At 46.6% G+C, this 66,606-nt stretch overlaps 1 pseudogene; it reads left to right on the top strand.

The window, feature by feature from the left end:
* The first annotated feature begins 14,791 nt into the window (after positions 1-14,791).
* LOC135050626 (uncharacterized protein K02A2.6-like) lies at positions 14,792-36,996 on the top strand (annotated as a pseudogene).
* Positions 36,997-66,606: the final 29,610 nt, after the last annotated feature.

Here is a 66,606-nt window from a genome sequence, read left to right as displayed (position 1 = left end):
AAATACCAATGTGTACATTAATGTCCAGGATTGGTACCAGGTTCTTCTGCTCCCCCAGACTCTCACGCTTGCTCCAGTGTTCCACAACTAGGTATAATGAAGACATGGGTGGTCATTCCGAGTTGATCGCAGCCAGCAACTTTTTGCTGCTGCTGTGATCAAGTAGTCCACGCCTATGGGGAAGTGTATTTTAGCTTTGCAGGGCTACGAACGCTTGTGCAGCCCTGCTAAGCTAAAAAAATTTCAAGCAGAAGAAGACCAGCCCTATACCTACTTACCCTGTGCGACGATCTCTGCGATGCTGGAGCCAGCTATGACGTCAGACATCTGCCCTCCGTTCTGCAGGACACACCTGCGTTTTTCTTACCACTCCCTGAAAACTGTCTCCAACGGTCCGGATCCGCCCAGGTACGCCTTCTTCTTGTCAATCTTCTTTGCAGTCGGCTCTGCGACCGCTTCCTTCGTTAGACGCGACGTAACCCCGTGACCCCTGTCGCCGGGCAACGTCGCGCACGCGCATTGCGGCCGCCGCGCATGCGCATTCCGGAGCCATTCGCACCGCAGCGATAAACCGCTGCGTGCGAACGGGTCGGAATGTCCCCCATGGTGAGCAGGACAACTCACTGTTTTGTAGAATAAGTGATGGTCAGTTGTAAGGAGAGGAAGGCACTTTGGCACTTGATGAGCCTTTAAATAACATAAACACAGGCAAATGCTGGGGGGGGGGTTCCAGTTGCCCAGAGCCCCACCACCTAGCCCAGGCCAGCAACTCTACTCATGACCAAAATAGCAGTTGTATATAAGTAATAAGATTCTACTAGTGCTACGGCCACAATGTTCATCATTAGGGAGGTCTTGTACATTCCCAGATCAGACAGATTGACCCTACTGCTGCATGTAACAGGTAACATGGGTAGTGCTAACGTGAGAGGAAAGCGAGATGTCAAGAGAGGTGTAAACAGAGCCGTAACTAGACTTTTTGGTGTCCTGTGCCAGAAAGAGAATTGCCCCCCCCCCCCCTTTCCTATTTTTCCAATAGAGACATAAGGTGCATGCCTCGCGGGGAAGGGGCATGGCAAAATTGATCCTATAGAGATCCCATGCTACGATGCCCCCTCCCACTGTTGTATATGTATATATATATATATATATATATATGTATATCTATATCTATATATATATCTATATATATATATACTCCAACAGATATTGGCACTCAGAGTCATCAATAGGTCAAACAAGCGTGTATTAGGTCAATACATTTTCATTAAGGAATTTTCATCAGGACATGATGAAAATGCCTTAATACAAAACGGCACTGAACCGCTGACTCTACACTGGCTGTAACGTGAGACTTACATGGGCTTGGAGTGCCGCTGTTCTGGAGGAGTATATGCAGGGTCGGACTGGCCAACTGGGGAAACCACCGGTGGGCCACACTGCCTGTGGGCCCTCCAACTCCGCTAGGGATCAAGTTCCATACTATCCTAGTGCACTGGATTTATGCATTTTACACGTGTTACATTATACTTCACAACAATTTGGTTTATTATAGATTTACCAAGGGGCACAGAACATGTAATGGTTAGCCAAACCTCTGTGGTGACTGGCCATGCCCCCACTGGAACCTGGCTATAACTTTAAGGATGGGCCTCTACAACAGCATTTCTCCGGTGGGCCGTTCATGCCCCAGTCCGACACTGAATATATTGACACTATTTATGCAGGCAACCAGCTAAGTACCTACTGTTAAAGGGAATGCCGGACTACTGGTGGAATTAAATATATAATATATATATATATATATATATATATATACACATATAGATAGATAGATAAATAGATAGATAGTGTAAATGCTGGTTTACTTACAGGACTAAAAGCAATACCTTAATACACTCAATACACTTAAATTCGAGCCGCTGCGGCCGCTGTATGAAATCCTTAACCTACGTACTTTTTACTCAGTTAGCGTACAAAGGCCCGTACCGTGTACGCACTTTGCGTACACACGCCGTGACGGACGTCGAAAGTACACACAGTGCATACACACACACACCGACACACTGAGAGCACAATGCAGCTACATGTGTGGCTGAAATACACTTTAAACCTTAGCAGGAAAGAGACACGACACCAATTGTATTTAAGATGTTGGGATCCGACCCACCAACATATAATTGCTGAAAGGGAGTTACAACAGATATACAATCACAATAACAGAAAAGAGGCTACAATAAATGGTACATACGTTTTGTTTAGCCAGCGCCACACGGTCCCGGTGCTCAGTCAATCAAGCAAGATGACCTTCAGAGAGAGATGAATGATCAGCTAGGCAGCTTGGCTTTTATACATTTGGTCAAAACATAATACAATAGAAACTGTAATCTCTTCACCTATAGGTCAAAGGGCTGGTCATTTACAGTACAGGAGGGGTCATAGGTTGGTTTGAATAGGTGGTCGATGTCTGGTCCAGGTGCACTTGCAGATGGTCTCCACTGGGTTCCCGACGAATATCAGAGTACAGTAAACACAGTATAATATTAATATCCTGTTCCTGCGCATAATTATGCGCAGGAGAGTGCTATCTTCTGCAAACTGTTACCGGAATGTTGCCCTTAAAATATCCTACAGTTGGATACCAAACACCACCTCATAATCTAATGATGTCCCCTCATATCCTGTAAAGGTGAATCCCTTTGTTGTTGTACCTTTTAAACAAGTATAACTTGCTGGTGTGGTGCGTGTGGGCTATTTGTACATTGTGCACTATGTGGATTAAATATGAGATATGTCTTTGTGGTTTTTCCATGCAAATACAAATGCTACCGTAATTACTCATACCACGCGCTAATACGCAGGACCGCGTGAGCGGTCATACGCAACTTGCGAATATGCGCACGCACGGCAGAACAAGTACGCGCACGGAGGCAATCTGTGTGGTGTTTGTACGTGATGTGTGTACTGTAATATTTTCCGACTTCGACAATAGATAGATAGATAGATAGATAGATAGATATTATACACACATATTTATAGAACACTACAAGAAAATGGATTTGGACACTTTATACCACATTTATGCACCCAACCCGGGAGCTTGCCTCCATTCAGCTGCAATATCCCTCATTAAATAATACATTTCAATATACTGCCACACCTAGGCTAGGACTCAAACCCAAAACCTGCTGCATCCCATCCAAACACCCCACCCACCGAACCACTTGATCCCGCATAAAAATTATGAGATTTCTAACTATATGAAGCTACCCGTACCCAATAAAAAACATAACCAGCACGATTATCGAGCAGATCCATACAGTGTGCAGCCACACATCCAATCCCTTGCAGCCACACACTACATAGATCTGCCCAGCTGCAACGTTAATCACCCTTTCACAAATTACAAGGAAAGCTTCAAATGGTTAAAACTCTCCAGCTTGGAATTCTCTAGCTTTCTTTGCAAGGACAGATAGCTCAGTGAACTGCAATGTAATAGGCAATGGGTTCGAACCTCGGGCACATCAGCATCCCAAAATGTAATAAAGGACAGTGCGACAGAACAACAAAGAGCTCTCAAGTCAAGTCCATAAATACTGTATAGGATGGTATTGGCAACAAAAGGGGTGGGGGTAGGAGACAGGGGAGCTAAAGAGATGCTGGGCTTTGAAAAGGGGGAAGCTGCATGTGAAAGTAATTAGATAATTGACAAGTGCTGCCAACAGCGCTCCCTAACCTGCAGCGCTATGTGTGAAGCACACTCCGCACACACCTATTTACAGCCCTGGCAGGGGCGTAGCTTGCTATTTGGGGCCCCATAGCATAATTCCATGTCCCGTCCCTCCCCGTCTCCCCACTGCACAGAGGCACCCCCTATGGATTACGCAAAGATACTCTCCACCCCGCAGACTACTTAAAGATCCCCTTCTCCAGTGGCCTATCAGCAGCACTCACCATTGGGGCCCCAGTGTGCTGCTGCACTGCTACCACACCCGCTCTCCCAGCCGGCCCGCCTCCATCTCCTGTCTCCTCACAGACGCTGGGAGGAGGCGTGGCCATGGTCCGGGAATGTCCATTCATACTCAGCCTCGCCTCCTCCCAGCATTAGTTAGTACCCAGGGGAGGCGGAGCCGGACGGGTGAGCAGGTGTGGCTGCAGTACAGCAGCACACTTGTAATGTAAAAAGCTCCCAGCGCCGGGGCTCAGTAGATGGGTGCAGGGGAAGGCTCGGGCCCCAGAGACGACTCGGGCCCCATAGCAGCCGCATCCCCTGCACCTGTGGCAGACCATGGTGTGTCTCCTTTCCTCCTCCCCACCTGCTTTGCGCTTAGTATTTTTTGTAGGCGCTCATTCAAGCCAATATTGCCATGCCACCTCTAGCACCTGGGCTCTGCCTTTGGAACTTATAAACTAAATACAGTTAAAGAATTATGGGGGTCATTCCGAGTTGTTCGCTCGCAAGCTGCTTTTAGCAGCTTTGCACATGCTAAGCCGCCGCCCACTGGGAGTGAATCTTAGCTTATCAAAATTGCGAACGAAAGATTAGCAGAATTGCGAATAGACACTTCTTAGCAGTTTCTGAGTAGCTCCAGACTTACTCGGCATCTGCGATCAGTTCAGTCAGTTTCGTTCCTGGTTTGACGTCACAAACACACCCAGCGTTCGCCCAGACACTCCTCCGTTTCTCCAGACACTTCCGCGTTTTTCCCAGAAACGGTAGCATTTTTTCACACACACCCATAAAACGGTCAGTTTCCGCCCAGAAACACCCACTCCCTGTCAATCACATTATGATCACCAGAACGAAGAAAAAACCTCGTAATGCCGTGAGTAAAAAACCTAACTGCATAGCAAATTTACTTGGCGCAGTCGCACTGCGGACATTGCGCATGCGCATTAGCGACTAATCGCTCCGTTGCGAGAACAAAATACAGAGCGAACAACTCGGAATGACCCCCTATATGTCCAATCAGGCATTGTCTTCATTCTGTAAATGTGCTGGCTACAAACAGCAGCTAAACTGAAGCATCGCCATTCTTCCAGTTGTCTTCTTCCATATGTGTGTGCTTAAAAAACAAATCTTGCTTCCCACATTAATCTTCTGCTGTCCCCTTCCATACTGCAGATAGTATCACTTTTTGGAGACAGGAGCAGTAAGGAGCATGGATGAACACTTATAATTTCTTGCACAACATAGAAACATTTTGAGGCTACTGTTCCACTAACATCTGTAAAATAGACAATACACAGTAACCATGGCTGTGTCATATAGACAAATCTATACATGCTGACCATACAATATGCCTCCTGCACCCTCAGCAGAATTGTGTTTCCTGTGTCCTTTTCTCATTTTACACCATCCCCAGCCACTTGGTCACAAATGATATTTAAGAACATGGAAATTATGCTATAGACATGTTCAGAAACATTCATTATATCACTGGACTTTTCAGGACATCCTCTAATCTTTCTAGTATATAAAAATATGAAATAGGCGGTGTGTGGATACTGGATACTGGATAGAGTAACTGTAAGGAATTCTCTGCAGAACATAATTACATCTGGCTATATGATATAAATAGAAATATAGAATGAGACTATGCTATGTTTGAAAATCATTCAGGTACTTGGGGGCAGATTTATTAAGCATAGTGAAGTGATAAAATGGAAGGAGATAACACACCAGCCAGTCAGCTCCTAACTGTCATTTTTCAAACCCAGCCTGCAACATGACAGTTAGGAGCTGATTGACTGGTGCGTTATCACCTTCCACTTTATCACTTTACCAGGCTTAATAAATCAGCCCCTCAGGGAGGTTGATTGTGATTCCACATTCAAAATTTCTGGACAGTACTCTGTTACAACAGTGATAAGTGTTTGGATGCTACAATATTAAATGTGCTATTATCATTGAAAGTATCAGAATAATTAATAATGTGACAAAAATCGCAAAGACTTATTCACTCGCTTAGAAAATGCCATATTAATGTTTGGAAGTGGCAAACCCAAAAATTGCCTGCAAAATTTCTCATTTAGGGGCATATCCCTCTATCCACTTACATTCTACAAAAGTAGGTGAAAATGAACATTTTCACCTACTTTTGTAGAATTTACATTTTGTGGCCATTCATCATGAAGATAATGCAGGAATTATCACAGATATCTCCTGCTTACCTTTTCTCCCGAGCTGTCCTGTCATTCCCATACACTAGACTAGACGTAAAAAGAAGAACTATAGGCATAATCTGGGGCACACTTCTAAATAGATCATTTAAAAAAATAACTTTTATTAATTCATTTAAAAACCTAGGCATTATGCGACATAATAAATTAATATTAAACTATATGATCAATTTTACATCCAATTATTTATATCATAGGTAGCGAAAATATGTTCAGTATCCGGAAAGTCTCCCAAAATGTTTATTACCTAATTTATTTTTAATCTATGGTGATATGGCTGCCCCTCTCAAGCACTTATTCTATACATGTCCCATGCGAGTAAATTCAGTTCAGTGGAGCAATTCATTGGAGTTTGTACGTACTCTCTATATAATAAGTATCAAAAATAAATACATATACGTATTAAAAAGATGAAACATCCATAAACAATCTCTGCAGAATCATGACATCATAACACATTGATACATACACGTACATAATTTTTACCGCACCAGTACTGTTGGAATTTGTACATTCTCCTTGTACAAAGAATCAAAGTACATGTATTCAATCATCTAAAAACTTTGCACAACCTCACAGGATGATATCTAAAAGAGACCAATTATAAGACCACAAAAAAAGTGACCATAGATTCACTATTTAATGGTTTAATCTCCTTGGGGTTTGTATGTTCTCTCTTTGCATTTATTACAACACTGTGTGGGTGCCAAGGATGATTATATTGGTATCCCTAGGGCTCCCACCTATAGACCAAAATTAATTTGGGGATTAAAAAGAGATATGGAAATGCAAGCAACCTAAATATGTAGACTTACCAACAGGTCAAAAATCACAATAGCCCTTACAAAATGGGTGAAGGCTCTCACCATAGCCCCAAAATAGTTCTTAATATACTGTATGAGAGTCAGAAGCATCACATTTGAAACCAACTATACAGATATTAACTGACACAATAAATTCACAACAAATCCTTTTAGTGCTCCATAGAATGTGATATAGTTGGTAACACTGTGTGTTTTAGTGAAAAAACAATAGAACACAGGGTATATGGGAAAATAAGAATTTACTTACCGATAATTCTATTTCTCATAGTCCGTAGTGGATGCTGGGAACTCCGTAAGGACCATGGGGAATAGCGGCTCCGCAGGAGACTGGGCACAAAAGTAAAGCTTTAGGATTACCTGGTGTGCACTGGCTCCTCCCCCTATGACCCTCCTCCAAGCCTCAGTTAGGATACTGTGCCCGGACGAGCGTACACAATAAGGAAGGATTTTGAATCCCGGGTAAGACTCATACCAGCCACACCAATCACACCGTATAACCTGTGATCTGAACCCAGTTAACAGCATGATAACAGAGGAGCCTCTGGAAAGATGGCTCACAACAATAATAACCCGATTTTTGTAACAATAACTATGTACAAGTATTGCAGACAATCCGCACTTGGGATGGGCGCCCAGCATCCACTACGGACTATGAGAAATATAATTATCGGTAAGTAAATTCTTATTTTCTCTGACGTCCTAGTGGATGCTGGGAACTCCGTAAGGACCATGGGGATTATACCAAAGCTCCCAAACGGGCGGGAGAGTGCGGATGACTCTGCAGCACCGAATGAGAGAACTCCAGGTCCTCCTCAGCCAGGGTATCAAATTTGTAGAATTTAGCAAACGTGTTTGCCCCTGACCAAGTAGCTGCTCGGCAAAGTTGTAACGCCGAGACCCCTCGGGCAGCCGCCCAAGATGAGCCCACCTTCCTTGTGGAATGGGCTTTCACAGATTTTGGCTGTGGCAGGCCTGCCACAGAATGTGCAAGCTGAATTGTACTACAAATCCAGCGAGCAATAGTCTGCTTAGAAGCAGGAGCACCCAGCTTGTTGGGTGCATACAGGATAAACAGCGAGTCAGATTTCCTGACTCCAGCTGTCCTGGAAACATATATTTTCAGGGCCCTGACTACGTCCAGCAACTTGGAGTCCTCCAAGTCCCTAGTAGCCGCAGGTACCACAATAGGCTGGTTCAGGTGAAACGCTGAAACCACCTTAGGGAGAAATTGAGGACGAGTCCTCAATTCTGCCCTGTCCGAATGAAAAATTAGGTAAGGGTTTTTATAGGATAAAGCCGCCAATTCTGAGACACGCCTGGCTGAAGCCAGGGCCAACAGCATTACCACTTTCCATGTGAGATATTTTAAGTCCACAGTGGTAAGTGGTTCAAACCAATGTGATTTTAGGAATCCCAAAACTACATTGAGATCCCAAGGTGCCACTGGAGGCACAAAAGGAGGTTGTATATGCAGTACCCCCTTGACAAACGTCTGAACTTCAGGAACTGAAGCCAGTTCTTTCTGGAAGAAAATTGACAGGGCCGAAATTTGAACCTTAATGGACCCTAATTTTAGGCCCATAGACAGTCCTGTTTGCAGGAAATGCAGGAAACGACCCAGTTGAAATTCCTCTGTAGGGGCCTTCCTGGCCTCGCACCACGCAACAAATTTACGCCAAATACGGTGATAATGTTGTGCGGTTACATCCTTCCTGGCTTTGATCAGGGTAGGGATGACTTCATCCGGAATGCCTTTTTCCTTCAGGATCCGGTGTTCAACCGCCATGCCGTCAAACGCAGCCGCGGTAAGTCTTGGAACAGACAGGGTCCCTGCTGGAGCAGATCCCTTCTTAGAGGTAGAGGCCACGGTTCCTCTGTGAGCATCTCTTGAAGTTCCGGGTACCAAGTCCTTCTTGGCCAATCCGGAGCCACGAGTATAGTCCTTACTCCTCTCCTTCTTATGATTCTCAGTACCTTGGGTATGAGAGGCAGAGGAGGGAACACATACACTGACTGGTACACCCACGGTGTTACCAGAGCGTCCACAGCTATTGCCTGAGGGTCCCTTGACCTGGCGCAATACCTGTCTAGTTTTTTGTTGAGGCGGGACGCCATCATGTCCACCTTTGGTTTTTCCCAACGGTTTACAATCATGTGGAAGACTTCTGGATGAAGTCCCCACTCTCCCGGGTGTAGGTCGTGTCTGCTGAGGAAGTCTGCTTCCCAGTTGTCCACTCCCGGAATGAACACTGCTGACAGTGCTATCACATGATTTTCCGCCCAGCGAAGAATCCTTGCAGCTTCTGCCATTGCCCTCCTGCTTCTCGTGCCGCCCTGTCTGTTTACGTGGGCGACTGCCGTGATGTTGTCCGACTGGATCAACACCGGCTGACCCTGAAGCAGAGGTCTTGCTTGGCTTAGAGCATTGTAAATGGCCCTTAGTTCCAGGATATTTATGTGAAGTGACGTTTCCAGGCTTGACCACAAGCCCTGGAAATTTCTTCCCTGTGTGACTGCTCCCCCGCCTCTCAGGCTGGCATCCGTGGTCACCAGGATCCAGTCCTGAATGCCGAATCTGCGGCCCTCTAGAAGATGAGCACTCTGCAACCACCACAGGAGAGACACTCTTGTCCTTGGGGACAGGGTTATCCGCTGATGCATGTGAAGATGCGATCCGGACCATTTGTCCAGCAGATCCCACTGAAATGTTCTTGCGTAGAATCTGCCGAATGGAATCGCTTCGTAGGAAGCCACCATTTTTCCCAGGACCCTTGTGCATTGATGCACTGAGACCCGGTCTGGTTTCAGGAGGTTTCTGACTAACTCGGATAACTCCCTGGCTTTTTCTTCCGGAAGAAACACCTTTTTCTGGACTGTGTCCAGAATCATCCCTAGGAACAGCAGACGTGTCGTCGGAATCAGCTGTGATTTTGGGATATTTAGAATCCACCCGTGCTGTCGTAACACTACTTGAGATAGTGCTACTCCGACTACTAACCGTTCCTTGGATCTTGCCCTTATCAGGAGATCGTCCAAGTAAGGGATAATTAAGACGCCTTCTCTTCGAAGAAGTATCATCATTTCGGCCATTACCTTGGTAAAGACCCGGGGTGCCGTGGACAATCCAAACGGCAGCGTCTGAAACTGATAGTGACAGTTCTGTACCACAAACCTGAGGTACCCTTGGTGAGAAGGGTAAATTGGGACATGGAGGTAAGCATCCTTGATGTCCAGAGACACCATATAGTCCCCTTCTTCCAGGTTCGCGATCACTGCTCTGAGTGACTCCATCTTGAACTTGAACCTTTGTATGTAAGTGTTCAAAGATTTCAGATTTAAAATAGGTCTCACCGAGCCGTCCGGCTTCGGTACCACAAACAGCGTTGAATAATACCCCTTGCCCTGTTGCAGGAGGGGTACCTTGATTATCACCTGCTGAGAATACAGCTTGTGAATGGCCTCCAATACCGCCTCCCTGTCGGAGGGAGACGTCGGTAAAGCAGACTTTAGGAACCGGCGAGGGGGAGGTGTCTCGAATTCCAATTTGTACCCCTGAGATACCACCTGAAGGACCCAGGGGTCTACCTGCGAGTGAGCCCACTGCGCGCTGAAATTCTTGAGACGTGCCCCCACCGTGCCTAAGTCCGCTTGTAAAGCCCCAGCGTCATGCTGAGGACTTGGCAGAAGCGGGAGAGGGCTTCTGTTCTTGGGGATTTGCTGTCTGTTGCAGCCTTTTTCCCCTTCCTCTGCCCCGGGGCAGAAATGAGGAGCCTTTCGCTCGCTTGCCCTTATGGGGACGAAAGGACTGCGCCTGATAATACGGCGTCTTCTTATGTTGAGAGGCGACCTGGGGTAAAAATGTGGATTTCCCAGCTGTTGCCGTGGCCACCAGATCTGACAGACCTACCCCAAATAACTCCTCCCCTTTATAAGGCAATACTTCCATATGCCGTTTGGAATCCGCATCACCTGACCACTGTCGCGTCCATAACCCTCTTCTGGCAGAAATGGACAGCGCACTTACTCTTGATGCCAGTTGGCAAATATCCCGCTGTGCATCACGCATATATAGAAGTGCATCTTTTAAATGCTCTATTGTCAGTAATATACTGTCCCTGTCTAGGGTATCAATATTTTCAGTCAGGGAATCCGACCAAGCCAAACCAGCACTGCACATCCAGGCTGAGGCGATTGCCGGTCGCAGTATAACACCAGTATGTGTGTAAATACATTTTAGGATACCTTCCTGCTTTCTATCAGCAGGATCCTTAAGGGCGGCCGTCTCAGGAGAGGGTAGAGCCACCTGTTTTGATAAGCGTGTGAGTGCTTTATCCACCCTAGGGGGTGTTTCCCAACGCGCCCTAATCTCTGGCGGGAAAGGATATAATGCCAATAACATTTTAGAAATGATCCGTTGTTATCGGGGGAAACCCACGCTTCATCACACACCTCATTTAATTCCTCAGATTCAGGAAAAACTACAGGTAGTTTTTTCTCACCGAACATAATACCCTTTTTAGTGGTATTAGTATTATCAGAAATATGTAAAACATTTTTCATTGCCTCAATCATGTAACGTGTGGCCCTACTGGAAGTCACGTTTGTCTCTTCCCCGTCGACACTGGAGTCAGTATCCGTGTCGACGTCTGTATCTACCATCTGAGGTAACGGGCGTTTTAGAGCCTCTGATGGCTTTTGAGACGCCTGGACAGGCACAAGCTGAGTAGCCGGCTGTCTTATGTTGTCAACTGTTTTTTGCAAAGAGCTGACACTGTCACGTAATTCCTTCCATAAGATCATCCACTCAGGTGTCGACTCCCTAGGGGGTGACATCTCTATTATAGGCAATTGCCCCGCCTCCACATCATTTTCCTCCTCATACATGTCGACACAACGTACCGACACACAGCACACACACAGGGAATGCTCTGACAGAGGACAGGACCCCACTAGCCCTTTGGGGAGACAGAGGGAGAGTATGCCAGCACACACCAGAGCGCTATATATATACATGGATAACCTTAAATAAGTGTGTTTCCCCCTTATAGCTGCTATTTGTAATTATTACGCCAATTAGTGCCCCCCTCTCTTTTTTACCCTGTTTCTGTAGTGCAGGACTGCAGGGGAGAGTCAGGGAGACGTCCTTTCAGCGGAGCTGTGAAGGAAAATGGCGCCTGTGTGCTGAGGAGATAGGCTCCGCCCCCTTCTCGGCGGCCTTTTCTCCCGCTTTTATGTGGAATCTGGCAGGGGTTAAAATTCATCCATATAGCCCTGGGGGCTATATGTGATGTATTTTCGCCAGCCAAGGTGTTTCTATTGCTGCTCAGGGCCCCCCCCCTAGCGCCCTGCACCCTCAGTGACCGGAGTGTGAAGTGTGCTGAGGAGCAATGGCGCACAGCTGCAGTGCTGTGCGCTACCTTGGTGAAGACAGGATGTCTTCTGCCGACGATTTTCCGGACCTCTTCTTGCTTCTGGCTCTGTAAGGGGGCCGGCGGCGCGGCTCTGGGACCGGACTCCGAGGCTGGGCCTGTGTTCGGTCCCTCTGGAGCTAATGGTGTCCAGTAGCCTAAGAAGCCCAATCCACTCTGCACGCAGGTGAGTTCGCTTCTTCTCCCCTTAGTCCCTTGATGCAGTGAGCCTGTTGCCAGCAGGTCTCACTGAAAATAAAAAACCTAAAACTAAACTTTCACTAAGAGCTCAGAAGAGCCCCTAGTGTGCACCCTTCTCGGTCGGGCACAAAAATCTAACTGAGGCTTGGAGGAGGGTCATAGGGAGAGGAGCCAGTGCACACCAGGTAATCCTAAAGCTTTACTTTTGTGCCCAGTCTCCTGCGGAGCCGCTATTCCCCATGGTCCTTACGGAGTTCCCAGCATCCACTAGGACGTCAGAGAAAAAAGTCTTCTGCTGTCCTGTGTCTGTATTAACATCGAATACAGGATGAGAGAGACGATCTGAACCCACCCTGGTTTGAAGAAAAAGAGAGGAGCCTGCTCCTGCTTTCTCTGATGCTATAATGCAGTGCACAGTATCCTGGCTGCTGAGATGAGAGAGCCTGCCCCTATGTAAGGAAGAAAGTGCAGCGTGCAAATATACTCAACACTTTGCTGTTGATTTCCCTCATGAGAAGTGCTACAGTTTCTGCTGCCCAAATGCAATCACTATGGTGTGGGAGTGAAGAGAAGAGAAGAGTCCCCGGCGTCCGTGACTCCGATGACCGGAAGTCGAACCCGGAAGTGGGCCAAAAGACGTTTCGCTAACTGGAGCTTGAAGTGTGCTGGGCTGAGAAGAAGAGCTAAAGCTGGCAGGTAAGGTGGGGGGACCTGGGCCCTCACTGGGCCAGGGACGTGCAGTCAGGGGAGGCAGTGCCTCCACTGATTAGTGCTTGAAATAATACAAAGAAGATACATATGACACAGATTCTGTGTCATATGTATCTGCTTTGTATTATAATAACAATTTTTAGTGTAAAAATTTGTTTGGGAGGTACCGATAGCGGTGCCTTCCGAATCCAATAGGAAAGCTGCTGGAGAGGGGGGCGGGCGGGGTCAGAACCAAGCCATGGGCAGTAAAAGCCCATTCAAAATAACGTTGAAAGCGGCACTAGTTCGAGTGCCTCGGTGACAGTGGCGTGCTTTCACTGCACATGAAAGCATGCCCCTGTCAATCACCCAGATGTGATTGGACAGCGGATCTGTCACTGGATACAACTGTCCAGTGATAGATCCGCTGTCATCACTGGGTGGGTGGCGGGGATGCGGCGGAGGTGCGGGCGTTTTTGGCGGCGGGACCCGGCAGGGATGGCTAGCATGACGGCAGGCCTGGATCCAAGAGGATCCAGTTTCTGCCTGTCATTTTCTTAGAGTTTGGCAGCGGAGCGAAGCGCTCCAATTTAAACATGGCGCGATTAGCGTAATTTTTTGAATCTTAGATGGCCGCTGCGAGCCAATCACAGCTCGCTGCGTCATCGCCCCACCCCTCGGCGCTGGCTTATGTAAGCCAGCACGAGGAAGTGGCTGTCAGTCCGCCGGCGGGGAGGGTGCGAGCAAGAGCTCCTGAAGAAAGAAGACGCCGGGAAGTCCTGGGAGGCGGCGGCCATACAAATGAGCTGCCCAAAGGCCGCCGCCCACCCAGGTGAAGAGAGAAGACGCCGGTGAAGGCAGAAGACTCCAGTGAAGACAGAAGACTCCAGAAGTCCTTGGAGGTGGCGGCCATGGAAAAGAGCTGCCCAAAGGCCACCGCCTTCCAGGTGAAGACACTGTTGAATAATATTTTTGTAAAAAAAAAATGTGTTGTGTGTTTATTTTAATATTTTCTTTACAGGCAGACTACAGGTGCCAGCGGGCCCTTAATGTCCGGGCATGCTGGCACTTGTGGTTCTCCAAGTGTCGGCATGCTGGGGCAGGCTTGCTGAGACCTGTAGGCCACCTGTAAAGAATAATATTAGCATGCCATGAACCCCGCACCCACCGCCACCAGGGGTAGTTGCTCAGGGAGGGGGACTCTATTTTATTTTTTGGAGTCCCCACTTTCTGAGGAATTCTAGCCCTGGGCTGACTGGTTTAGGGGGTGTTTAATGTTATGGCAGGGGGACCTCATACCAAGTGTCTCCCCTGCTATGGCATTATCCCCCCTGGCTGGTTCAGCCTGGTGCTGGTTTTGATCAAGTATGCGGAACCCTATGTGTTTTTTTATTATTAAATATATACAGGGGGGTGGGTGTGTAGAGTGTCCGAGTGCCTCCCCAGCCAAAGACCTCACCGCACATCACTGCACTGGGCCCCTCCATGCAGGCTGTAAGTGAGGAGGAGGGCAGCATAGAGCAGTTGGAGGAGCAGGAAGAGTCTGGTGATGAAGAGAGTGATGTCTTCATGGACAAAACTTATGTAAAACATATATAAAATGATTTTTAACATATTTGATTGTCACTGTCTTGCCAGTAAACATATTTAAATCTTTAATTGAATCAACAATTGTGTTTAAAATATATATACTTTCAAAGTTGTTCAATCAATGCATTTTAAAGCTGCCATATATTAGTACAATAAAAAACCAAAAAAGTATGTGGCCGTATCCCTGATATATATATATATATATAGGGGGGCACCAATATTTTTCTTGCCTCCGGGCAACTGGGACAAACTTACGCCACTGTGTATGACATCCTATCAAAGTTAGAGTGCATTTGCTAATGTTGACAATATGTGACCTACAGCCTTCAAACATTGTGTACTGTATGTGTTTACTTGGCCATTACCACGTAATGGATGGTGTTTGTTAACCTCTATAGTATGCATATTGGCAGGGCCGGATTAAAGGTGGTGGGGGCCCAGGGCAACGTAGATTGTGGGGCCCCGACCTATGACGAAGTCTCGCCCCCACCTTCCTCCTCCAGGGGACGCGCGCACACACACACACACACACACACACACACACACACACACACACACACACATACACACACACACACCCCCCTTCACTTACATTTCAGTAGGGACTAGGGAGCGCAGGCTGTCCGGCGGCTTGCAGTCACTGTCTTGCGGGATTTCCCTGTCCCGCGAGACTGACTGTGCCGGAGCTCCTTGGCGGCCGCTGATTACTGAAGACCCCTATAAAACCATTTTGTAGGAGTCTTCCTTCGGCAGCTCAGCTGTTCAGTAACAGCTTTTCAGCGAAAACGTAGGTTGTGGGGCCCCTGGGACGGCTGCCCCTCTCGCCCCTGCCTTAATCCGGCTCTGCATACTGGGCCTTAATCAGCTTCAGCTTAAAAATTGCAAATCGGCTGATTATCAGATGCGTGTGTTCAAAGCCCTAAATGCATTCGCAATGTGATCGCAAGCCCTAAATGCGTTCACAATGTGTTCACAATAAGTGCATTCATATATCGATCGCCAGGAAGTGAACATTTGTGGGAGGTTACATGGCGTTTGCGGGGAGTGGTTAGCAAAAGGCAGGCATGTCATGGACGTTTTTGGAGACTGGAGGTCAGCTGCGATTCAAAACATGGCATCGTTGCAACTGCAGCCGCGTATATCCTGCGTATGTGTATAGGTCAACCAGAAATGTCGATGGTACTCGATTCCTGCATATGCATAGCAATTGTGTGACTGCATACACAAAATTGCAAATGCATCGCTAGGCATCTTTTACCTTTCTGGGCGGCCCTTAACATGCCCAGCTTCATCACATAAAGAAAATCCACTTCATCACGTCAGTATAGATAAAAAGCAAAAGGTACTTTTATTTCAAACATCTATTAAAAAGTCTTTCAATCAGGCATGGGGCAACTCCGGCAGGAGAAACGGTACATGCGTTTGGTTGTATAAATGTACTCAGTGGAGCTCACCAGATCCTCAGGACGCCGTTATTCTTACGGTGCTTCCTACTACGGGATGTGCTCTACCCGTGGATGTTATTTATACACCGCTAGCCATCCTTAGATCACAGAACCACCCAGCGCTGCAGACGCCGCCAAACTTCTCCGCTCTCCCCTTCAAAGATGCTCCCCGCTATGTACGGATAGTGACCAGGTTCACCTGCTGCTGCCGACGCGTTTCTACCCTCAGCGGGTCTTTATCGAGGCACCTCGGTAAAGACCTGCTGAGGGTAGAAACGCGTATATCAATATAACAAATATCAAAATAACAGGAAATGTTCCAGAGAATGAACCTGAAAAGAGGCTGGATATCTCAGACAGACAGACAACAATCCATAAATGACTTCAAAATCAGCCATGAAGTACTTACACAGGAAGGACAGACTACATTTTTGAATGACCATCAAAATTTCTAGATGCGACTATTACAGAATATCTGTAGCATGCAATCATGATGTGCTGGACTGTGGCATGAAGGGGCCCCCAGTGGAATGCAATCATATGGGCCCACTAAGGGGTGTAGCCAGTAACCAGAAAGGGTGTGGTCAACCATCAGAGACGAGTGGGCAGCCATATAGGAGCATCATAGAATATTATATAAAAGCGGCATCTGGAATGGTCTGATGGCTTATAAGTGGTATTCACTGGGGTCTGATGGTATATACGGCATACCTCGCAACCATCATGATTTTGTAGGGACAGTCCAACTTTTCAGGCACCCTCTGCAGTTTCCCATGGTGGATGAGTAGGTTGGAAGGTGCACATGAGCTCGGCATCTATTCATGGGAGAGCGGTACTGGACCCATGCCCACAAATTTCTAGAGCACTGGGTGTGCCATCAGCATGCAGAGGCATGGCTCATGGGAATGGCATTTCTCATACGCCTTACGCATGCACAAGGGTGGCAATGCGCACACTTTATATGCAGCTGTACAGCCTGCAGGATGCATGCCCAGAGTGTCCAAAGCTCTGCAACTATAATACCTAAATGCTAAGGCCATAAGGCAGTGACAGTGCTGCTCCTAGGACTCTGAGCCCTAGATAATGGGATCGCTCGCACACCGCTAGTTATGGCTCTAATGCTTGCCAACATTTGTTTTATACCCTCTGCGAGAATGCCCAGAGGGGGAGATGCACCTGATCACTGATGTGGGTGGAGTCTGAGTGATCTTTACATTTGACCACCTTGCGGCATAATGCACCGAAATAAGGGTCTATGAAGACAAATTTAGACACATGCATACCTAACCTCACCTATCTAGTTCCGAAACTTAATGAAAACCAGTATGAAAAACAGAATACTGTAATTGTGTATTATTTATGAAGAGGAAAGCAGCTTTAGGCTTGGGCCACACATAGCCTATTCGCCAGACTCATTTCACAGAACTCTAGTCCGGTCAAAACACTGGCCCTCATTCCGAGTTGATCGGTCGCAAGGCGAATTTAGCAGAGTTACACACGCTAAGCCGCCGCCTACTGGGAGTGAATCTTAGCTTCTTAAAATTGCGACCGATGTATTCGCAATATTGCGATTACTAACTACTTAGCAGTTTCAGAGTAGCTTCAGACTTACTCTGCCTGTGCGATCATTTCAGTGCTTGTCGTTCCTGGTTGACGTCACAAACACACCCAGCGTTCGCCCAGGCACTCCCACCGTTTCCCCGGCCACTCCTGCGTTTTTTCCGGAAACGGTAGCGTTTTCAGCCACACGCCCCTGAAACGCCGTGTTTCCGCCCAGTAACACCCATTTCCTGTCAATCACATTACGATCGCCGGAGCGATGAAAAAGCCGTGAGTAAAATTACTTTCTTCATAGTAAAGTTACTTGGCGCAGTCGCAGTGCGAACATTGCGCATGCGTACTAAGCGGATTTTCACTGCGATGCGATGAAAAATACCGAGCGAACAACTCGGAATGAGGGCCACTATGTGGAATCACACATAGCCTTTTTGCAGGATGCCGCAGAATGGCATCCGGCCAGTGCCACGACCGGATTTCAAGTAGAACACAGGGGGTCATTCCGAGTTGTTCGCTCGTTGACGATTTTCGCTATGCTGCGATTTGCTGCAAAATGTGCATGCGCTTAGTTATTTAACTAAAAACTTAGCAGATTTGCTGTGGATTCTGCGGCGCTTTTCAGTCGCACCGCTGATTGGTGAATGATTGACAGGAAAGGGGCGTTTCTGGGTGGTAACTGAGCGTTTTCGGGGAGTGTGCTAAAAAAAGCAGGCATGTCAGGGAAAAACGCGGGAGTGTCTGGCCGAACGCAGGGCGTGTTTGTGACGCCAAACCATGAACTAAATGGACTGAGCTGATCGCAATCTAGGAGTAGGTCTGGAGCTACTCAGAAACTGCTTGAAAATATTTATTAGCAGTTCTGCTAATCTTTCGTTCGCTATTCTGCTAAGCTAAGATACACTCCCAGAGGGCGGCGGCCTAGCGTGTGCAATGCTGCTAAAAGTAGTTAGCGAGCGAACAACTCAGAATGAGGGCCACAGTGCGATACAGCCACACTGTGTGAACACATACATTCAAATGTATGTGTTCTCCTTGAAATCCGGTCGTCCTGTCATCTGGCTCAACCATGGTCCGGTGGATGCAGCGCCGGCGCATATGTGTGGGCGGCTGCTTAGCAGCCCATATGCAGGCTCCCACCTGTCAAGCGGGTCCGCTGAACGGGACCCGCTAAAATGCAATGTGTAGCCTCAGCCTTAGGGCTTGTGGCAAGTAATAAACGGCTGTGAAACTTCTTCTCTTGGACCAGTAAGTATCAAGTATAAGATGTGTCCTCATACATCTAGCCTCAATACGCCATGCACCGCGATATGCCCGGCGTGAGTGAGCCTGCAGTTCCCAGGCAGCACTGTAGCATAACATTTCGCATGGTGATACAGCCGCAGTAACACACACAATATGGGCCGCATACCATTTTAATCAGCAGTTTTCTTGCGTGTCTTATTTGCATCGTTATGCAGGGAAAACAGGCACAAAAAGACACCTGGCCTGACTGCAGCTATGATAGAGGAGGAGAGGACACATCTGTACGGTAAGGCAAGCTACCAAACAAAGGGGTCTATTTACTAAGCCTTGGATGGAGATAAAGTCGCTGGAGATAAAGTACCAGCCAATCAGCTCCTAACTGCCATGTCACAGGCTGGGTTTGAAAAAAGACCTGGATTTGTCTCATATTTGATTACATGAAGCTTAACTAAAGAATTTTCAAATGAGGACATTTTGGTGTATCCATTGAGGATGATGTTATAAGCCAATTGGAAAACTTGGTGGGAGATTTATAAAAGCCTATAAAATGCCAGAAGGTGATTGGTTAGTACCTTATCTCTCTCCACTTTATCTCTCTCCAGTGTTCAATAAATCTCCACATATAGTCTAAGTTATTTCCAGTATAGCAGCCATCTGTCTGAGAAAGACCTGCACATCTTGTAGTGAGCCTTGACCTTACATATGAAATCTGGGCCAGAGAGGTCTGCATCTACAAGATTGGACATATCAAGTGGCTTCAAGGCTACACTTCCTGATCAGGCACTGGCCAGCCAGCAATCCCTATGCTAGTAACGAGGGTGGCTTTAATAATGGTTTTTAGTAGGGCATATTTGGGGCTATTAGAGACCCTAATCAGCAGAATAATTTACCTCTAGTCTGCTCTTTTCAGAAAAGCATCATCTATTTTAAACTGATGTTTTCTCAATGTTATGAAGGTGAGATCTCTCTGAAGCTTATCCCGCACAAGTGATCATGAAGAGGATCAACTTCAGGGGCATATACTGTAGTGCGGGTATGTCTGGTAGTCCTTTATGACTCCTCAATATTCTTTTGTCCTCTTTGCTTGGGCTTGCTCTAAAGGCCAACTGGGAAAACTTGACTACATCAGACCTCTCACTTAGGGTTCTATGTACTAAGCTTTGGAGAGAGATAAAGTGGACAGAGATAAAATACAAGCCAATCAGCTCCTAACTGCCAAATCACAGGCTGTGTTTGAAAAATGACAGTGGGTTGGCTGGTACATTTTGGGCTGATTTATCAATGAGTTTTATTATGCACAATGAGTTTTAAAACTCATTGCGTATGATAATTGGTGCTACAGCCAATCAGCTCCCAACTGTCATGTGTTTGAAAAATTATCATCTACTTCCACTTTATCTCTCTCCAAGGCTTAATAAATAGACCCCATAGACCCCTATGAGCCCACTGTGAGGTATATAACTGACACACTAGTGCTATCCTAGCCATCTGTAGGTCACTATATTCACCATTTTTGAAGAGGATAATGTGGTGTATATAGGCCCTCATTCCGAGTTGTTCGCTCGTTATTTTTTTTCGCTACGGAGCGATTAGTCGCAAACTGCGCATGCGCAATGTTCGCAGTGCGCCTGCGCCAAGTAAATTAGCACAAAAGTTTGGTATTTTACTCACGGCCTAACGAGGTCTTTTCATCGTTCTGGTGATCGTAGTGTGATTGACAGGAAGCGGGTGTTTCTGGGCAGAAACTGACTGTTTTCTGGGAGTGTGCGAAAAAACGCTGGCGTTTCTGGGAAAAACGTGGGAGTGTCTGAAGAAACAGGGGAGTGTCTGGGCGAACGCTGGGTGTGTTTGTGACGTCAAACCAGGAACGAAACTGACTGAACTGATCGCAGTGTAGGAGTAAGTCTCGAGTTACTCAGAAACTGCTAAGAATTTTCTATTTGCAATTCTGCTAATCTTTCGTTCGCAATTCTGCTATGCTAAGATACACTCCCAGTAGGCGGCGGCTTAGCATGTGCAATGCTGCTAAAAGCAGCTAGCGAGCGAACAACTCGGAATGAGGGCCATAGTACCCATTGCTGTATATGTGTTCTGGTGGAAGGTTACCACGGATCTTATTTTGTATTTGTATTAGTTGGTGTATGAATCTATTTCTGTGTTCTTTATTTTCCTGTTCTTCTCCAGTAAATAAGCATGCAACACTCCCTGTGTCCTGGTTACATTAAAAACTCATTGAAATATAAGTAACAGATTTAACACTGGCGACGAGGATTAAACTGTTCTTCAGCATGGCTCCAGGTATCAGTGGAGCACCAGTGGGCTGACACAGCACAATTGTGGGGTGCAAACAGGAACAACCCATTCAGACTGCCAGCAGCACCTAACTTGAATAAAAGGAGCACGTGAGTTATATATTCATTTTCTAAGGAAGGGAGGACTAAGTATAAAGAAAAGATGTCAGGATATATTGGCACAATAGCTGCATTTAATGGTACTATAGAGGACTGGGCTACATATATTGAGAGTGTGGAGTTGTATTGTGTTGTTAACGCAGTGGAAGGAGACAGGAAGGTTCCAGTTTTACTCAGTGTAATGGGTGCCCAAACATACAGTCTGCTGAGGAGTTTAATAGCACCTGAGCAGCCAGCCAACAAGTCCTTTACTGACATTGTGGACATTTTACAAAAGCACTTAAACCCTAAAACATTAGTGATTGCTGAAAGATTCAGGTTTCACAGAAGGAATCAATGTGAAAGTGAAAGTATTTCTAAATACATTGCAGAGCTGAGGAAGTTATCTGAACACTGTGCATTTGGAGCAGGGTTATCAGATGCTCTAAGAGACCGTTTAGTTTGTGGGATGAAAAGTGCAAGTACACAAAAGAAATTGCTGGCTGAGCCTGACCTGACCTTAGAGCGAGCACTGTCCATAGATATTTTAATGGAGACTGCAACCAGGGATGCATCAGAATTGCAGCAAAAGGCACCAGAATGTACTCCCAATCCAGTTAATTGGTATCAGAGACAGTCCTGTGTTTGCTGTGGGAAGTCCTCACATGATGCCAGTCAGTGCTGGTTTAAAGACAAAGTGTGTAGAAAATGTAAGAAAAGAGGCCATATTGAAAGGGTGTGCCAGTCGGGGAAAACACCAAACCGCTCGCAAGTAACCAAAGTTCCCGGGAGAAAACGTACAACATCCCAGGTACATAAAGTAGCCGACAATGAATCAGACTCTACTGATAGTACTGGTACAGAAAAAGGGTTATGCAGCCTAGAGATGCACTCTATGACGGCAAAAGAGCGTCAAGTGATTTGGGTCAGTTTGGAAGTAGCAGGTATTGACTTAAAAATGGAATTAGACACAGGCTCTGCTCTGTCAGTGCTAAATGCAAGTGATTACAAACGCCTGTTTGCTGCTATTCCTTTAAAGAAAACATCCGTAACACTCCGCACATATACGGGTGAACTGGTGTCCCCATTGGGAAAAATAAAAGTTTATATGAAATACAAAGGCAATACCCATAAGCTGTATTTGTACATACTTCCACATGGTGGACCGGCATTATTGGGCCGCGAATGGATAAGGAAAATCCAACTTGACTGGCATTCCATTCATAGGCTACAATCTCCTGCATCTGATGTATCCAACAATGACGCAGCTATTAAAGAACTTTCTAAATTATTAGCTGCCGCACAACCCATTTTCCAACCAGGGATAGGCACGTTAAAGGACATTAAGGCCAGTATAGAGTTGGATCCACATGCCGTCCCAAAGTTTTGTAAAGCTCGCACAGTAGCTTATGCCATCCGACCAGCGGTTGAGGAGGAACTACGGAAACTGGAAGACTCTGGTATACTCTCCCCAGTGGAATGGAGTGAATGGGCTACGCCCATAGTTCCGATAGTAAAGAAAGACAAAATGGGAAGTATCCGTATTTGCGGAGATTTCAAAATGACAATAAATCCAGTACTACGGACTGTGCAGTATCCTTTGCCTAAAATAGAGGATATCTTTGCAGCTCTCTCAGGGGGTGACCGCTTCTCCAAAATTGACCTAGCTCAAGCGTACTTGCAAATGGAAATTGAGGAGGCATCTAAGAAATATTTAACCATCAATACTCACAAAGGTTTATTACAATATAACCGTCTTGTGTTTGGACTTTCTTCTGCCCCAGCATTATGGCAGAGAGCAATGGATCAAGTCCTACAAGGGATACCATGTACGCAATGTTACCTGGATGATATAATTGTAACAGGCAAAGATGATGTGGACCATTTAAATAATTTTGAAAAAGTATTAACCCGACTACAGTAATATGGACTCAGACTAAATAAAGATAAATGTGCATTTTTCCAAGAAAGCATTTCATATTGTGGACATGTGATTGATAGAGAAGGCCTGCAGAAATCAAATGATAAAATTGAGGCAGTACTACAAGCACCCCAGCCACAGTCTGTGTCACAACTGAGATCTTACCTGGGCCTAGTTAATTATTATCACAAGTTCTTACCAGACCTTTCCACAGTAATACACCCGCTAAATGCCCTACTACAGAAAAATGCACGATGGAAGTGGACAAAAGACTTTGAGAAAGCATTCTCAGAAACAAAAAGATTGATTACATCTGATGAAGTCCTTACTCATTTTGATCCGAAACTACCCATCAGGCTAGCGTGTGATGCGTCACCGTACGGCATTGGAGCAGTGTTATCACATCAACTGAGAGATGGTAGCGAGAAGCCAATAGCGTTTGCTTCACGGTCTTTGACAGTAGCAGAGAAGAATTATGTGCAAATTGACCGAGAGGCCTTAAGTTTAGTATGGGGAGTGAAGAAATTTCATCAATTTTTGGATGGGCAAAGGTTTACATTAATTACGGATCATCAACCACTGGTATCAATTTTTAACCCCCACAAGGGAGTCCCAGCCATTACTGCAGCTCGGCTTCAACGTTGGTCATTATTCCTGGGTGCTCATACATACGACATTGAGTTTAAAGGAACAAAACTACATGGCAACGCTGATGGTCTATCGTGTTCTCCCTTGCCCCAAAGTGAGGAGGACAGTGATGGAGACCTCCTGGAAGTGTATCACAATATGTTGATGGAACAGCTACCTATTACCAATGCCACGATCAATCGGGAAACAAGGAAAGACCCGGTACTATCAAAAGTAATGGACTTAACTCTCAAAGGTTGGCCTAAACATGGCGATGCTCAATATTATGGGTTTTCAGGCAGGAGAGATCAGCTTTCTGTCTGTCAAGGAACTCTATTGTGTGGGTCCAGAGTGGTAATACCACCTAAACTGCGAAACAGAGCTTTGGAAATTTGCATGAGGGTCACCTAGGCACAGTAAAAATGAAGAATCTTGCTAGAAGCTATGTGTGGTGGCCAGAAATCGATGGTCAAATTGAAACTTTGACAAAAGGGTGTGAAGGATGTCAAAGAGTTCAAAATGCACCACCTTTAGCCCCGTTACACCCCTGGGAATGGCCTTCATCTCCATGGCAGCAGGTACATATTGACTTTGGTGGTCCATTCATGGATTGTATGTTTCTTATTGCAGTGGACGCTCATTCAAAATGGCCAGAGGTAATAAAGATGAAATCCACTACTTCTGAGAAAACAATTGCTGTGCTGCGAACCATCTTTGCTAGAAATGGTCTACCAGAGCAAGTGTGCAGTGACAATGGGCCACAGTTTGTGTCCATGGAATTCAAAAAGTTCATGCAAGACAATGGAATTAAACATTTTACATCAGCTCCACACCATCCAGCCACTAACGGTTTGGCTGAGAGATTTGTCCAAACATTCAAAAAAGCTATCAAGTCCATGCACCATGAACATCTACCTTTGCAACACACGATTGACAACTTCTTGTTTATATATCGTAGGACTGAGCACTCCACTACCGGTCAGCCTCCTGCGGTGCTATTTATGCAACGGAACTTATGGTCTCAGTGGGACTTGATAAAACCGGATGTAAGGCGGAAGGTACATAACAAACAGTTTCAATCAGTTTATCAGAAACCTACTCGGTTCTTCCACATTGGCCAAGAGGTTCTGGTCCGTGATTATAGAGGAGACAAATGGCAACCGGGAATAGTTTCTTCCAAATCCGGCCCTCTGATGTACGTGATTGAAGTTGGAGGAGAATTGTGGCGTCGCCACATTGATCAAATCATTGAGGCTGGGAGGCAAACAGACTGTACGTCGACAGCTGGACATAGTCAAGCCAGTGATGTGGGGGTTTATGTATACCCCTCTGGAACTGATACAAAGACTGTTCCTGACACTGTGGAGGAAATGTACCCCTCTGGGTCAGATACAGAGACTGTTCCCAAACCTGTTATGGAGTCACCTGAGCATGAGGTTCCCTTAGTAACAACTGATCCTGAACCTTCTAGTGTGATTTCTGTGGAGCAGCCGGTCACTCTGGGAGTTAAACATCGGTATCCAGACAGAGTTCGTAAGGCACCTCAAAGGCTTGATTTGTAGCCTTCTGGGGTAACGTATACATTGCTTAGTGCTAACATTTTCATGTCTGCATTTATCTAAGTTGGGAGGAGTGTGGTGTATATAGGGGGTCATTCTGAGTTGTTCGCTCATTATTTATTTCTCGCAACGGAGCGATTAGTCGCTAATGCGCATGCGCAATGTCCGCAGTGCGACTGCGCCAAGTAAATTTGCTATGCAGTTAGGAATTTTACTCACGGCATTACGAGGTTTTTTCTTCGTTCTGGTGATCGTAATGTGATTGACAGGAAGTGGGTGTTTCTGGGCGGAAACAGGCCGTTTTATGGGTGTGTGTGAAAAAACGCTACCGTTTCTGGGAAAAATGCGGGAGTGGCTGGAGAAACGGAGGCGTGTCTGGGCGAACGCTGGGTGTGTTTGTGACGTCAAACCTGGAACGAAACTGACTGAACTGATCGCAGATGCCGAGTAAGTCTGGAGCTACTCAGAAACTGCTAAGAAGTGTCTATTCGCAATTCTGCTAATCTTTCGTTCGCAATTTTGATAAACTAAGATTCACTCCCAGTAGGTGGCGGCTTAGCGTGTGCAAAGCTGCTAAAAGCAGCTTGCGAGCGAACAACTCGGAATGACCCCCATAGTTCCCATTGCTGTATATGTGTTCTGGTGGAAGGTTACCACGGATCTTATTTTGTATTTGTATTAGTTGGTGTATGAATCTATTTCTGTGTTCTTTAGTTTCCTGTTCTTCTCCAGTAAAGAAGCATGCAACACTCCCTGTGTCCTGGTTACATTAAAAACTCATTGAAATATAAGTAACAGATTTAATAGATAAGGACCTTGTCACCTCTTTTGACTGCAATCCATTGAAGAGGGACCTGGGGATATACATAGTCTGGAGACTTAAATAGCAGAGCATTATGTTGAGATCCTTTAGGGTTGGACTTGCCCATAGGGGTACAGGGGAAGCCCCAGTCCGACACTGAGATCCTTTATTTCTGAGACTGGTGTCCTAATGGTGCCTATTTCATGCAGAGGTACTGTGCCAGCTATGGGCAGCAGAATTAGGTAATTTCAGGGAAGACTTGCTTGTGCAACGTTTTCTCCACTGTTACTTTTTCGCTTAATGAACAGTATCCTCTTATTTTGTTCAGAATAGCCTTTGGAGAGAGAGGTGTCGTGGCTCAGACTCTGAGGTAGGAAAGATGTATTCCACTTACCTGACAGGAAAGTTTTTTTTCATAAAAAAAAATCCCTGCCAGCAAGGAAAAACCATATTATTTCTACCTCTGGAACAGAGGGCGGAGAGAGGTGACCCTGGCAGTGATTTTAACTCAGACTTTGAGGTAGAAGAATGTACAGTATTGCATTTAGCTAAAATAACGAGATTTATGGTAAGAACTTACCTTTGTTAAATCTCTTTCTGCGAGGTACACTGGGCTCCACAAGGATAGACATTGGGGTGTAGAGTAGGATCTTGATCCGAGGCACCAACAGGCTCAAAAGCTTTGACTGTTCCCAAGATGCATAGCACCGCCTCCTCTATAACCCCGCCTCCCTGCACAGGAGCTCAGTTTTTAGTTAACCAGCCCAATGCAGTAGCAGGAAAAGAGACGACAACGGTTAGTAGCCACATACACCACACTCTCACAACAGAAGTGTCAGCGGCTAATGCCATACCAACCCAAAGAAGCTAAGTGCATCAGGGTGGGCGCCTTGTGGAGCCCAGTGTACCTCGCAGAAAGAGATTTAACAAAGGTAAGTTCTTATCATAAATCTCATTTTCTGCTGCGGGGTACACTGGGATCCACAAGGATAGACATTGGGGATGTCCTAAAGCAGTTCCTTATGGGAGGGGAAGCACTGTAGCGGGCACAAGAACCCGGCGTCCAAAGGAAGCATCCTGGGAAGCGGCAGTATCGAAGGCATAGAACCTTATGAACGTGTTCACTGAGGACCACGTAGCCGCCTTGCACAATTGTTCAAGGGTCGCACCACGGCTGGCCGCCCAAGAAGGTCCAACAGACCGAGTAGAATGGGCCGTAATGTGAGCAGGAGCTGACAGACCAGCCCTCACATAAGCATGTGCAATCACCATTCTAATCCATCTGGCCAAAGTCTGCTTGTGAGCAGGCCACGTTTGTGAAAACCAAACAGAACAAAGAGAGAATCAGATTTCCTAATAGAAGCAGTTCTCTTCACATAGATACGGAGAGCCTGTACCACATCCAAAGACCGCTCTTTGGGAGACAAGTCAGGAGAGACAAGTGCCGGAACCACAATTTCCTGATTAAGGTGGAACGAAGAAACCACCTTAGATAAATACCCGGGACGTGTCCTAAGAACCGCCCGGTCACGGTGAAATATCAGATATGGGGAACTACAAGACAAGGCACCCAAATCCGACACTCTTCTAGCGGAGGCAATAGCCAGCAGGAACACCACCTTAAGGGAAAGCCACTTAAGATCAGCTGAACCAAGAGGTTCAAACGGAGACTCTTGCAACGCCTCCAGAACCACGACAAGTCCCAAGGAGCCACAGGCGGGACGTAGGAGGTTGAATCCGCAAAACACCCTGAGTGAACGTATGCACATCAGGTAAGGTCGCAATTTTTCTCTGAAACCACACCGACAAGGAAGAAATATGAACCTTGGGGGAGGCCAGACGCAGGCCTAAGTCTAGACCCTGCTGAAGAAAAGCCAAAAGTTTGGCTGTACTAAACTTGTAAGCATCATAATTGTTAGATGCGCACCAAACAAAGTAAGAATGCCAGACCCTATGGTAAATCCGAGCAGAGGCCGGTTTCCGGGCACACAACATAGTTTGAATGACCGCCTCAGAAAACCCTTTAGCCCTCAAGACGGAAGCTTCAAGAGCCATGCCGTCAAAGACAGCCGGGCCAGGTCCTGGTAGACACAGGGGCCCTGAACGAGGAGGTCTGGGCATTGTGGAAGTAGAATTGGACGCTCTGACGAGAGGCCCTGTAGGTCTGAGAACCAGTGCCGTCTGGGCCACGCTGGAGCTATGAGAAGCAGGATTCCTCCTTCCTGCTTGAACTTCCGAATTACCCTGGGCAGGAGTGACACCGGAGGGAACACGTACGGCAGCCGAAACTTCCATGGCACCGCCAGCGCATCCACGAATGCTGCTTGAGGATCCCTTGTCCTTGCTCCAAACAACGGAACCTTGTGATTGTGTCGAGACGCCATCAGATCCATGTCTGGAAGGCCCCACCTTTCCACTAGAAGTTGAAACACTTCTGGATGGAGGCCCCACTCTCCGGCGTGTACGTCCTGACGACTGAGAAAGTCTGCTTCCCAATTCAGGACTCCCGGAATGAATGTCGCCGATATGGCTGGTAGATGGCGTTTCGCCCATTGAAGAATCCATGAGACTTCCTTCATTGCCAAGCGGCTTTGAGTGCCGCCTTGATGATTTATGTAAGCCACTATGGTGGCGTTGTCCGACTGTACTTGAACAGGACCGTTCTGAATTAAATGCTGGGCCAGGTTCAATGAGTTGAAGACCGCCCGCAATTCCAGAATGTTGATCGGGAGGAGAGACTCCTCCTTGGTCCACCGACCCTGAAGGGAGTGTTGCTCCAATACCGCGCCCCAACCCCTTAGACTGGCATCCGTCGTTAACAGGACCCAGTCGGATATCCAGGAGGGACGGCCCCTGCACAATCGTTGGTCCTGGATCCACCAATACAGCGGCAGATGGACCTCCGGAGTCAATGAGATCATTTGAGACCTGATCCGGTGAGGCATGCCGTCCCACTTGGCCAGAATCAGCCTCTGGAGGGGGCGAGAATGGAATTGAGCATACTCCACCATGTCGAATGCAGACACCATGAGGCCCAGCACCTGCATTGCCTAATGTATCGACACTTGCGGACAAGAGAGGAAGTAACGAATCCTGTCCTGAAGCTACAGGACTTTCTCCTGAGACAAGAACAACCACTGGTTGTGATTGTACAATAGCGCTCCCAGGTGCACCATGCTCTGAGCAGGGACCAGGGAGGATTTCTTCCAGTTGATGAGCCATCCGTGGGCTTGCAGAAACCGGACAGTCAGATCTAGGTGACATAGGAGAATTTCTGGGGAATTTGCCAGGATCAACAAGTCGTCCAGATACGGTAGGATCCTGACCCCTTGACGACGGAGTACCACCGTCATCACCGCCATAACTTTGGTGAAGACTCGCGGAGCCGTGGTTAAACCGAAAGGTAATGCCCGAAACTGGTAATAGAGGTTGCCAACCGCAAACCTCAGGTATTGCTGATGCGACACTGCTATAGGAATATGCAGGTAAGCATCCTGTATATCCAGGGAGACCATATAATCCCCATGTTCCAAGGCCAGAACGATAGAGTGAAGGGTTTCCATACGGAACTTGGAGATTCTCACAAACTTGTTCAATGCCTTGAGGTTGAGAATGGGCCATGAGGACCCATTTGGTTTCGGGACTAGAAACAGCGGAGAATAGTACCCCTGGCCTCTCTGAGCAAGAGGCACCTGTACTACCACTCCTGTGTCCAGGAGGGTCTGTACCACCGAATGAAGAGGCAGGCTTATTTATCTTGGAAGCTGGCAGACGGGCAGCCCAGGCTCTTTTGGGCTTTGGCTTACCAGGTTTGGAAGTGCGGGCCTGTTTGTGGTACGCCTGACCTTTTGCTTTTACCTGAAGGACGAAAGGGACGAAAGGAAGTACTTTTAGCCTTCGCCACAGAAGGAGCAGTACTTGGCAGACAGGCTGTTTTGGCAGTAGCCAAATCAGCCACTATCTTATTTAAGTCCTCCCCGAACAGGATATCTCCCTTAAAAGGGAGTACCTCCAGGGTTTTTCTAGAATCCAGATCCACAGACCAGGATCTCAGCCACAATATCCCGCGAGCCAGGACTGACGTAGTAGAAGCCTTGGCTGCCAGAACACCGGCATCAGAAGCCGCCTCTTTAATATAGTGAGAAGCAGTGACAATATATGACAAGCATTGTCTAGCATGGACAGACGAGATTTCAGCTTCCAACTCCTGTGCCCACGCTTCAATAGCTTCTGCAGCCCATGTCGCTGCAATAGTGGGCCTATGCGCAGCACCCGTGAGGGTGTAAATCACTTTCAGACAACCCTCCACATGTTTATCCATAGGCTCTTTCAGAGACGTGACGGTAGTGACAGGCAGAGCTGAGGAAACCACCATCCTTGCCACATGCGAGTCCACTGGAGGAGGTGTCTCCCTATTTTTAGACAGCTCTGGCGCGAGGGGATAGCGAGCAAGTAGCTTTTTGTGAGGCACGAACTTCTTACCTGGATTTTCCCAGGATTACTGACGTATATCAACCAGGTGATCAGAATGAGGTAAAACTTGTTTAACCACCTTCTGACGCTTGAATCTATCTGGTTTCTTAGGAGGAACGGATGGCTCGGGATCATCCGTAATCTGCAGAATCAACTTTATAGCCACCAATAGATCAGGAACATCCACTTGTGAACTGTGATCCCATCAGTATTATCAGTATCAGAATCTGTGGGGTCAGTGTAAATGCCGTCCTCATCAGACAAGCCGTCAGTGACAGCAATGGATTGTGAGGAAGTAATGGCCCGCTTAGAGGACCCTTTGGTCTTAGGCGAGCGAGTGTCAGACTTATTAGTAATCAGCGACTGGTTCAATTTCTTTAACTGAGCGGACAAGTTATCTGCCCACGGCGGATTAACCGCGGGGACCAAATACGGTTGGACCGGCATAGGAGGTCCCATAGGGGGCGTTAGTTTAGTAACTAGCGTATTCTGTAGTGTGGAGAAGGTAGCCTATGGCGGGTCATTCTGGACCCCCGTTGCAACCGTCCCACTGGGGGGCAAGGAACCCCCCCAACCAGAGCCCTCAGCTGCTATATTTTCCGCAAAGGTATCTGCGGCTTCAGCACTACTCCTAGTGTGTTCAGCCCCAGAACCATTACCCTCATAAGCAGACATGTTATAACTTGCAGTATAAGGTAACACAGTACAATTTATCAGCAGCACAATACCTGACCCAAAACCCTGCGCAGTGTAGTCAGCACAAACAGGGATTCTGGAGAGATATGGTGACTAAAATCACAGAGAAAAATACAATGAAAGTATATCTTGTGAATATCCTATATTATAATAAACCTGACGCACCAAGCCCCCTCAGGTTATAGGGATAGCAAGCTGAGTGAGAGACACGAAATGGAAGTCACCCAGCAGGCCAATGCACACACATATAGTCACAGTTTGTACAATGCAGACGTTATGACAAGCAATAATACTGCACTGGACTAGCTTACATAGGGTGTGGTATGGTATGCCGGCGGCCGGGCTCCCGGCGATCAGCATACCGGCGCCGGGAGCCCGACCGCCAGCATACCGACAGCGTGGTGAGCGCAAATGAGCCCCTTGCGGGCTCACTGCGCTCGCCACACTATTTATTCTCCCTCCAGGGGGGTCGTGGACCCCACGATGGAGAAAATGTGTCTGCAACCAGAAGACCACCCCTTATATATAGCTATGTAATCAATAGATATAACACTGCACAGTAATGACTGGGTAAATGTACCAAAAAAACTAGTGATGAGCGGGTTCGGTTTCTCGGAATCTGAACCCCCCCGAACTTCACCCATTTTACACGGTTCCGAGGCAGACTCGGATCCTCCCGCCTTGCTCGTTTAACCCGAGCGCGCCCGAACGTCATCATCCTGCTGTCGGATTCTCGCGAGATTCGTATTCTATATAAGGAGCCGCGCGTCGCCGCCATTTTCGCTCGTGCATTGGAGATGATAGGGAGAGGACGTGCAGCGCTCTCAGTTTCTGTGTTCAATGTGCTGCAAATATCTGTGCTCAGTGTGCTGCAAATATCTGTGCTCAGTGTGCTTGCAAATATCTGTGCTCAGTGTGCTGAAAATATCTACGTTCTCTGCCTGAAAAACGCTCCATATCTGTGCTGCATTGTAGTATAGGAGGACAGTGTAGAATTTTGCTGACCAGTGACCACCAGTATTATATAGCAGTACGGTACAGTAGTCCACTGCTCTACCTACCTCTGTGTCGTCAAGTATACTATCCATCCATACCTGTGGTGCATTTTAGTTGTGCGCAGTATTATATAGTAGGAGGACAGTGCAGAATTTTGCTGACCACCAGTATATAATATATAGCAGTACGGTACAGTAGTCCACTGCTCTACTTACCTCTGTGTTGTCAAGTATACTATCCATCCATACCTGTGGTGCATTTTAGTTGTGTGCTGTATTATATAGTAGGAGGACAGTGCAGAATTTTGCTGACCACCAGTATATAATATATAGCAGTATGGTACAGTAGTCCACTGCTCTACCTACCTCTGTGTCATCAAGTATATTATCCATCCATACCTGTGGTGCATTTTAGTTGTGCGCAGTATTATATAGTACGAGGACAGTGCAGAATTTTGCTGACCACCAGTATATAAAATATAGCAGTATGGTACAGTAGTCCACTGCTCTACCTACCTCTGTGTCATCAAGTATATTATCCATCCATACCTGTGGTGCATTTTAGTTGTGTGCAGTATTATATAGTAGGAGGACAGTGCAGAATTTTGCTGACCACCAGTATATAATATATAGCAGTACGGTACAGTAGGCCACTGCTCTACCTACCTCTGTGTCGTCAAGTATACTATACATCCATACCTGTGGTGCATTTTAGTTGTGCGCAGTATTATATAGTTGGAGGACAGTGCATAATTTTGCTGACCACCAGTATACAATATATAGCAGTACGGTACAGTAGGCCACTGCTCTACCTACCTCTGTGTCGTCAAGTATACTATCCATCCATACCTGTGGTGCATTTTAGTTGTGCGCAGTATTATATAGTAGGAGGACAGTGCAGAATTTTGGTGACCACCAGTATATATATAGCAGTATGGTACAGTAATCCATTGCTCTATCTCTGTGTCGTCAAGTATACTACAAAAGTTCAGTAGAATGACCCAAAAATCAAAATTAAAAGCATCTGATGAGAAGCGTAAACTTGCCAATATGCCATTTACAACACGGAGTGGCAAGGAACGGCTGAGGCCCTGGCCTATGTCCATGGCTAGTGGTTCAGATTCACATGAGGATGGAAGCACTCATCCTCTCGCTAGAAAACTGCAGTGCCACTCCTAGGTGGGCCAGGTGTTTGTCGGCCACTTGGGTCTCTTAGCTTAGCCATCCAGCTGTGGAGATGTGTCCTGTACCCCAGGACACATCCCAACAACAGGGTGCTGGGGATCTGCATCCCCTGCAGAGAACAGCTGTGGACAGCGCTGGGGCAGCTCGTCTGTCCCCAGCGCCTGTTGGTGTGCAGCAGCGGCGGGTGTCCGGTGCAGGGACAGTGTATCGGTTCCCTGCACCGGACGAGGAGCGTCGTCGGGCAGCGGCGCGGCGGCGCTTCAAACTTGGCGCCTATTTGGCCGCCAATGGAAAGCGCTGCCCGCGGCCTTTCAAATCCGGCGCTGTCCGCGAGCCAAACGTGGCTCGCGGGGCGCCAGCCAATCGGAGAAGGGCGCGGCGAGCCAAACGGCGCTCGTCGCATCATAGGGAGCCGAAGACCCAGGGCGCGCGGAAGAGCGCAGAAGAAGACGGGCGGGCGAAGAAAGAAGACGCCGCCCGGACCACGGAGAGGAAGGAGGCCGCGTGGAAGAGCGGCGAAGAACCGGATGGAGGAAGAAGACGTCGGACTTGGGGAGAAGAGCTCCGGTGACCGCTGAAGAGGCCAAAAGTCGTCGGCCACCCAGAGAAGGATGTCCAGTGGCGGCTGGACTCGGAAGGACGACGGAGGCGGCGCCGCTGCTGGCCAGGACGGGTCAGCGGCAGAAGAGAGCACCGGAGACCCCCGGAGCAGGTGATGCCTCGGTGAGGCTACTTTCAAGCCCCTCCCCTTTCCTCCCTAGACCATCAGGGACAGACATTAGGCCCGGGGCCACAGTTCAGGCACTAGGCCTGTGGCGCAGATAGGAGTTTGGGGTCACTATTTGATTTGGTGGTTTGGGCGTTAGGCCCAAGCCACCTTAACGGCGTAGTAGGCGGGCAATAGGCCCGAGGGGCAAAATCAGGCGATAGGCTTAGGGGACATTAAAGTGCATTAGGCCCTAGTTTAGTTGGCGGCCGCTAGGGATATAAGGTGACCCTGGGCACTAGGCCCAGGTCACCCAACGGGTGACAAGTTAGGCGGGCGCTAGGCCCGTGGGTGATGTTACACTAGGTTGGAGTTAGGCCCTGCACGGCTGTTTGTTTGTTTGCCTCCTTACAGGGACCTGTAAGAGGAGAAGACGTTCGCAGTGCGGAACTAACGGTGAGTAGCATCTGTGTACGTTTGTCCCTTTGTCTGTCCCCGAGCGCCGGAATAGGGGTTTGCTCACGGACGTGAGAACCCCTTCATCACACTACGTGCAAGAGTGCGAGTGTGTGAATTCTGGGTGGCTTAGGCTTTGTGCCTGTGATGACCTTTCACCCAACCGGTGAAGGTCGCCGTCACCCCTGGGGTATCCCCTTTTCCGGTGGAAGGAGGGTTGATACCCCCCCTTAAGGTTGTCTATTTTCTCCTCAGCTCGTTCGTCCGTCAGCTCTGAGAGGGAATCGCTGTGTCCGGATCCGACTGAAGATTTACAGGTCCGTTGAAGGTTCCGGTACATGAAGGTCAGAGAGTGCGGCGCCTGGTGAGTAGCGAAACTACACCAGCACGGCAGCAGGCACCACCACACCGCACCGCCACCCCTCTCACACAGCGACCTTGGTGCACCTCTTTTTTTCTTTGCATCATGTGCTGTTTGGGGACAATTTTTTTGAAGTGCCATCCTGCCTGACACTGCAGTGCCACTCCTAGATGGGCCAGGTGTTTGTGTCGGCCACTTGGGTCGCTTAGCTTAGTCATCCAGTGACCTCGGTGCAAATTTTAGGACTAAAAATAATATTGTGAGGTGTTCAGAATAGACTGCAAATGAGTGAAAATTATGGTTATTGAGGTTAATAATACTATGGGATCAAAATGACCCCCAAATTCTATGATTTAAGTTGTTTTTGAGGGTTTTTTGTAAAAAACAAACAAATCCAAAATACACCCGAATCCGGCAAAAAAATTTCAGGGAGGTTTTGCCAAAACGCGTCCGAATCCAAAACACGGCTGCGGAACCGAATCCAAAACCAAAACACAAAACCGGAAAAATTTCTGGTGCACATCACTAAAAAAAACCCTGACCAAATGCACTCTTTCTTAATAATCACTGTCTAAACGACATGTAGAATACTTAAGTGTCTTGTAAAGGCACAGCGCTGACTGTCAGGCGGCTTTACAAAGGAGGATTTGCCCAAGCAGTCCCAGGAACAGTGTAGCTGAGAGAAATGGCGCCCAAACACTGACTAGGAGTGACGGAGAGATAGATATGCAGCTCCAAGGCGGGAACATTTACTGTAAATGGCGCCCTGGAGCTGGGGGAGGGGCTATAGGTCAAAGCCCATTCCCCCCTGCTGGACATAACCACCGGTACTATGGGCTTATAGGAAACGGTTTATAAGAGAAACCGACCTGTACCCGCACCCTGGTGGCCTAGTGGGGTCGCCTGTACTATCACAGTGTCCACGCCAGCGCGCGTGGCTCGCCTCCCACCGGCCGCGCCGGATCGCGATAAAGAGCAGGTCCCGCGAACGGGACCCACTTACCACCTCCCGAAGCGCGGCCATGCGATCATGGAGAGCCCCAGCCGTGTGCGTCTAACATGAAGAAAACCGGAGCCTCCTGCTGTAGTTACCCGGCAACCAGGACACGGGAGTGTACAGCGCCGCTGGGGAGTGATGGAGCTGCAGCAGGGAATGTCTCCTGACATCTAAACTCTGCTGCAGCCCTTGTAGTCTTCACTTTTCTTCAGAAAAAAGCTCCTGGCAGCCCCTCTGTTAAGTGCCTGCTATCTGCAGCACCAACTACAAAACTGAGCTCCTGTGCAGGGAGGAGGGGTTATAGAGGAGGCGGCACTATGCATCTTGGGAACAGTCAAAGCTTTTGAGCCTGTTGGTCAACAAAAACCAGGTTGCGCTTGACAATCAGAGAATGTGAAAATGTATTATAATAAAAATATTTATAACGATTCTCCCGGGAGTATGATAAAAACAATTCAATATGACATAAAATCTGCTCAATAGAATACCCCTGAACCTTAATAATTAATTAGAAAGTGCTTTCTATACAAAGAATGCCTAATGCTGTTTGATGCAGAATGCAAATGTTTTAATTAAAAGAGATTTTGTAACATTAATAGTGAACTATAAAAATAAACTACAAATCTGTATACAGAAAAGTAAAACTCACTTGATCCGTGAAAACAAAATCCCAAAGAAAGTCCTATAACTGTAGCAGCACGTGACAGTTCCAATGATCTTAAAATTATAAATAACCTTGAATGAATGAATAATGACTGAGTGGTGTGGAAATAGACTGTGCAAATGCACAATTACCCGCTGTGATGATTGCAGCAGAGAGAGCCCGGAGTGCTGTTGTTTGAGTCAGCCGCTGTGCCCCTGCTTGGGGACGGGAGAGCAGGGTCCGCACTGAGCCGCCGGGCTGAGATGGAATACAGCCTTGCAAACTGGTGGCTGATGATGGTACTTCCCGGGCGGCAAGCTGTTACTTGTGCGGCCTGATGTCAATGAGCTCTCACCGATGGCGGAATGACGGGACTCCCACGGGCAGCTCAGAAGGAGCCTCTCTGTGATTCACCTATGAAAAGGCGAGGTGATGATGGAGTCACAGGGGGTCTGCAGTGTTTGTAAACTGCAGTCAGACACGCTAGTAGTGACGGTGTGGTAGTTGGATTACCACACGGAGCTCCAGGTGAGCTTTGCTGAGATGCACAGCTAACGGAATGAAATGGCTCCAATAAGCCGGTATCTGGCTGTGAGCTGAATGATGAACAGCCGATGTGGCAGTACTCGTGCTGCAGCTAATCCTTTGTGGTAGAATGTTCTTGAGCCTGTTGGTGCCTCGGATCAAGATCCTACTCTACACTCCAATGTCTATCCTTGTGGAGCCCAGTGTACCCCGCAGCAGAAAAGTAAATGTATTTTTCCCCCCACTATATATAACAGTTCACCTGGTAATGAATCGCTGCCAGGACCTGGTTCTCCTTTCACATTATGCAAGATAATGGGGGACAGCTGTAAGGAGCCTGTCAGAGAAACAGACCAGGCTTCCTCACGTCTCTGCGCTGTGGAGACATCTGCCTACAGGGCGAGTCTGAGCGGACACATGACCGCTTGGCTCTGCCCTCCACTATAGAAAGAAGCTGGCTGTTGCTAGGTAACAAGCCACCTGAAGAACAAACATCCTTGATGCCCATTATGGAGTACTCTGATTTTATGTGAGAAGTAGCTGATTTAGTTTTGGGCTAACTTTCTACACTAACTGGGACAAAGGGGCTGACTCAGAGGTGGGCATTGAATCAATATTGTTGCAGTTTGCTGATTTTTACTGATCTGAGCAGGGGCTGCACTACGCATGTAAAAATCAGGTCCTGCAATGCCCCAAACACTGCATGTTGCTTGATGGCGGCGACCGGCAGAGTTCCAGAAAATGGGGGCGTGTTGAACCCATTTTCTGGGAGTTTGGAAGTCAGTGGCTGTGTCTTTGGACGCAGCTTCACCGACTCCAGCAACGTAAAATCAACAGAAATCCTGAGTAACCACACAGTTACTCAGAAGTCCGATGTTCATGCATTTGATCTCATGCTGTGTCTTTAGACGCAGCAGCGGATCACAGGAGCCGGCAGCAGGCATCTTTTTACTTAAGATGCCACTTGCAGCTTTTACATATTTTAAGTCCACCTCTGCATACAAAGGGCCAAAGGGCCTAATTCAGACCTGATCGTATATGTGCGAAAAAACGCACATCTATGATCAAATTCTATGACATGCAGGAGGACGCCTGGCACAGGTCAAGTTCGCCCCGCATGCCAGATCCAGCCCCCCCCCAGACATGCAAAAGCATCGCATGGCGGAGATGCTTTTGCATGTTTCAGTAGACCTCTGCCTACCCAGCCTAGCTGTGAAGGCAGATGGCTACCCACCACGTTAAGGGTCACAGCAGCTTCGTGTGACGTCACGCAGCAGCCATGATCCATCCCAGCAATGGTCCACTGTCCGGACCGTGCCCCTTAAACGGATCGTTGACACCCACAAAATGCAGCGTCGACGCCCCATTCCCACCCCACTCCAGGTATTAAATTGCGTTTTGAAGAGAACGCAGTTTAGGACCTAGCACATGCACGTACCTGCGTACGCGAATGCGCAGATGTGCAAAAATCACTTCATAACGATTTTTGCACATATGCGACATGGTCTGAATTAGGCCCTAAGTCATGTAACTTTGTGTCTGGAACATACCATGTTGCCATGCAAGGGGAGCAAATACATTTAGATTTATTCTGTGCGGGATAAATACTGTCTGCTTTGGCATGTAGCCCATAAATGTTAGGCAGCTTTATTTTTACACTACATTTTACATTTTAGTTTGAACACACCCCACCCATATCTAAATCTCCCTGCACATGCTGCATCTGCCCCACCTGCAGTGCACATGGTTTTGCCCATTACACAAAGATTTTGCTGCTGCTATCAGGTCTGAATTAGGCCCTCAGTAGAGCATGTTGCACAGTTACTTGCTTTTTTGTTTTACTTACAAACATGAATCAGGACCAAAGTCACAGCAACTGTGCTGTAATGTACACCAAGGAATCAGCTTCAAACTAAAAACTAGAGATGAGCGCCTGAAATTTTTCGGGTTTTGTGTTTTGGTTTTGGGTTCGGTTCCGCGGCCGTGTTTTGGGTTCGAACGCATTTTGGCAAAACCTCACCGAATTTTTTTTGTCGGATTCGGGTGTGTTTTGGATTCGGGTGTTTTTTTCAAAAAACACTAAAAAACAGCTTAAATCATAGAATTTGGGGGTCATTTTGATCCCAAAGTATTATTAACCTCAAAAACCATAATTTACACTCATTTTCAGTCTATTCTGAATACCTCACACCTCACAATATTATTTTTAGTCCTAAAATTTGCACCGAGGTCGCTGTGTGAGTAAGATAAGCGACCCTAGTGGCCGACACAAACACCGGGCCCATCTAGGAGTGGCACTGCAGTGTCACGCAGGATGTCCCTTCCAAAAAACCCTCCCCAAACAGCACATGACGCAAAGAAAAAAAGAGGCGCAATGAGGTAGCTGTGTGAGTAAGATTAGCGACCCTAGTGGCCGACACAAACACCGGGCCCATCTAGGAGTGGCACTGCAGTGTCACGCAGGATGGCCCTTCCAAAAAACCCTCCCCAAACAGCACATGACGCAAAGAAAAAAAGAGGCGCAATGAGGTAGCTGTGTGAGTAAGATTAGCGACCCTAGTGGCCGACACAAACACCGGGCCCATCTAGGAGTGGCACTGCAGTGTCACGCAGGATGTCCCTTCCAAAAAACCCTCCCCAAACAGCACATGACGCAAAGAAAAAAAGAGGCGCAATGAGGTAGCTGTGTGAGTAAGATTAGCGACCCTAGTGGCCGACACAAACACCGGGCCCATCTAGGAGTGGCACTGCAGTGTCACGCAGGATGTCCCTTCCAAAAAACCCTCCCCAATCAGCACATGATGCAAAGAAAAAGAAAAGAAAAAAGAGGTGCAAGATGGAATTGTCCTTGGGCCCTCCCACCCACCCTTATGTTGTATAAACAAAACAGGACATGCACACTTTAACCAACCCATCATTTCAGTGACAGGGTCTGCCACACGACTGTGACTGAAATGACGGGTTGGTTTGGACCCCCACCAAAAAAGAAGCAATTAATCTCTCCTTGCACAAACTGGCTCTACAGAGGCAAGATGTCCACCTCATCTTCACCCTCCGATATATCACCGTGTACATCCCCCTCCTCACAGATTATCAATTCGTCCCCACTGGAATCCACCATCTCAGCTCCCTGTGTACTTTGTGGAGGCAATTGCTGCTGGTCAATGTCTCCGCGGAGGAATTGATTATAATTCATTTTAATGAACATCATCTTCTCCACATTTTCTGGATGTAACCTCGTACGCCGATTGCTGACAAGGTGAGCGGCGGCACTAAACACTCTTTCGGAGTACACACTTGTGGGAGGGCAACTTAGGTAGAATAAAGCCAGTTTGTGCAAGGGCCTCCAAATTGCCTCTTTTTCCTGCCAGTATAAGTACGGACTGTGTGACGTGCCTACTTGGATGCGGTCACTCATATAATCCTCCACCGTTCTATCAATGTTGAGAGAATCATATGCAGTGACAGTAGACGACATGTCCGTAATCGTTGTCAGGTCCTTCAGTCCGGACCAGATGTCAGCATCAGCAGTCGCTCCAGACTGCCCTGCATCACCGCCAGCGGGTGGGCTCGGAATTCTGAGCCTTTTCCTCGCACCCCCAGTTGCGGGAGAATGTGAAGGAGGAGATGTTGACAGGTCGCGTTCCGCTTGACTTGACAATTTTGTCACCAGCAGGTCTTTCAACCCCAGCAGACCTGTGTCTGCCGGAAAGAGAGATCCAAGGTAGGCTTTAAATCTAGGATCGAGCACGGTGGCCAAAATGTAGTGCTCTGATTTCAACAGATTGACCACCCGTGAATCCTTGTTAAGCGAATTAAGGGCTGCATCCACAAGTCCCACATGCCTAGCGGAATCGCTCCCTTTTAGCTCCTTCTTCAATGCCTCCAGCTTCTTCTGCAAAAGCCTGATGAGGGGAATGACCTGACTCAGGCTGGCAGTGTCTGAACTGACTTCACGTGTGGCAAGTTCAAAGGGCATCAGAACCTTGCACAACGTTGAAATCATTCTCCACTGCACTTGAGACAGGTGCATTCCACCTCCTATATCGTGCTCAATTGTATAGGCTTGAATGGCCTTTTGCTGCTCCTCCAACCTCTGAAGCATATAGAGGGTTGAATTCCACCTCGTTACCACTTCTTGCTTCAGATGATGGCAGGGCAGGTTCAGTAGTTTTTGGTGGTGCTCCAGTCTTCTGTACGTGGTGCCTGTACGCCGAAAGTGTCCCGCAATTTTTCTGGCCACCGACAGCATCTCTTGCACGCCCCTGTCGTTTTTTTAAAAATTCTGCACCACCAAATTCAAGGTATGTGCAAAACATGTGACGTGCTGGAATTTGCCCATATTTAATGCACACACAATATTGCTGGCGTTGTCCGATGCCACAAATCCACAGGAGAGTCCAATTGGGGTAAGCCATTCCGCGATGATCTTCCTCAGTTGCCGTAAGAGGTTTTCAGCTGTGTGCGTATTCTGGAAAGCGGTGATACAAAGCGTAGCCTGCCTAGGAAAGAGTTGGCGTTTGCGAGATGCTGCTACTGGTGCCGCCGCTGCTGTTCTTGCGGCGGGAGTCCATACATCTACCCAGTGGGCTGTCACAGTCATATAGTCCTGACCCTGCCCTGCTCCACTTGTCCACATGTCCGTGGTTAAGTGGACATTGGGTACAACTGCATTTTTTAGGACACTGGTGAGTCTTTTTCTGACGTCCGTGTACATTCTCGGTATCGCCTGCCTAGAGAAGTGGAACCTAGATGGTATTTGGTAACGGGGGCACACTGCCTCAATAAATTGTCTAGTTCCCTGTGAACTAACGGCGGATACCGGACGCACGTCTAACACCAACATAGTTGTCAAGGACTCAGTTATCCGCTTTGCAGTAGGATGACTGCTGTGATATTTCATCTTCCTCGCAAAGGACTGTTGAACAGTCAATTGCTTACTGGAAGTAGTACAAGTGGGCTTACGACTTCCCCTCTGGGATGACCATCGACTCCCAGCGGCAACAACAGCAGCGCCAGCAGCAGTAGGCGTTACACGCAAGGATGCATCGGAGGAATCCCAGGCAGGAGAGGACTCGTCAGAATTGCCAGTGACATGGCCTGCAGGACTATTGGCATTCCTGGGGAAGGAGGAAATTGACACTGAGGGAGTTGGTGGGGTGGTTTGCGTGAGCTTGGTTACAAGAGGAAGGGATTTACTGGTCAGTGGACTGCTTCCGCTGTCACCCAAAGTTTTTGAACTTGTCACTGACTTATTATGAATGCGCTGCAGGTGACGTATAAGGGAGGATGTTCCGAGGTGGTTAACGTCCTTACCCCTACTTATTACAGCTTGACAAAGGGAACACACGGCTTGACACCTGTTGTCCGCATTTCTGGTGAAATACCTCCACACCGAAGAGCTGATTTTTTTGGTATTTTCACCTGGCATGTCAACGGCCATATTCCTCCCACGGACAACAGGTGTCTCCCCGGGTGCCTGACTTAAACAAACCACCTCACCATCAGAATCCTCCTGGTCAATTTCCTCCCCAGCGCCAGCAACACCCATATCCTCCTCATCCTGGTGTACTTCAACACTGACATCTTCAATCTGACTATCAGGAACTGGACTGCGGGTGCTCCTTCCAGCACTTGCAGGGGGCGTGCAAATGGTGGAAGGCGCATGCTCTTCACGTCCAGTGTTGGGAAGGTCAGGCATCGCAACCGACACAATTGGACTCTCCTTGTGGATTTGGGATTTCGAAGAATGCACAGTTCTTTGCTGTGCTGCTTTTGCCAGCTTGAGTCTTTTCATTTTTCTAGCGAGAGGCTGAGTGCTTCCATCCTCATGTGAAGCTGAACCACTAGCCATGAACATAGGCCAGGGCCTCAGCCGTTCCTTGCCACTCCGTGTGGTAAATGGCATATTGGCAAGTTTACGCTTCTCCTCCGACAATTTTATTTTAGGTTTTGGAGTCCTTTTTTTACTGATATTTGGTGTTTTGGATTTGACATGCTCTGTACTATGACATTGGGCATCGGCCTTGGCAGACGACGTTGCTGGCATTTCATCGTCTCGGCCATGACTAGTGGCAGCAGCTTCAGCACGAGGTGGAAGTGGATCTTGATCTTTCCCTAATTTTGGAACCTCAACATTTTTGTTCTCCATATTTTAATAGGCACAACTAAAAGGCACCTCAGGTAAACAATGGAGATGGATGGATTGGATACTAGTATACAATTATGGACGGGCTGCCGAGTGCCGACACAGAGGTAGCCACAGCCGTGAACTACCGCACTGTACTGTGTCTGCTGCTAATATATAGACTGGTTGATAAAGAGATAGTATACTCGTAACTAGTATGTATGTATAAAGAAAGAAAAAAAAACCACGGTTAGGTGGTATATACAATTATGGACGGGCTGCCGAGTGCCGACACAGAGGTAGCCACAGCCGTGAACTACCGCACTGTACTGTGTCTGCTGCTAATATATAGACTGGTTGATAAAGAGATAGTATACTCGTAACTAGTATGTATGTATAAAGAAAGAAAAAAAAACCACGGTTAGGTGGTATATACAATTATGGACGGGCTGCCGAGTGCCGACACAGAGGTAGCCACAGCCGTGAACTACCGCACTGTACTGTGTCTGCTGCTAATATATAGACTGGTTGATAAAGAGATAGTATACTCGTAACTAGTATGTATGTATAAAGAAAGAAAAAAAAACCACGGTTAGGTGGTATATACAATTATGGACGGGCTGCCGAGTGCCGACACAGAGGTAGCCACAGCCGTGAACTACCGCACTGTACTGTGTCTGCTGCTAATATATAGACTGGTTGATAAAGAGATAGTATACTCGTAACTAGTATGTATGTATAAAGAAAGAAAAAAAAACCACGGTTAGGTGGTATATACAATTATGGACGGGCTGCCGAGTGCCGACACAGAGGTAGCCACAGCCGTGAACTACCGCACTGTACTGTGTCTGCTGCTAATATATAGACTGGTTGATAAAGAGATAGTATACTCGTAACTAGTATGTATGTATAAAGAAAGAAAAAAAAACCACGGTTAGGTGGTATATACAATTATGGACGGGCTGCCGAGTGCCGACACAGAGGTAGCCACAGCCGTGAACTACCGCACTGTACTGTGTCTGCTGCTAATATAGACTGGTTGATAAAGAGATAGTATACTCGTAACTAGTATGTATGTATAAAGAAAGAAAAAAAAACCACGGTTAGGTGGTATATACAATTATGGACGGGCTGCCGAGTGCCGACACAGAGGTAGCCACAGCCGTGAACTACCGCACTGTACTGTGTCTGCTGCTAATATATAGACTGGTTGATAAAGAGATAGTATACTCGTAACTAGTATGTATGTATAAAGAAAGAAAAAAAAACCACGGTTAGGTGGTATATACAATTATGGACGGGCTGCCGAGTGCCGACACAGAGGTAGCCACAGCCGTGAACTACCGCACTGTACTGTGTCTGCTGCTAATATAGACTGGTTGATAAAGAGATAGTATACTCGTAACTAGTATGTATGTATAAAGAAAGAAAAAAAACCCACGGTTAGGTGGTATATACAATTATGGACGGGCTGCCGAGTGCCGACACAGAGGTAGCCACAGCCGTGAACTACCGCACTGTACTGTGTCTGCTGCTAATATAGACTGGTTGATAAAGAGATAGTATACTACTAATATTATATATACTGGTGGTCAGGTCACTGGTCACTAGTCACACTGGCAGTGGCACTCCTGCAGCAAAAGTGTGCACTGTTTAATTTTAATATAATATTATGTACTCCTGGCTCCTGCTATAACCTATAACTGGCACTGCAGTAGTGCTCCCCAGTCTCCCCCACAATTATAAGCTGTGTGAGCTGAGCAGTCAGACAGATATATAATATATATAGATGATGCAGCACACTGGCCTGAGCCTGAGCAGTGCACACAGATATGGTATGTGACTGACTGAGTCACTGTGTGTATCGCTTTTTTCAGGCAGAGAACGGATATATTAAATAAACTGCACTGTGTGTCTGGTGGTCACTCACTATATAATATATTATGTACTCCTGGCTCCTGCTATAACCTATAACTGGCACTGCAGTAGTGCTCCCCAGTCTCCCCCACAATTATAAGCTGTGTGAGCTGAGCAGTCAGACAGATATATATAATATTATATATAGATAATAGATGATGCAGCACACTGGCCTGAGCCTGAGAAGTGCACACAGATATGGTATGTGACTGACTGAGTCACTGTGTGTATCGCTTTTTTCAGGCAGAGAACGGATATATTAAATAAACTGCACTGTGTGTCTGGTGGTCACTCACTATATAATATATTATGTACTCCTGGCTCCTGCTATAACCTATAACTGGCACTGCAGTAGTGCTCCCCAGTCTCCCCCACAATTATAAGCTGTGTGAGCTGAGCAGTCAGACAGATATATATAATATTATATATAGATAATAGATGATGCAGCACACTGGCCTGAGCCTGAGCAGTGCACACAGATATGGTATGTGACTGAGTCACTGTGTGCTGTGTATCGCTTTTTTCAGGCAGAGAACGGATTATAAAGTAAACTGCACTGTCCTCACTAGTAAACTCTCTCCACTCAGTCTCTACACTTCTACAGTAACAGTACTCCTCCTAGTCAGCTCCAGTAAATCTCTCTCAGTCTCTTATAATCTAAATGGAGAGGACGCCAGCCACGTCCTCTCCCTATCAATCTCAATGCACGTGTGAAAATGGCGGCGACGCGCGGCTCCTTATATAGAATCCGAGTCTCGCGATAGAATCCGAGCCTCGCGAGAATCCGACAGCGTCATGATGACGTTCGGGCGCGCTCGGGTTAACCGAGCAAGGCGGGAAGATCCGAGTCGCTCGGACCCGTGAAAAAAAACATGAAGTTCTGGCGGGTTCGGATTCAGAGAAACCGAACCCGCTCATCTCTACTAAAAACATCTGAAATATTACCTGATTACAATTGTATTAACTACTCCGAGCAATGCCATTATTAAGCTATGGATGGAGCAATCTTACCTTAGTTGAATGGTGTGATATGCCACTTAATTCATGGTGTGCATCAAATGGATTAGAATACCCCATACTAACTGTACTGTATATCATCATGCAGTGATATGAGCTCTGTGTAGCTTGGGGAAATTACAGAATTGAGGTTTGTTTCTTTGAGCATGGGGGGTAATTCAGAGTTGATCGGATTATTTTGTTTCTGTGCGGGGTAAATACTGGCTACTTTTTTCTACACTGCAATTTAGATTTCAGATTGAACACACCTCACCCAAATCTAATGGGCCCTACAGACATGCCGATCCGCCACCGAGGTGCCCGACGGCTGATTATGGCCGACGGGCGACCCGGCAGCGCGGGGGCAGTGACGGGGGGAGTGAAGTTTCTTCACTCCCCCCGTCACGCGGCTCCATTGAAGTGCAGGCAAATATGGACGAGATCGTCCATATTGGCCTGCATGCACAGCCGACGGGGGACCAGCGATGAACGAGCGCGGGGCCGCGCATCGTTCATCGCTGGAGCCTCCACACTGAAAGATATGAACGAGTTCTCGTTCATTTATGAACGAGATCGTTCGTATCTTTCAAACAAATCGGCCAGTGTGTAGGGCCTATAAGTCTCTCTGCACGTTATATCTGCCCCTACAGTGCACATTGAGGGTCATTCTGAGTTGATCGCTCGCTAGCAACTTTTTGCAGCGCTGCAATCAGATAGTCGCCGCCTATGGGGGAGTTTATTTTTGCTTTGCAAGTGTGCGAACGCTTTTGCAGCCGAAGGCACAAAAAAGTTTTTTGCAGTTTCTGAGTAGCTCTGGACTTACTCAGCCGCTGCGATCACTTCAGTATTTTTGGTCCCGGAATTGACGTCAGACACCCGCCTTGCAAACGCTTGGACACGCCTGCGTTTTTTCAAACACTCGCAGAAATCGGTCAGTTGACACCCACAAATGCCCTCTTTCTGTCAATCACCTTGCGATCGGCTGTGCAAATGGATTCTTTATTAAATCCATTGCCCAGCACGATCCTCTTTGTACCCATACAACGCATCTGCGCATTGCAGTGCATACACATGCACAGTTTTGCCAAGATTTAACCTGATTGCAGCGCTGCAAAAAGATGCTAGCGAGCGATCAACTCGGAATGACCCCCACGGTTTTGCCCAACTGCTAATAAATTTGCTGCTGTGATCAACTCTGAATTACCCTCATGGTGAAATTATGTTTCTACTAAAAAAAAAAAAAAGATTCCTGTTAATTCAATATACAAAAGAATGCAGGTGTCAGTCAGAGCATTTTATACTACAGTACAAATGAACATCAAACATCAGGAGAAAAACAGTTCAACAAAAGAAAAATCATAATTTTTGATGAAAAGAGTAAATACTTTATCAACTAATTAACAAAACTTGTCTAAAAATGTAAAGAGATTTGGCCACACCCTAGAGTTAAAGAAAAAAATTAAAAAGGGACTTCTTTCTTAATTACAAAAATGTAACAATATTAAAACGCATGGAAAAGCCATAGCAATTATTTAGCAGATTCCATTAATATGTAAATTATTTTTTTCATTGCAAGTCATCTCAAGGCGCAGACTGGCATATTTCTAGTATGAATGTGGGTTGGGCCCTCTTAGATGGTATGATTTCAAAGAAACTGTCAGTACCGATATTAGAACACTTATACGGTGATTAAGTTACTAGGAGGACTAATGCATCATGCAGTGATTTGCACCAAGCTATTAAAACATGAAAGTCATTTTATTTAAAGCCTATACTTTATAATTATACTTGGATTTTACCATGCTGTGTACTTATAATATAAATATAAATGGTTGTTGAAACTTCTTGTTCAGTATAGCATGCAAATAGCAACTTCCATTAAATGAGCATTTCCCTTCAGCTGAAATAGTGTTACAGCCTTCACAATAATAGTGGTTAGGGCTTCAGACTTTGAGGCCTATTTATCAAATAATATTTGCAGGATACAGCAGCAAATATTAAACCATTGAGAGACCGCAGCAGATATTTCCATATTTATCGTGGCCTCTCCATTTCCGACAGCAACTACAGACCCCATAGGATTCCATAGGGGCTGGTAAACTGTCAGATTTAACCTGCACTGGAATGCAAAATATTCTGGAGTGTGGCCCCATCATCATCTGAAGTTGGTATAGGAGCCTATGGGTCACATTTTCCAAAATTTGCTGGGTGATGGTCCCTCTAGAACTCCCACAAGCAATGGGTGCCGCACAGGCATGGAGTTTTGATAAGATGAGCGCTCTTAAAATTAATGGATGTATATAGGCATTGGTACTAAAAAATAAATAAAAAAAAAGTGTAGTTAAAACCACATTTGAAATGTTTGAGTTCCTTTGTAGGACTTCACTGTAGATACTAGGGGCGGTATTCAATTCTTTTCACCCCCTTCCAACCCGTTCTGTTTCTGCTGACGGGCGTGGTATAATCTTTTCAGCTCGCTACCCCCCTGGGGTATTGAGGGCGCCCAACCCTTTATGCAGCTAAACCTGATTACTATGTGCGTGATATGCCCGATAACGGGGATCATGGGGAAAGCAGATTGGGCGTGATATATCATTTGAATACCGCCCAAGGAGTCCAGAGCCGATGTTGAAGGACATGGTGTCAGCCGATGTTGAAGGATATGGTGTCCCTGAAGGTTAAGATTCTGACATCTATTTTTAAAACATATCTACAGTAACACACTTTTATTTAAAAACAAACTATTTTTTGCATTTTATTTAAATAAACATTGGTTAAACATTGTTGGCTGAAATATTGGCCCATTGAAGATTGGAACATTGTGGCTTTTCTCAGTGGCTGGTTCTCTCTGCAGCCATTGAGTGTGGACAGGAAAGGTAAGGAGTCTTCTTCTACATTTCCCCAGCAGCTCCTAATCTCTGCAGTCATGTGGTGGGTTGCCACTGGCAGTAATCGGCAGCTAGACAGGAACTGGGTGGTGGTGGTGGTGGAGGGGGGAAATCCAGGAAACAGGGGAGGCCGCTCTGAGAGTGGCAGCTGCAGCACTTCCATCAGTCTCCCATTGGCATTTCTAACTGGATGCAAAAAGCCCAGCCTGGTGTGCTCGTATCTGATGCAACCATGCCAGACAAGTGGTTAAAGCATGTGTCTGCATTATAATTTTAAATGTGATGTTTTATCATTACCATTATAATGCCAAAACAGTTAAAATGCTTCAAATAATGTTACCACCCTCACAGCATTTCGGGGTAGACATTTTGCTGTCAACATTTTGAGTCTCAACGAAGTGTCAACATACCAAACCCTTTTGATCCACTAATCTCTATGTAGAAGAAGCTTAATTTTATCACTTCCGTCTTAAAGGGTGGCCGACCCATTTGCAGGACATACAGGTCACAACTGGTGCATGTGTAGGTCTAAAATGGAGGCTTTTTGTTGCAGCTCTCCAAAAACTCAGCAAAGCCAAATTAAAAAAACATTCACCCAAAGAAGAAAATCAATGTCGTTTGAATCAATTAAGATATTAAAGTCACTGATCATCTTGTTTTCTCTTCCACCCTAAAATGTATAAATTGCTTCTGACACTATAAGTATATGGGTCAGAGGAAGCAGAACTTTTATAGGGCCCCATACAACAGGTATACATTGGGCCAATGTGCTGTTCTCCCAATGTCTGAGGCAAGGGATCAGCAAAATCCTACGTCGGAAATCTTCAACTCACCGATTCCAACCCAAAAATGATCAGGTTTGGCAAGTTGGTGATGTTAATGTAAATTTTTTGCCAGTTCCCATAAGGATCATTGATGTCTGCTGATGAGCATTTTTTTTATCAGGGAATTGACCGGCTGATGTGTGGCCAGCATTAGCCTCACTTTTACCTCTTGCTAGCCATATTATGTACGTACATATTATGTGTAATTTCTAGTAATTCTCATTTTAATCTATCCATTTCATTTTGACCTTATATGTAAAAGAAAAACTATAAAACTAAGGGGTTATTTACTAAGCCTTGGAGAGAGATAAAGTGGACAGAGAAAAAGTACCAGCCAATCAGCTCCTAAATGCCATGTTACAAGCTGGCTTTGAAAAATGACAGTTAGGAGCTGATTGGTTGGTTCTTTATCTCCATCCACATTAACTTTCTTCAAAGCTTAGTACATAGTCCTCTAAGTGTTTTTCTTAGACTGTTTTTTTTTTTGCTGAATTAGAAATCTGCTGCTGTAAGAAGCCTTGCAATTCAGATGAAGTAACATTTTGGGAGAAATGATTCCGTTGTCTGCAAAAAGATACCTATGATACTGTTTCTCAAAATGATTTCTTATGAAGAAGCTGATTACATTTGACAGCTGCAGATAAGAAAAGGCAGTCTGGCTGTAAAACATTTGTTGAAGCATTGTAAAAAAATGAGATATGCAAATAGAACTATTTTGCAAAGGCATTTTCTGAACAGAATAATTCTCCCAAGTGAAGAGGCTGTTGACATGATATAATATTGGGACATGACCAGTGGCGTAAGTTCGTCGCAGGTGCCCTGAGGCAAGATAAATGTTGGTGCCCCCCCTTAGAAAGATACACACACACACACACACACACACACACACACACACACACACACACACACACACACACACACTAACATGCAGCCTATGTCTGAAACAGACCCCCTCCCCACACACACACAGTAACACCCAGCCTGTACTTTGGGGTCTAGGTGTCTGTGATGGGAGCCGTCAGGGTGTCTTCGATGGACAGGGTCTGAGGAGGGACAGGCGGCAGCAGAACACACAGAGGAGACTTAGGAGCTAGAAACCACCAGCAGAGACCCCCACCCTCCCTGCACAGCGGCAGCCACCGGCAAGCAGCAGGTGACTCTAGTACTTGCAGGGGGAAGGGGGCAGATGTGCACAGAAGAGTGAGACAGCCCGCACGACTAAGGTATGTCAGTGGCTCTATCTCTCCATAGCTACAAATGGCTGCTGGGACTCCAGTCCCCAACATCCCTGAGGAGTGGTGCCCACTTCAGGACAGGAGCCCGGCGGCAGCCGACTCCATTGCCTCCCAGAGTTACGCCTCCGGACATGACCTTGCATACCTGTTGATATGATCTTGTGATATCCTGTAGTTTTAGTAACTGTTTCAAGAATGGTAATAGAAATCTTGGGTGCCCCACCAACCCAATAAGCAGGGACCGGACTTTTTCAGTCCTCATTTCAGAAATTGCATTACAGTCTACCTGTTTTGTGGCTAAAGTTAAAAGGAGACCTCCAGCTTGGTGGCTATTTTAAGGCAGGACCTCTCACTTGCTGTACTGATCAGATTTATCCTGGAAAAGTGAAAGAGCATCATCATTATCATCCAAAACACAGAGCTACCTCTATCCCTCTGCTACTCAAGGCAAGACGGCAGGATCAAGTTACCGTACAAGAAGATGCTGAGAATCAGGAGAGCACATGGCATTTGTCATGTTCTGGAACCTGAAGGAGTGATGCTGACCCCTTTTGGGAAGGGCTAGCCATAGAGGGCAGCTCCTTGGTACCCCTGAGTGCATACATGCATGTAGAGAATAGGTAAGAAGTTAAGACCCCAGTGGCACAACTGAGGTATTGCGGGTCCCCATTATACCACCGTGCTTGCCACTAGGCATTGCTGTTTAGCATTAGGCTCAAAGATCCATATTCGGTTCTGCTCTTGGCTCCACAGTAAGAAATATTTATTGCACTGCAGGGCACTTGGACCTGGTTGCTAGAAGGGTTCCTCGTGCATCGGACATTCACAGAACAAGCCTGGTCCCTTAAAATTCCTCTCTTTCAGCAAGCACAAGACCTGTTACACTGATAACCCACTGATCTGTCAAAATATTTCCCCCAACTTTTCCAATTTACAATGTACATTATGTATACTCCTCACATATTGGGTACATTTACTAAGATGGGAGTTCTATTTAAGATGGGATGTTGCCCATAGCAACCAATTAGATTCCAGGTATTATCTTGTAGAAGGTGCTAGATAAATGAGAACTAGAATCTGATAGGTTGCTATGGGCAAGATCTCATCTTAAACCGAATTTACATCTTAGTAAATTTTCTCCATTGTTTTTATTTCATATTATTGCATTGTCAACCCTTTTAGGCATAATTCTCATTTGTAATGTATTTGTGCTGCTGTACATAGCTTCAGGACACGGTGGTACTTTATAAATTAATAATAATAATAATAATAATAAAAATTTCAGTGCTGATTGAGCTGCCTGAGTGCTTATTATAGGCAATGAACTTTTTAAATCTGCGCAACTTTTTGAGAAACGGGATCACCCATAAGGAGTCATAACAGGCAGCTGACCCAGTAGATTAGTGTATGAGCATTTTTCCCTCTGCTGTGAAACAGGGGCACTCGCACTTTGATATAAGTGATGCATGTTGAAGTCACGGAATGTGTTTCAAATTGTGAAATTTGAAAGGTGATGCTGGAGACCAATTTATTTAAGTTAATGTGGAGCGATGCAGCCTTTTAGCTTGCCTGATTGAAGGAATGAATTGCACATTAAGGCAAGCATCCTGTTCATTTTATGCCAGCTGGCATTAGTGGGTAGAGTGTTGATGATACCATATTGCAGCTTAAAGCAAGAGACTGTATCATATTTGCAAATGCAGCAATCTTGACACTGAATATTAAGAGGGCATAAATACCTCACGGATGTGCTAGAGCAAGCATGATCCGGAAAGAGAAATTAACAAGATTTGCTGCAGAATGATCTGTTATGTTCCAGATATAATGCATATTCATGGCTATTAAAGACGCACATCCTATTATTCCAAAATACCCTGTGAAACACTGTTTAAGCTGTAATTCAATAACCACAGTAAAGACTGATTGAAGTGTAATTTCCCAATACACCCTGCTCTCTCTAGAGATTGGTGAATTATCCCCTTGATGTACCTGTAATATACATGAGGTTATTTATTAAGCTTGCTGGTGGCTGGTAATAACATAAACATCTATATTGACTGAACGTTAACTGCTGAAAGTCTTGGACGATGCAGGTCAATTAGTGTTTTATATTTTTCCAGACAACCTGCTTGGGAAATGTTTATTTGGATAGATATAGTCTACACACTTTAAAATGAAAGCAGATGAACTGTACAATAATAGATACAAGTAAAAATGTGGTTGCTGAAGAGATCTATATTATATATACGGATATACCGTAAGTAGTGCCGGATAAAACCTTGTGGAGGCCCCTAAGCAGTTGAAATCTTGGGGCCCCCTCGCAAATTACCTTCTAATATGTTTTTAATTTTACCAACCAACAGTCTACAATTTGGAAACTGTAATGTGAATCTGATATCTATGGTTTATATACTTTAAGTTGTTAATGGGTACATTACATTAATACATACAAGACTCTATCGAGCAGTGGTTCTCAAACTTTTTTGAATCACGGCGCCCTAGACAGTGGCAAACGCAGGATTTTTAAAGGGGGGTTTCCATATGCTTGAGGACGTGTTGTCTCAAAGCCATTGTGTCATCCAATCCTCTCTGTGTTCTGTCCCAGTCACTGTCACCCCTCCTCCAGGGGCGTAACTAGAAATTTTTCTCCCTCAAGCTAAAACATTCTCTGGCGCCCCCTCCCCCCGCATAATTGCCACTAGTAAAGTGATGAATATGTGTAGGCCGTAGGCGCGTGCTGAAAAAAGGGGCGTGGTCATGCTGAAATGGTTGTGATTTTGCTTAAAGGGGCGTGGCATTTCAGGAAAAGACTACCTTATACCCCAGTTTTGCAACCTGCACGCCCAGACGTTGGCCACCACAGGAAAAAAAATAATCCTGATTCATGCCCCTTCCATTATTTGTCATTTTTCCTCCTTATAGTAATGCCCAGTATACATTATGCCACATACTGTAATGGCCCTTAGACATTATGCCACACACAATAATGCCCATTACACAATATGCCACACACCGTAATGCCCGACACATTATGCCACACACCGTAATGTCTGTGACACATTATGCCACGCATCTCAATGCCTGTTACACATTATGCCACACACTGCAGTGCCCGTGACATTATAGCACATGCAATGCCTGTGATACAGTACACTACACACCGTCATGCCTGTGACACATTATGACACACACCACAATGCCCGTTATACATTATGCCACACACTGCAATGCCCCTGAGACATTATACCACATACCACAATGCCTGTGATATAGGATACCACACACCGAAATGTCAGTGACACATTATGACACACACCGCAATGTCCGTGATACATCATGCCACACACCGCAGTGTCTGTGATACATTATGCCACACACCGCAATGCCCATTACACATTAAGCCCTACAGTAAGGCTTCTAATTACATTTAAATTACCTGCTCGTTGCCAGGGGTTTCATGCTCTTGGTTCCATGCACGGTGCGAGGGGTTTTCATGCTCAGGGTGTCATGCTCATTGCCAGGGGTTTCATGTGGTAGGTGTTATGCTTGTTGCCAGGGGTATCATATGCTGGGTGTCAAGCTTATTGCCAGGGGGTAATATTCATTACCAGGGGTTTCATGCACTGGGTATCATGCTCGTTGCTGGGGGTAATGCTTATTGCCAGGAATTTCATGAGCTGGGAGTCGTGCTTGTTTCCAGTGGGTAATGCTTGTTGCTAGGGCTGTGCCCCCAGTGCCAGATATTCCCCCACAGTGCGAGATAAAAATATGCCCCCAGTGCCACATATGCCCCCAGTGCCCATATGCCTCCCCCCAGGGCCAGCTACACATATGCCCCCCAGTGCCAAATATGCCCCCTCCCAGTGCCTCTCCTGTGTCTGCGAGCTCTGATTGGCTCACAAACCGGCACTTCGTTTGACAGACACGCCGCCGCCCGTCGCCAAGAGGGACACAGGAGAGGCGCGCGCAGTGCCCTCCGGCGCCTTCCTGGACTCAGTGTCTGCAGCAATCAGTGGCAGTGCCCCCGCAGCCTTGCGCCTCCAAGCCTCCGCAGTTGCTGCGGGGACTGTAGTTACGCCACTGGCCTACCCCTTCTATATTCTGTCACTGTGTCACATACAGTGACACAGCGATTTGTGTCCTGTCCCAATGACTGTGTCACCCCACCCTGTGTTCTGCCCCAGTCACTGTGTCATCCCACCTGTGTTCTGTCCCAGACAGTGTCACCCCCCCCCCGTGTTCTGTCCCAGACATGGTTACCCCCCAAATTTTTCCACAGTCAGTGTCACACTCCATCGGCATTATTGTGTGTGTCCCATTCACTAGGTCACCCCCATGTCCTGTCCCAGTCACCACCCCCCTCTGTGTTCTGTCAATGTGCTACACTTCTCCTCTGTGTCCTGTCCCAATCACTGCATCACCTCCCCCCTCTCATGTTCTGTCCCAGTCAGTGTCACTCTCCCCACGCCCCATCCACGGTGTTCTGTCCCAGTTACTGGGTCACCCCCCGTGTTCTGTCCCAGTTACTGTGTCACCCACCCTCTGTGTTCTGTACCAGTCAGTGTCACATACTACCCCACCCTCACTGTGTACTGTCCCAGTCACTGTGTCACCTCCCTCACCTGCCTTCTTTCCAAGTTGCTGTATCAAACCTCCCCAATATTCTCTCCCAGCCACTGTGCCCCCCGTCCCTGGACTCCCTGCAGCCAGTTTAATGCACTTTCACCACTGACCTGCAGCAGCTCTGGTTGTGTAATGCGTTATGGTCTTGTACCGCTGGGCTCCTGCTTGTGTGCGGGTAACCGCTTTCCCGCCATGCGTCTCTGGGTAGTCTGCCCCTCAGGAACGATACGGTAGCGATACCCGGCAAACTGCTCCCTTCCTGTCCTAACCCAGTTACGCTGTTGACTTCTGCCTGGACCTCCCGCTCCGCCCATACACTCACATGCTGAGCTCCGGTTCACAGAAGGGAGCTGTGGATGGACAGTGGTGCGGCTGCAGTGATGGGGCGGAAGGGACGGACAGTGATGCGGCTGCCGCTACAGGAGTGGGGGGCTGGGGGTGGTCAATGGTGCGGCTGTGGCAAAGGATTGGCAGGCAGGGGGGGTTTCTGGGTACTCAGAACCCCCCCCCCCCCCCCCCTGCATACGCTACTGCTAGAGTATCAGAATTTTTTTTATGGCACCTCTAGGCCAAGTTTCTTATTGAGAAATTAGGAAAGAAATATTAAATTAAGTCAGCTGTGTTTATATGTCATCCTTAGGGTCAGTTGTCTGGTGAGGGACAAGATTTGCTTCTGTTTGTCCACATATTTTATAATTGACAGCCATCAGCGCTGGTTTTGCCTATTATATTGACCATAAATAATTTGAATTGGTCCTGGACCACCAATCCGAGGCACCCTTGCAAGTCTCCTGGGGCACCACAGCACACAGTTTGAGAGACACTGTTAGAGTCTTTTATGTAAAATTTTAATTTCTTTGAGCTAATTCTTTTTTTCTATCTTTTGTAAGCAATTTAAGAAAGCTTGACTGTAATTTTCTTTCACGATAAAATCAGTAGTGTTTTGATCTGTTGTTGCAAGGGTATGCGGTTAACATACCGCCCGTCGGGATCCCGGCTGTCTCAATACTGATGCCGGAATCCCGACGGGGGTACTATACCGCCACCGGAATACCGGGGAGGTAGGTGATTCCCCCTCCATGAATGTCGAGGACACCCATAGAGGTAGAATAGAATCTGTGGCGAGCAAAGCTCACCACCAAGCCTGCAAGGGTCTTCGTTGCGCTCGCCCCCTGCCAGCATTCTAGCACCCGGAATGCCGATGTTGGTATACAGACATTCGGCATCCCTTGCGGAGGGATCACATACTGATCCCGTTGCAAGGCTCCTAAAATGTGTGAGGCCCATAGGCCAGTGCCTACTCTGCCTATTCGGTAATCCGGCACTGACTGTAAAGTGGGGATCTGTATTGTATTCTGGGCAATTGTCTGGGTTTTTTTTTTCCATACTGGATTATGTAGGGATCTGTTGTATATCCTGGTTAGTTGCTGGGATTTTTCTATTCTGATCATTGGGATGAACAACTTTTACTTATTTTCTATTTTAACTGTTTTAACAGTTTTGCTAATTAAATATAATGATACAAATATACAGTGTACATATTTAGCTCTTTATTTCACCAAATTATCTATCTAATTGGGACAGCGATTGATCTTTTACTAAATTGACTTACTTTGAAAAAATATTTAGATTAGATTATTCAAACTAATGAGAGACCCAGAAATTTCCAAAATATTTTGTATTACACACCATGAGAAATAGCTTCATATGCTTCTAAATAAATGCACAATCATGCAGAACTATAGCAGGTTATCTCTGCGCCTTGTGCTGGCTGGCTGATGGCTCCCCGTGCACCTTTGATGTTATTACATCACAGAAATGAGTGGCCTGGAGCCCAGATCTGTGCGCCTCTCTCCGATGGGCATGGTGTCCAGAAGCGTGACACCCCAGAAACAGGAGCCACTAGGGCAGCGATGGTGCTGCCGCCACGGTCTTGAGCTCTGAGCAGTGGCATTGGGGCAGTGCCGTAACTAGACATTTTGGCGCTGTGTGCAAGAAACGGCATCGGCGAACACCCGTTATGTAAAATAGGGGCTGTGTGCGCCGCAGGCGCGCGTGAAAAATATAGGGGTGAGGCTTCATGGAGAAAGGGTGTGGCCACAAAATAATGCCAATTTATATTACGGTGCATAGGAGTCTCCATTATTCAAATTACGCAGCACAGTAGCGCCACTACACCAGGTAGAGCCCCTTTTACACATTACGGTGGACAGATTCCCCTTTTTACACATTACGGCAGACAGCATCCCCTTTTTACACATTACGGCAAGCGTCGTCCCCTTTTTACACATTATGGCAGACAGAGTCCACCTTTTACACATTACGACAGACAGTGTCCCCTTTTTACACATTACGGCAGACAGCGTCCCCCTTTTTACACATTATGGCAGACAGCATCCCCCTTTTTACATATTACGGCAGACAGCATCCCCTTTTTACACATTACAGCAGACAGCGTCAACTTTTTACACATTACAGCAGCCAGTCCCCCTTTTTACACATTACGGCAGACAGTGTCCCCCTTTTTACACATTACTTTTTACACATTACAGCAGACAGCGTCCCCCTTTTTACACATTATGGCAGACAGCGTCCCCCTTTTTGCACATTACGGCAGACAGCGTCCCCTTTTTACACATTACAGCAGTGTCCCCCTTTTTACACATTACGTCAGACAGCGTCCACTTTTTACACATTACGGCAGACAGCGTCCCCCTTTTTACACATTACAGCAGACAGTCCCCCTTTTATCACATTATGGCAGGTGGAGCCCCCTTTTACTCATTACGGCAGGCAGAGCACCTTACATACCCCCTACCCTTAGGCTGTAATGTAGTGTACTGTAGTGTAGTGTACTTTAGTGTAGTATACTGGAGTGTAGTGTACTGTAGTGTAGTTTAGTGTACTTTAGTGTAGTGTACTGTAGTGTAGTGTAGTGTACTTTAGTGTAGTGTACTGTAGTGTACTTTAGTGTAGTGTACTGTAGTGTAGTGTACTTTAGTGTAGTGTAATGTAGTGTAGTGTACTGTAGTGTAGTGTAATGTAGTGTACTGTAGTGTAATGTAGTGTAGTGTAATGTAGTGTAGTGTGTGGGCAGCCACTTACATGATTTCTCCTTCTTCCTGTGGCTGTGCTGCTGCCGGCTCCTGACCCAGCGCTCCCTCTGTACACACTGCACTGCAGGCCAAGAAGAGGGGGCGGGCCGCGGGAGCGCAGTACATGGGGGCTGATGGAGGGCGGGGGCCGTGGGAGCGCCGTACACAGGGGCCAAGAGAGGGGGCGGGCTGCGGGAGCACAGTGCACAGGGGCCAAGAGAGAGAGTGGGCCGCAGGAGCGCAGTAGACAGGGGTGGGCAGTGGGAGCGCAGCACACGGGGGATTTACTGATAGCCAGCGCTGCCGCTGACTATATGAGGCAGAGGCTTTCGCTGGTTAGAGCTTGTCTGCGGGCGCCAGTTGCTGGAAGAGCACACAAGGGAGGGGGATCGGGAGGTGCAGCTGTCAGCAGGGGGAATATGCGCTGTAACTAGGTGTGCGCTGTGGGCAATGCCCCTTCTGCACACACCTAGTTACGGCCCTGCATTGGGGTACACCACTAGTTATGCCTCTGCTATCCTATTATACAAATACCGTAGTTACAAGCAGAGGTCACATATCTCTCAGGTATCTCCTAATATACTGTGGGAACATTTTGTGTTACAGGTTGAGTATCCCATATCCAAATATTCCGAAATACGGAATATTCCGAAATACGGACTTTTTTGAGTGAGAGTGAGATAGTGAAACCTTTGTTTTCTGTGGCTCAATGTACTCAAACTTTGTTTAAAACACAAAGTTATTAAAAATATTGTATTAAATGACCTTCAGGCTGTGTGTATAAGGTGTATATGAAACATAAATGAATTGTGTGAATGTACACACACTTTGTTTAATGCACAAAGTTATTAAAAATATTGGATAAAATGACCTTCAGGCTGTGTGTATAAGGTGTATATAAGACATAAATGCATTCTGTGCTTAGACTTGGGTCCCATCACCATGATATCTCATTATGGTATGCAATTATTCCAAAATACGGAAAAATCCGATATCCAAAATACCTCTGGTCCCAAGCATTTTGGATAAGGGATACTCAACCTGTATATGGTTTTTGTTTGAATATGAATTTACTCTACTACATTAATCAATGATACTGTGGATTTACCAGCTGCAGCGTTTGTGAATTCTCTTTAAAATCAAATACAACAGAAACTCCTGCCCTCTGTTAGTGTAAGTGCTTCTATATATTCCTCTTTTCATGATGTAATCCTCATTGGGATTATTACAGTAGCCCCTAGCAGCTGCTGCACTAGGTTGTGACCTCATATAACTATTTAATCATATGTGTTTGCTCCTATCTAGCGCCAAGTGATATCTTGTGTTCTTGCAACACAAACCCTGACTATTCCTGGGAAACTGGGTTCTCATTCACTTATGCTCTTTTTATTCTAATACAGTACATGCTGAATTAATCACCGACAGTCAGAAATGATCATCAAGTCAAACAAGAAGTAACAGTTATAATGAACCTAATCAGTGTGTTTTGCAAACACGTTATGTCACAAATCATTTTGTGTTCTAATATTTAAATAAACCACTTCAATGGTGCTGGCAGCTTTATGAATGTACCAATATGTTTCTTTTTTTTAAATTAAACTGAATTTGTTTTGTACAGTACATTGAAATTTATGTTACATTCCACCTACTGTATTTGCAGCTTAGATAATGTTTGCAGCTTAGAAGGGAATGCGGTTAGCATCCTGGCAGTTGGGATGCCGACGGTTATGTGACCGACGCTGGAATCCCGACATTACTCAAAATACTAGCTCCGGAACACGACCACCGACATCCTGAACGTAAGTATAAGGGTTACAGTTAGGTAGGGCCACCATCAGGGGGGTGCTGGGGGCACAACTGTCCTGGGCCTAGTCGATCTGCCACTGCCCGCTACTGAGAGGGCCCCCGTTCTAAGTATTTAAAAGGTCCACCCAAAATGGCCATTTCGGGAGGGACATTTTAAATAGGTTGAAGGGAGCAGGTACGAACAGTGCCCCCTGCCGAGAATCAGACCTGTGGCGGCGGTGGTGGCTGGGGGGGAGGGTTTCCCTGACAACGAGCAAAACCCCTGACAATGAGCAGAACCCCTGAGAGCAGGTATTCTGGCAAAGGACATTTTTACTATGTGGGCATAATATGGTGACAGGGTTATAACTGCGGGGGCATAATACGGTGATGGGCATAACCGTGGGGGCGTAATATGGTGTCAGGGGCATTACTTTGGGGATTTAATATGTCAGGGGAATTACTGTGGGGGTTTATGATAGTGTAAGGGGTATTACCTTGTGGGGCATAATAAAGTGTTGCTGAGTATGTGCACAGGAATTTTTATATATATATATATATATATATATATATATATAATATAATATAATTTTAGATATTTAAAAAAATATATATATTTTGGGAGGGGGTGGGTGCCTATTTTGTCAGTCCCAGGCCCCACAATTTCTGATCGCAGCCCTGCTGTTAGGGTTAGGGCCAGGGTGTGTGTGTGTTAGGCATTAGAGGGTGGGTTATTACTAGCTGTCACCCCCTGTGAATCTTAGCCCTTGCCACCACCCCGAGCGTGTTAGGGTAGAGGACATGGGAGGGGTAAAATAATTACCTCGTCTCCTGTCTGCATTCTCATTGTCGGGATGCTGGTATCGGTCGTGCGACTATCCCCGTCACACATCCTGTACCACTCAGTGATAACACTGGCAACAATGATCCCTGTGGTCACCCAGCACAGTCCAAACACCTGCCCCCTCGTATTGCTCCCCCACACCGCCACACCTGGCCTTTCCCGGCTCCCCGACTGAATTAGCCCAAAATGACTGGAGCCTGGGCCCCCCCACACTGAGCTCTGGGCGGGATCCCTGTCCCCAAATTGCAGCAGTGATTTACCTTCCATTCCACACTGCCACCTTACCACCCTGTAATGATCCCACGCTGTGCCCAGCCGCCGCTGGTGCAATGCATCCTTTTATTATTTATTTATTAACAGTTTCTTAAATAGAGCTTTGCAAATTCAAAACACGGCTATTGTCATTTCGCCTTGTTTTAGTATCCAAACCTGGTAGGAAATACCAAGCCAGTGCTCGGATCTACTCAGATATGCAAAATTGGGTGGGTTTGTTTTACAGAAAACCGAACCTGCAGATCTCAAATCTTATAGCATATCCACTTGCTGGTGACTGGGTGTAACTGGGTGTAACTGGGTGTTTGTAGAGTAAGGGGCCCATTTATCAATGAGTTTTAGCTAATTAAAACTCGCTGCGTATGGTAAATGGTCCTCCAACCAATCAGCTCCTAACTGTCACATGTCATGTGAAAAATGACAGTTGACAGCTGATTGGCTGGAACATAATTTACCATACGCAACAAGTTTTAAATAGCTAAAACTCATTGGTAGATTGGCCCCGTGTGTATGCTACTCATAGTTGAGTGTACGCAGATTTCAGAAGGATCTATTGCACCAAGTATAGGGCTGGTGTAAATGAGCACTGAGAGTGATGACAGCTTCTTCCACAGTGGGATGGCTAGGCGTAGGGCAGACAAAAATTAACAATAAGAAAAAAAAAACAATGTACTGACACAGAAGAAATGATCTAAGCTATAAATATATGTATATTCTAATTAAATTATGCACTTGCTCAATCTGCTGCAGTAATGTCGTAACCCATTTGACTAAACAATAAGAAATGACAATCAAGCGCAAAGTTTTTTTTTTTACTACAGTAGTTGTATAGCTGCAGAGAACCATTTGTATTTCTGAGCATGCATGTCCAACGTCTGTGCAACTCAATGTCATATGGGTCTGTTGCACTATAGTATGTCTGTTGGGTTGTGTTACTGGTCAGCCTCCTCTTCTCTCGGAGTAGTAGGAGATAAGAGGTCACATGACCACTGGTCTAAATCTACCTGCCTGATTCAAACTGTCTGTCCAATAGAAGCTAGTAGTAAGTAAAGTATGGTATCAGAGTAGTAGGTCTCCTTTCCTCCAACATTCTTTGTGATTCCATTTGCCTGTGTACGGGCATCCGGCTTAGTTCTCGTTCCTCACAATTTGTGACCTTGACCTCGGATTGTCCTGATCATTTTATTTGCATGCAGGCTCTGCACTGTCTCCACCGGCCCGTATGTCTTGCCTTGTCCTGACCTCTTCACTGGCTCTTGTGTATCATCTTATGTCTGGAACCAGAACAGATTGCCATGACTTGCATGTCACCTTTCAGTCACTTGCAGGTTTCCTCCAAGTGGTCCGACATCCTCACTCTGATACGCTAACTGGATTCTATCAAAATGAAACCTAGAGTGTGTAATGCATGTGCGTGCATGGCAGGGATTCTAGGTATATGGATAGTGACTAATTGGAATTAATAAATTTTCTAAGTTCATCACTATTTCTCTAGCATCCATAAGGGATATTGGGGGAATCTAGTATGATGGGGTAAAGACGGGTCTGGGACTCAGGGTTGACAACAAAAAGGTCGACACGCCTTAGGTCGACGCCAATTGGTCGACACACCTTAGGTCGACATGGACAAAAGGTCGACATGGACAAGAGGTCGACAGGAACAAGGTCGACATGGAAAAAGGTCGACATGAGTTTTTTATGTTTTTTTGGTGTCGTTTTCTTCGTAGAGTGACCGGGAACCCCAATTAGTGCACCGCGTCCCCTCGCATGGCTCGCTTCGCTCGCCATGCTTCGGGCATGGTGCCTTCGCTCCGCTACCGCTTCGCTCGGCACAGATTACCGTTCCAATCGTAGTACACGTGGATCGTTAAGTATGAAAAGGTTCCAAAAAAGAAAAAAAATCGTGAAAAACTCATGTCGACCTTTTCCATGTCGACCTTGTTCCCGTCGACCTCTTGTCCATGTCAACCTTTTGTCCATGTCGACCTAAGGTGTGTCGACCAATTGGCGTCGTCCTAAGGCGTGTCGACCTTTTTGCTGTCGACCTGGAGTCCGGATACCGGTATAGACGGGGTCCAAAGGAGCCAGTGCACTTTAAATTTCTTCACTGGGTGTGCTAGCTCCTCCCCTCTATGCCCCCTCCCACAGGCAGTTTAGAAAAAAGTGCCCTCAGGAGAGGATGCACATCTCTGAAGCTCCAGAGACTTTTCTTCAGTTTATTTTAAAACATTATTTTCGGTATGCTGTTTGAGCAACAGCATACCTGCACCGTGGGAGTTAGGGGGGTAATGGTAATAGCCTGAAGCTGACGACAGTGGTGAGTACAAACCGGGGGTCTCGCTAAATATTATATTTAGTGGGGGAGGCATACGGGACCCTCCTGGGTGGGACACGCTATAGCCCCCCTGTGTACACTGGCAGCAGTGGGTAAAACTAGCACTCCTAGGGAGACTGTGCCAGTATAAATATAACTGAAACTCCGGCGCCATTACATGGGGCGGAGCTTCCTCAGAGCGGGACCAGCGACATTTTGGTGCTTTCCTCTGCGTACAGCTGCAGAAGCAGGCACACACAGCTCCTCCAGACACTCAGGATACGCAGGAAAACTGGTAAAGGGGTGTAGCAAAGGGGGTGAGACACTATTGTACACAATCTGCGTCCTGGAAAGGACAAAAATCTCCAGTGTTTCCCTGTGATATAACTGCTTACAGCCTCACTGGGGCTGTTTAGCTTGGGTGTGCTGTTCCCTTCTCTCTGTCTCCCCCTCACATACAGTAAAGGCAGGCTTGCTATTAATTACTTGTCTGTGTGTATGTGTATGTAAGTGTTGTTTACTGTAAACATGGTAAAACACAAGTTATGCAGTGTATGTCACACCAGATTCTCTCCTTCTACATCTGATTCCATATCATGTGAACAATGTAGTCAGTTCCAGGGGCAAACGCAGGATTTATTTAGGGAGGTTTCCATGGGTGTGCATCTGTGAATGTGTGTATATATATATATATATATATATACATATATACATATATATATATACACACACGCACATAGATATATATATATATGTATATATATATATATATACACAGTATATGTATCTATATATACTGTATATATACACACACATATATATATATATATATATATATATATATACATTATATGGGATTCAGTTAAAATTCCGGCTGTTGGCATCCCGGTGTTCGAGAGACCGACATGCCAGAATCACGACAGCCGGTGAAATACCGACAAACGGAATCCCGATATCCGCAGGGTATTCCCACTCGGTTAGTTGCTCCAATCCACCAACCGAGTGTGAATATAACATGTGGAGAGCGAAGCAAGCAAACGGCCCCGCAGCGAGCCCGCGAGTGTTCTCGCCACCTCACTTCTGACAGACGGGATGCCACTGTTGGTATACTGACAGCCGGCATCCCGTGTGCTGGTAAAACATAAGGAATATATATATATATATATATATATAGAAGCAAAGGAAATCAGCGGCACTCAGCAGACTTGTAGTAGAGTAAAAAAGTCTTTAATCCGGCTTTTTGAGCCGGTCCTGGTTGTAAAAATACGGGGGAAAAATTGACAGGGTTACCCCCATATTTTAACAACCAGCACCGGGCTCTGCACCTGGTCCTGGTGCCAAAAGTACGAAGGACAAAAAGCGTAGGGGTCCCTCGTATTTTTACCGCCAGCACCGGGCTCCACTAGTCAGCGAGATAATGCCACAGCCGGGGGACACTTTTATATTGGTCCCTGCGGCCCTGGCATTAAATCACCAACTAGTCACCCCTGGCCGGGGTACCCTGGAGGAGTGGGGACCCCTTAAATCAAGGGGTCCCCCCCTCTAGCCACCCAAGGGCTAGGGGTGAACCCCGAGGCTGTCCCCCCCATCCAAGGGCGGCGGATGGGGGGCTGATAGCCTTCTGTGTAAAAATAAGAATATTGTTTTTTGTAGCAGTACTACAAGTCCCAGCAAGCCTCCCCCGCAAGCTGGTACTTGGAGTACCACAAGTACCAGCATGCGGGGGAAAAACGGGCCCGCTGGCACCTGTAGTTCTACTACAAAAAATACCCAAATAAAAACAATACACACACACCGTGATAGTATAACTTTATTACATACATGCACACCTACATACACACATACTTACCTATGTTGACACGAAGAGTCGGTCCCCTTCTCCACGTAGAATCCACGGGGTACCTGTAAATAAAATGATACTCACAACAATCCAGTGTAGATCAGTCCTCTTCTGTTTGTAATCCATGTACTTGGCAAAATAAAAAAACGGAAAACCCGGACCACGCACTGAAAGGGGTCCCATGTTTACACATGGGACCCCTTTCCCTGACTGGTGGGACCCCCCGTGACTGCTGTCAAAGAGGGTCCCTTCAGCCAATCAGGGAGCACCACGTCATGGCACTCTCCTGATTGGCTCTGCGCGCCTGAGCTGTCAGTCAGGCTGCGCACTGTAGAGATACAATGTAGCGCATAGGCGCTCCATTGTATC

This window comes from Pseudophryne corroboree, chromosome 1, assembly GCF_028390025.1.
Source record: "Pseudophryne corroboree isolate aPseCor3 chromosome 1, aPseCor3.hap2, whole genome shotgun sequence".
NCBI lineage: Eukaryota > Metazoa > Chordata > Amphibia > Anura > Myobatrachidae > Pseudophryne > Pseudophryne corroboree.
The sequence above is the reverse complement of the archived record's forward strand: the minus strand, read 5'-3'. Positions and strand labels throughout refer to the sequence as shown.